Source organism: Panicum virgatum, chromosome 2N, assembly GCF_016808335.1.
Source record: "Panicum virgatum strain AP13 chromosome 2N, P.virgatum_v5, whole genome shotgun sequence".
NCBI lineage: Eukaryota > Viridiplantae > Streptophyta > Magnoliopsida > Poales > Poaceae > Panicum > Panicum virgatum.
This window is the reverse complement of record NC_053146.1, coordinates 42,982,677-43,040,261: the sequence shown is the minus strand read 5'-3', so window position 1 is coordinate 43,040,261 and position 57,585 is coordinate 42,982,677. Positions and strand designations below refer to the sequence as shown.

Sequence of the window (57,585 nt, the reverse complement as noted above, 5' to 3'; positions counted from 1 at the left end):
GCCTTCGCTCCGCTCGACTATGCACGCGATGCAAAACTCGTTTTGCCTCTCAAAATTGCAACCCTTGTTGGAGTTAGCACGCCAGATGTGATTAGGGATCAACGCAAAATAAGCCGGGGGCTCAGGGACCGAACCGCAAAACAACACAGCACTCCCATCCTCGCCGTCTGTCTCCTCGCACCGCACGCACCCTTCTCCGACTTTTTCCAACTTCACCGCATCCCCTCTCCGCCTCCGCCATGGCCCAGCCCGCCTTCCTCTCCTCCCTCCGCTCCCGCCTCCGCTCTGCGCCGCCGACGACGCAGCATCGCCTCCAGCCCAGCCGCGGTTACCACGTCGAGCTCGGCGCTCGCGAGAAGGCGGTGAGCACTTCTCCCCACTCTCTAGCAGCCTAGCCATCTCCTCCTCGATTCGGTACTTCGATCGCGGGACCGCGTGGTGGTATAGGGGATTCTTGTCATGATTCGTGTGGGTTTGGGAGGGTCTGATCTGCTCCCGCGGGGTCGAGACTCGAGAGCCGCATCGGTTCGATCTGGATGGAACGTGGCGCTGTAGGATCTGCGATTGGGAGCTCTCCTGCAAACGCGGGGTTGGTCGTTGGGGGGAACGGGAGTATCACGTAGTTGCCTCTGGTGCATGAAGGCTGACCTCGAGGTGCTTTTTGTTGCTTTGGTCATGGCTGCTAGGGTTGCCTCTTGGTCATGTTTTTCCGGTGTCAATTAGTCATTGTGCTTTGCGTTGTGCAAATGTGATCCCTACCATTGGTGTGTGAGAATCATCCAGATGTGGATTTGATCATAGATGCAGTAATTAATCTCTTGCATGGAGTTTCCAGTCACTGTAGGCTGTAGCTTAATAATTGCTGATTTTGTCTATTTCAGATACTGAGAACTCGCTATAATTAATTATTTATAGACTAAAACTGAATTGTCTACTTTTTTGTCTAAAAAACTGTATTGCCTGCTATTATATCAAAAAATACTTCTTTCTGAATACAATCAGACCGTCATGTAAAAGTGATTGGGGGTTTCAGTAACTATACCTTTTTTTTATGGAAATCATATTTGTATGTCACTTTTGATTGCTTTCTATACAATCATTAGATTCAAGAGTTCCAGATCAAAGTCGTCTAATGTTGTCGTTACTACTATTATTAGATATTTCATATTACATGATCTTGCAATTGGTGTTTAGTTTGTTAATACATTACTGTATTACACTAGTATTTCCTTGTGTTTCTGCCTTGAGTTTCTTTGTGATATAGTTTTCGTTACTCTTTCGAAGCATGCTATTTCCAGTTTTTAGTATTTTAACATTGCATCGCTGATTTTTTTCAGCTCTTGGAGGAGGATGTTGCTTTGAAGAGGTTCAAATCATACAAAAACAGTGTGAAACAGGTCTCGAAGATTGGGAATGTTCTCACTCTTGCTGTTGTACTTGGTACGTTTTTGTAGCAGATTTTACTTACCTTTTGTTTTCAGCTTGTTATTGACCTATGGGACTGTATTCTACTGTTTATTGCTGCACCTTGTGAATTTATGTTGGCTGCTTGACCTACTGGTGTATACCTACCATTTTGTTAGCTGTATTTTCTTACTATGATAATAATGATATAAGGATGTAGTTAAAGTTGCACCCAGTAAATTCTACCTTGAAGGAAAACAAATTTAGCTGGGAACTGATTGGTAGAAAATTATTGTGTTGTATGTTTCCTTCTTTCTTTATCGGTACACAACAAATTCCAGTCTCTTGATTAACTGAAGCTTCAGTCGTTGAACCATGTTAACGCTATATTGGTCGATAGCGCAAGAGATGTGTATGCTATCTTGTTTGAATTTACAAGCTGTAGGCTGTTTTGTTTGATCTTACAAGTGGTGTACTATACTGCACTTTTTAGCTCCTTCGGCATGATTATTTGTCACAACCCTCTCTGCCTCTGTTTTGCTCCTGGACTCTTATTCTGTATTGTGATATCTACTACCGAGAGTTTCTTTTTGCTAGCTTCTGATGTTTGGGATTTCAGTACCACCTGGTAGTGTAAGGAGTTATTTCCGGCCAGTGCTTATCGTCCAGTTGCATTTATAAGTTGAGATATGGTATATGTCTAATAATGCATATTTTTCCTTGAGTATCCGTGTTGCAATTAGTCACTTACCATAGTGAGTTTGTGTGGACATTGCATCAGGAGATGGTTGTGCATTTTAGCATTCTGCTTGACCCAGCAGGAGAATTTGCAATAATTTTTCTTTTACACTACTTGATGAGGTGTAAATACCTGCAGTAGGTTTAGACTGTAGGCAGTAGGTTTCAGCATTGTCCTTTATACTACCTGATTGAATGCACGCAATAATGCATCACCCCGAGCAGAAGGCTGGATGTTCCAAACAGATCTCATTCATTCTCTGTTTCTCACGCGATGCTTATCAGAACTTCTTTTCTGGAGTAGAGCAACTACTAATTGGCTACACCATTTCATCCATGCTGGATTTGTAATCCAAATTTTATAATCTCCTTGTGTTTCAGAGCTGTGCTGATTGCTGTTTGTTTTCGTTTCGTGCAGCTTGCAGTTATGAGATCGCTGTGTTGGCAACAAGCACAGAATGAGGAACAGCACAGTCGTTTGGCGGCAGATCTCTGAGAAAGTGTGATTCATCGCCATACTTCCTGTGTTTGAGGCTTTTTTGTTGGTCGTTGCTACCATGTAAAATAAAATAAACTAGGTTGGCATTTTTATGAATAGCAGTTTCATGGCCTAGCTTACTTGTAAACGAAGTGGGCACTGCATTGTTAATCGTGCTGAATGAGAATTGTCTGATTTAAATTCGCTATGATGGCATTCTGCTGCGCATGTGCTATTATTAGTGAACCAAATTTTTTTTTAAAAAAACAAAGGGTGCTCGATCTCAAAGCCTTGCACTCAGGAAGAGTTGTAAGGGCAGTGTCCGCTATTGTCGTTGCTGATTCTTCAGTTGCCTATGGCGGTTCGAGAACCTTGTGCGGCTGCAGGCCTGCAGGTTGCAGCAGTTGTATGCTGACGTTTCAGTATCTTCCAGGGGCGAGGACCTGCTTGATTCAAGTGTTCCATGCTCTAATCTCAGCCTTCCTTTTGGGATCGGACGGCTCACCCCAACCGATATCGCGGGCTCGCGGCACATGATTTACATGAAGGTCTCCGAGCAGATAAGGAGTCGGCGAGCAGATAAGGAGTCGGGGACTCCGGAGGGAGGCGACCGAACTAGCAAAGTGAAGGCAAAGCCCCAGTGCGGCGGCGATGGTGACGAGGGCGTGGGCAGCCGCGACCGCGGCCTTGAACCTTCCTCTCCTGACTCGCGGCTCCTGCTCGCGCACGCTGTCGGCCTCGCCCGCACGTCGCTCGGTGGCGGCGGGGCTCCGGCTGCACAGCCGCCGGCCGCGGCCGGCGAAGTTCGAGTGCCGCCGCGCCAAGAACGCGGGGTACGAGGACTACAAGTTCCCGGACCCCATTCCGGAGTTCGCCGAGCAGGTCAGCTTCTCACCCCCTTCCTCCTCTCGAGTTGGAACAAAGCCTCTGCTGCTAGCGGTATCCGACCAGCAGTACTGTTCTCTCGTTAAATATTCTCTCATACTAAATCAGTACCAGCCACTAGTTACCAGCCAGTCAGTAGTACTGTTTTCTCATAACAAATCAGCACCAGCCATCAATCACAGCCAAGCGAACACAGTGTGCCTAACACTTTCGTTTTGGAGGTGTGCTTTAGGAGACAAGCAAGTTCAGGGAGCACATGGCGTGGCGGCTGGCGCAGAAGAAGGACGACTACTTCGGGGAGCACGTCGAGGAGATCGTCGACATCTGCACCCAGGCATGTATTCGCTGCCTAGTCCATTTACTTTCTCGCACTTAATTGGTATGGATGGGTGAGTGCACTTGGATTGGATTGGATATCATTTGAATTGGCGGGGGCTGTGGTTGCATCCGAGCTGGCTAGGACGAATTAGCGTTTGAACGAACGAATGTGTTCGGGAATTAGTACGGTGTCTCCACGGAGATGTCCTGGATGAATTGCGGTGTTAGGACTGAAAAGTCAGTGACCCTTATATGAAGGATGCAAATATTCTCATGATGGTTCAGACGTCATACACATATGCTTATGGTCTGAAGATTTGTAGTTCGGTAGAATCGAAAAGGCCAATAATCTCTGCAGTTATGATACGTTTTACATAGGTTCGATCAAGCAGTCAGTGCAGACTACTGCAGAGCCAGAGCACTGTGCAAGTTGTGTGGAGTAGGAGTCTAGATCTGTACATAATTGTTAGTGTTAGCCATTATGATATTCCCGATAATAATCACGTGCTTCACCAGTTACACCTTTTCTTTAAGGAAAGGGTAGATAATTGGGTGTGTTGGCAAGGTTGTTCCAGCTATGAAATTGATTGACATAAAAAATTTAGTGCCTCACCTATGAAGGATGCTAATGATTTCCTGATGGTTCAGAATTCAGATGCATGCTTTTTTGTAGTTTCGGGTTTAGAGATCTGTATTTTGTTACAATCCATATAGGCTAAAATCTATTGATATTAATGAAACATCTTCGAATTTGAGTGGAAAGAATCTCTGCAAATTATAGAGACAGAACACTATGCAAGTGATACATAAGCGTTTCAATTTTAGGGATCAGCCCGCCATTATGATATTCCTGCTTGAATAATAATCAGTCTTTACATCCTACCTCCGTTTGAATTGTGTTGATTTGTGTTCACATGCAACAGACAAACATATAAGCATGATATCTGATGCAGTCAAGGCATGCACTGGCAGTATTTTCTTGGGATTATGTATGTGAACGACAATTTGATTTTGATTTTATATGAGATAACATTGCATATCTCTTTAACAAAAATTTCTACTAAGAGTTAAAGTCTGTCAAAGCACTAATATACGGCTCTCATTGGCAGATCTTAGGGTCTTTCTTGGAAAATGATTACTGCGGACCTGGGACGCTCCTAGTTCACCCATTCTTGGACATGAAGGGCGAGATCAAAGAGAGGGGGCTTCCCGGTGCACCTCAAGCTGCCCGTGCAGCGATCGCTTGGGCTGAAAAGAACATTGACAAGGATTGGAAGGCCTGGACTGGGGAATACTAGGGCTAGTTGACTCCCCTTCGGCTTCCTGTGTTTGTTGTACTACTACTAGCTGTTGTATCTGTAGTTTTGTCTTTCACTCTTTCAGTGTAGAATTGAAGCTAGAACTCTAGATTAGCCGTAACATCTTACGAGCTCTTGAAACACAAAGTTTTGATCCTCGCGAATGAAGTTGTGATAATTCTTTTTCTGAAATGTCATTAATGTATTGCTGCTGTTGTTCTCTGATGGCTGAAACTTTTTCAGCAACCACTTGACCACACGATTAGCGAATGTGGCAGGCAACCTTATCTGCCACTACCACTATAAAACCACTTGGTCGTTCTCCATCTCTCATGTTTTGGTTGCAGGTCAGAGTCCTGCAGATGGGGCACCCATAAACCCTGATCCATGCTGCTGCAACGTAAGCACCAGAAACCCCAGTGACATCCTCCACAGCGGCTTCACTAACTCTCACTCTGCCCTCTGCCCCTCGCAGGCAGGACGAACAGCCCGCTGACCAAGTCAACGCCGCCCGCGATGGCTGTCGAAACTGTAGAAGGGAGGTAGCTGTTCACAGTTCATTCAATGGAGATGGAGATTTTAAAACTACGGCATCCACTTCAATGTTCGTGCCACGCAGGACAGGGGAGGGGAGGGCCGCTGCTGGGTGGCCGGGTCCATGCCATTCAAAGGGCCTGGAGCCGGACGATGCGAGGTAGACGACGAAGCCGCAGCGGGGGGGGGGGGGGGGGGGGGCGTCTCTGAAGGACACGGCCGCCCCTTGCTCTTCTGCTTCTGACGGATCGGCCGTGCGCCGGCCGGAGGCCCGGAGCTTCGCGATCCATGGCGTTATGGTGCGCGGAGAGCGGCGGCGGCCGGCGGCTACCGTCTTCGTCAGCTCTGGAGCCGGCGCGGCCCGTGAGCTGCGGTAATGGCAGCAGCTCGGGCCCATGTACGTGGCGGTGCTGGTCGTCAGATACCAAGATGTGCGTGCAGGTACAGCGATGGCCATGGCACGGTACATGAAGTTAATTTGTACAGCCCCTATATACGTGGCTGGATCCGCTTACTGCATGGTCGTGATAAATTCGCGAGCATACCTGAATCTCGGCAGGTATCTCTGTCCGTCGATCTGATCTGGTGGTCACTTCACTCGTATTCCGTATGGCACTACGGAGTACAGACTACTACTACTACTGCAGTGTCCTAGTAGCAGTAAAAGTCAATCACCTGATGCACTTTTTGTTTCCATTTTCTCTCGAATATGCGAGCAGCATATTATTGTAATAAGACAAAGAAAATTGGTTCAGTGTTCAGTTACAACACAAATGGAACGCAAATGGAACGGACTCCAGATAAACACAAATCGGCAAGCCAGCTGAACACAACCCAAAAGATAAACTTTAATGTGACTTTTTGTTTCCATCAATTCTTTTGGGGTCCTGATAAACATCTGCAGATAGCCATCGAGGAATTAGTTTGCAGTCAATGCTAAAATCGATCGGTCAGCGTATCTGTAGCTCTGTACATGCAGACATACTGACATACAGATGCAGTCATTATACAATTCACAGTAACAGGACTAGCCATGTGAAAATCCGTGAGGGCCTGTGCGACGGCGGCAGAGGGGCCTTGGCTGCTGGCTCCCATGCACGCTGCTGGATTGCTGGCCGCCGTGTACACGGCTGACGAACCGGGCGCCACGGCCGGCGGCGAGCCGGCAGGGGCGTAACATCCCCCGGGTGTCTTATCCTCCTCCACTCTTCACCATGCTGCTTGTGACTTGTGAGCAGTAGAGGACGTATCGACAAGCCCAACAGGCGATGGATCAGATCGGATCTCCTCCCGCTTCCCCTGGCTCGAGTAGATCTTGACCATCCGTGCTCCAATCATGACCGACGACCCGAGTCACTTACGGGCTACGGCCCGGGCCCGCGGTAGCAGCGTGCTGCTCCGTGTATGTGTGGCTACTGTGTCGATCTATATATGTACAGGTCGCGAGAGCAGTCACTACGCTCGCACGCACCGTCCATTGCGCAAAATCTTATCCACCAGACCATGAAACGTTAACAGCGACAGGGGAGTTATACATAATTCGCCCATGGCTCCCTTGCTATTTCCTCTACCGAATTGCCATCGGTTCGGTCGCTGACATATGGGTCCTACTCACCTTTCATCTATTGTGTCGCCAACACGTGGTCCTCTACTATCCTCGATTAGGTCGCTGATACGTAGGTCCTTACTCCACTTTCATCGATTTGTATCGCTGACACGTGGACCCTTAATTGGCTTTCGTTGATCGTGTCGCTGACAGGGAGGGGCGGAGCCAGTAAGTTGATTTTTTCATTATTAGAGGGCCAACTATATAAATTTATATAAAAATTTAATTAAAATTTAAATTTCTAATGAAAATTTGGAGATCACGGGGACAGGCCCTTGTCTCCGCCCCTTGTCGCGGACATGTGGGTCTTCTGTCAGCCGGTTCTCGAGTACCTTGAGAGAGGATGGCAGGTGCGCATGCATGTGTAAAAAAGGGGATGAGACGGTTCCTTTTACCAATCATTCCCTACTTATCAGTCATGGAACTCATTCCCTTTTATACCAAACAACGACAGAGAGAGAACCTGTACACGAGTCCATCACGTACGTGTACAAATGCTCATGGTGAGCATTGAGCACTTGCACACACACCAATGTACAAAATAGCCCGCTATTAGCTTTTTAGGCGATCTACCACTACACTATACAATATTTGTCCGCTACGTCTGCTAAAGAGGGTTTTATATGATTTAGCGGTAATAAATATCTGTTATGTCCGCTAAAAATTTATTCAGAAGAAATAAAAAAATCAATATAACTAGGATAGACCATAGACAAAGCAGCAGAAGCATAGTTGGACAGTCAAAAGATGTGTTGAGTCTATTTTTAGAGTGTTTAGACCAATGATTCTTCTAAATTTGTATATAATTATTAATTATTTTATTATTCCGCTAAATGATTTAGCTTCCGCTATAGCTCTTTTAGTTTTTTAAAAAGGATTTCGCTAAATATCTTGACCCGCTATTTCTTACGTTGACACACGCACATGCTACACATACACTATCTAGCCAGGCTAGTATTATATATCCGCTAGTGCTCTGTGCTCTCACATCGATCGCTCGCACGCTGACGCTACCTTCACGTCCTCCACTACTACGACCACCTCGCGCCTGCCAGTTCCTGCGCCCCACAACCACGCCGCCCACTGCGCTCCCTCCCCCCCGGCGGGGCACCACGGCGATGCCCGCCGCCCAGTGAAGATACCGGCGGCATGCCGGACGACGCTGCCTACCTCCTCTGCGCCGAGGAAGCCGCCGCCGCCTTCTTCGGCGCCGCGGCCGCCGGCAGCAGCGCCTGCACCGGGGCAGGCGGCGAAGACGACGACGACGGGAGCTGCTGCTCCGCCGGCGAGGAGGTGGAGGAGTCGGCGGCCTCCATCGCCGAGCTCATCGGCGGCGAGGCCGACTACGCGCCGCGGCCGGACTACCCCGACCGGCTCCGGTCGCGGTCCATCGACCCGGCCGCCCGGGCCGAGTCGGTTGCATGGATTCTCAAGGTGACTTTTGTATGCTTATTGATGATATCGATCCTTTCGATAGATGCGCATCTCAGACTGTTCTTTGCTTGCTCTAAAAAATCTTATGAGCTTGTAAAAATCTTTTAGCTCTGCAACAAGTCTCATCTTACACATGTTGTTATTTCTCTCTTCGTCATCATCGTCATCACCATCAGGTGCAGGAGTACTATGGATTCCTTCCCTTGACAGCCTACCTCGCCGTCAACTACATGGACCGGTTCCTCTCCCTCCACCGTCTGCCGGTAAGCTCGCTGGCGCCGCCATCGCTGTTTCCCTACATGAACTACTTAATATTTGCATTCAAACATATCAGCAAAACATGAGCACCATGTGTGATGAATGGATTATAGTGCTAGTTTTTCCCCCTGCATATAATTCTTTCTTATAAGAGCATGGTGGTGGCCATAGAAGAAGTATATATGGTGTCATTACATACAGTGTGTGTGTGTGTGTGGTGGCTCAGTGGCTGTCAGTGGGGAAGTTCATTCTCAAAGTGCAGTAGTGCTGATGTTGGTGTGGAAAAAGAAAGGGTTTGGAAGAGCGTGTCCGCGTGGATTAATCAAATAATCAGCAGGGGCGATGGGGTTTGTTTATGCGCTCAAGACAGAGCTGTCTTTTTGCCTTTGCAGCCATGAGCCATGCTTTAGTGCTAGAGCAGCTGACGCTTTATCATGGTGTGTGGAACACACCTTATCATTGTGCCTCGCCATCACCTTGTTCTCCGTCCACATTTTTATTCCACGCCATGGCCGGGGCCTGTGAGCTAGACAGCTAGTGCTTGGACTGCAACTGCAAATGGTGACATCCCCTTGCAGTGACTGTGCATTGTGGGGTGTGGTGGTAGTTTTATCTGAATTCCGAACCAAAGGAAAAGAACACAAACTGCTGCAGGCTAGCTGTGTAAACACTGCAAAAGCGGTCTCTCACTCGCATCTCTCCCTGCAGTCACCAAGTCATATGCAGCACCTGCCTTGGGCTGTGTTTAGATCTGTAAAATGGTGGTAAAAAAAGTCACATCGGACACTGTAACACACTGTAGTATTTTTCGTTTGTTTGTAGTAATTGTTGTCCTACTATGATCTAACTAGGCTCAAAAGATTCATCTCGTCGTATACATCAAAACTATACAATTAGTTTTTTTATTTATCTACATTTAATGCTTCATGCATGAGGTAAAAGATTTGATGTGATAGGTAAATAGTGAAATTTGGAGAGAGAAATTTTAGAACTAAACACAGCCTTGGTTGAAACTGCTGCATTATTTTTCTGACTTTTGTTGCCTTGTGGTGCGGCTGTTTTCCTGAACACATGTTCTTGGATTTATATATGTTTAGATGAAACAATCAACCATAGAATATAGTAGGACTCCACTGTAAGAAGCAGGCATGGGCCCTGCCATGCTGAGGTCACCCTCTGAAACTTCAGGGTTTAACAACTACTAAGATAATAGGGTTATCCACACTATGCTTTGACTGAAACTGAAGACCTCACCAACCTTTGCTGCCTTGCTGGAAGTGATATATCTTTTTACAAGCCGTACATGTGTTTGTTCTCAACAGTAATATTGATTAGAGAGCTACGTAACAGTGTTTGTTGCCTAACTTGATCCTAGCTCCCCTATTGTCCTCTATCTCCTCATACAGCACAACTCTTTGAGGACCCCCTGAATATGTAGGTAACAATCAATGTAGCTCTTCAGAAATAAAATCACCACTTGTGTGGTTGCCATGTGAAGATCTCTAAACATGCTCATGGTCCTGCATGGCCTAGCTATTGGTCCTGGCTGCCATGTGAACAAACAAATGGGTTTCGGAATTCAAAGTTTGAGATTTATCATGTTTGCTACTTTGCTCGTAACAAAAGAACAAGAGGTGCAAGAACATAGTACATGATCTGTCCTTCGCTTTCGTGGATCCTTGCCCCCAGCATATTGATTGCAGTGTTTTTTGTGCGTTTCCCCCTGAATGCACGCAGCAGGAGGACGGGTGGGCGATGGAGCTACTGGCCGTGACCTGCCTCTCCCTGGCCGCCAAGATGGAGGAGATCCTCGTGCCCTCCCTCCTGGACCTACAGGCAATTACAACACCAAACCACAGCGGAAATCTTCAGAGAACGTTTGTGATCATCAGAGATAAGATCATGGATGAACGTTGTGCATTGACAGGTCGAGGGCATCAGCAGGTACGTGTTCGAGCCCGGGGCGGTCGGCCGGATGGAGCTGCTCGTCCTGACTGCGCTGAATTGGCGGCTCCGGTCCGTTACGCCCTTCACTTTCATCGACTTCTTCGCCTACAAGGTCGATCCGGGAGGGAGGCACACGAGGTGCCTCATTGCCCGGGCCACACAAGTCATCCTAGCTGCAATGCATGGTAATGTACAGCTACTTGGCTGGCGTGTGTTTGTCCGTGATGGAGCAACTGCAAATGTGACAGTGAACAATGTGAACTCTCTGCCACAGACATCGAGTTCTTGGACCACTGCCCATCGTCAATGGCCGCAGCGGCCGTGCTCTGCGCCACCGGCGAGACGCCGTCGCTGGAGTCCGTCAGCCCCGGGGCCGCCGTCCGCTGGTGCATTGGCCTTGCAGAGGTAACAGAAGAGCTATTACGTCGTGTCATTTTGTGTAACTTTACAATTTGGCAGTACGTAACATTTTGTTCTTGCCTGTAGGATGCGATCAGCAGCTGCTACAGACTGATGCAGCAGCTCGTGATCGGCAACGTTCGGACAAGAGCAGCCAGCACCACAGCGTCGGCAGCGAACCTGTGCTGCTCGGACGAGGTCCTGTCCTCGCACTCCTCGTCCTCCTCGTCGCCTCCCCCGGCTAAGAGGAGGAAGAGGTCGCCGCCGGGGATTTGAAATGGAAGAACGCAAGTAGATAGCATTATTTTCATGGGGCTTTTTTTTTGGCAGATTAACAGGGTTTGATCGATTTCCTTGCAGTTTGCTGTTGTGTTCCTGCGATTCTTTCTTTCTTTTTTCCCCCCCTTTTGTTCTCTTCTTTTGGGGTTGGATCGTTACACCTATGTGGGGGGCTCCGCCTGCTTGATCGGCCCAGCCATGATGGCGGCCTCTGGCCTCTGCACTGCCAGCCAGTCTGTGTATAGGTGTCGAGATGGAGGCATCTGGAGAGAGAAAGGCAGCAGCTGCAGCAGCAGACACATTTGTGTTTCTCTGTGCAACGCTCAGTGGGTCTTCTTCAACCCCCGACGCAGAGCTGCAGAGGAACCATTGATTGGTCAGCGAGCAAGCCATGGCGGCACGGCAGATGGAGAGGAGTAAAAAAAAGGAGGCAGTGAGATGCAGGGAGTGGATGGTAGGGTTAAATGGGGTGGTCAAAGAGCGGTCAGTGCTCCTGCCAAGATGCAGCCGGGGGTCCTGCCCCTGCAAAGTTGCTGTTCATATTCATGAGGGCAAAAATTGTTTGTTTCCGAGTGGTTTGTTGGTATTTTGTTGATGCTACTGAAGTGAGCGTCAGAGGGAGGGGGGCATGCTTTGCTGTGATGGGAGGCACATGCAAACGTGCCCTGGTGTGTGGTGGTGCTCCGGAGGGAAATATTTGTCCATCTCCGGGGCTAACAGTGTCCAAGCATGAGGCTTTTGGGGGCCCCTTGCTATTTGTTCCCATTTGTATCTCTTTTTTGAGCATCAATAAGGATCTTGCCATTTGAATTGGCTTGAGAAGAGAGAGATAACTTGTGTGTTTTACTTGCTGCTGGAATGTGTATAAGGTTTAACACTGTGTTCCTGCTGTAGTGCTGTGTTGTTAACAGTTAGTTCAGGGACTGTAAGTGGCCAGGCTGACATATTATTTTTTGTTATGTAAGCTGTATATATATATATGGTCACTTGCACAGTAACTCTGTATCAGGAAGTGTCACGGACAGAAAGGAATTAAATAGTCTGACACTATGAAAATTCGCTAGCTAATGAACCCACAATGTCAAACAAATAGCTGTACCTCATCACATGATTGTTGAAAGCATGTAGCTGAGTAGGTTAGGTGATTGCTACAAGGATAAAGCGCTGTAGGAAGTAGACATGCACTGCATGGATGGCTCAACTTTGCATTACTCCCCCCCCCCCCCCTGCTAACAGCTAAAACAAGTAATTTACACAAATAGCGTTCATATTGCTTTCACTTAAAGATGAATGAATTATTAGCAATTTGAACTGATGTGTGTAGAATACAATATCCACAATCTGATAATATACAAGCAGGGCACCACTCTATGCAAAGTTGCAAACTCCCTGTCCCCTAGGAGTAACAACACATCAATATATGTACACACTAACCCCCCATCATAGCTGTTCAACAGCATTTGCAATAGTGGTCAACAGTAGTGGCTGTGGGGAATCATTAATTGGAGGTGCCCATTAACAGGGGCAGTTTGTCATATCTTTTGATCTTTCTTTTCGTTTAGATCCGTAAAATATTGGTAAAAAGAGTCGCATCGACACTGTAGTACATTGTAGCATTTTTCGTTTGTTTGTGGTAATTGTTGTCCTATTATGACCTAACTATGCTCAAAAGATTCGTCTCGTCGTGTACATCAAAACTATGCAATTATTTTTTTATTTATTTACATTTAATGCTCCATGCATGAAACAAAAAATTTAATGTGATAGGTAAATAGTGAAGTTTGGAGAGAATTTTGGAACTAAACACAGCCTCAGTTGTTTCTGGAAGGGAGTTACCCACCCAGAACAGGTAGCAACCATGTATCTGCAAGCTGGGTGAAATGACATGACCACCACACACAGGGCAGAGTCATACGGCCGTGGCATGGGGTGCAACATGCCACCAATCTTTGATGATCTGTGGCAGGCATGCTTTGCCCTAATGTACAAATGAGGCCATGACCGTGGAGCCCCACTACAGATCTCCAATGTGAATGCGATGCGCTCACTCAGCATCTCTATGTCCTCTGTTTTGCAAAAAAAAAAAAATTATTTTGTGTTTCGTGAATGAATGGCCCGAATGGATGGAGAAAAGTCTTGTACCAGACAAGCAATGCAATTGAGTGGTACATACTACTACAGATACTGGAGATGCTGCAGTTTTTGCAACAGCTTTTTTATGTCAGGGGTGGATCTTGAGGAGTCCTTCACTTTCTAGGAGGGGTGAAAACCCCTCAATCTTTTCTCAAAAGAGGGAGGAAAAAAGCAACTTTGAGGCCTTGGAAATAAGTTTCACCAACTTTGGTAGGAGCAAAAAAAAAACTCGTCCAGAGTATTTTATTTTGTGTCAAAATTCCCCTTGCACCACATGGATAGAAAACCAGACGGTCAAGATGCACGAATGGGGCTCATCGAACGGCTGCAGAGACGGCATCGGGTGCTGAATCCAATGCTGCAAGCTGCAAGGAGGCCCGGCTTTCGGAATACAGCTTTACCGATTCAACATTGCGCTTTGCCACACAAGCAAAGGCCATGCCGCCATGGTCAGGCAGCTTTGGAATCCCATGACCGGAAAGACCAACGATGAAAGCCTAGATGTCTCGGACCGCAGATACACCATGCACGCATGCATATGCATGCGATCCGTAGATGTTAGCAACTGCAATATCTCTTTATTTCTTTCCCACAGCACCACTGCACCAGGGAGTCCAGGACAGTGAAACGGATGCTGATCGACTGAACGATCGAGGACCTGCCGTTTCGCACATTCTTCAGGCATTTCAGAGGACAGTTCAGAGGTTCGCAGCACGCAATAGTTCAGACTGTTGCCAACGATATCTGCAGAGAGCAGAAGCAGAGGGGGGGGGGGGGATTAGAGACTGCCAGTGTTCGAGCAGCAGTACGCTCGTATCTGCAGCTTTGCTTTCAGGAAATCAGGATTCAGAGGTCGCCACTGCATCTGGGTCTCTGCTGGCAAAGGCCGCGGATCAAATCAAAAGAAGCGCTGGCTGGCTGCTCTCCTTTTGGTCCCGCTCCCTCGCATACGTGCGCTCGTGCCGCCTTTCCGCCTCGCGCCCGGCTGCTGCTCACGAGCGGGTGGTGCCGGCTGCCGACGCCGAGGCGAGCGAGCTCTCGTCCGGTCGCAGCGATCGCACGCACGAGCCGCTGGTGATCGGGGAGTGGTGGTGGCTTGCAAGCGCGAGGTGCCGGTGCCCTGGGCTCCTGGGTGCTTGAACGGTCAAAAGGCCGCATGATATGGGGGGAATATTTGGAGCGGGGCGGTGGCTTCCTTTGCGCGGCTTGGGGAGGCAACTGCCCCCCATCCGGCTGCACACCGTGCGGCAGCAGCGGCGTTTATGTGACATCTTAAAAAAATTCGTCCAAATAAATTACTCGCTAGAAATGAATTTCAAAATCATTTCAAAATTTATTTCGTCACTGAGCTCAAATCGTTTCGAATTCTTTCTGCTCGAACTACAACCTTTCCCGGTGATCCGCCGTCCCGACACAGTATCAATCACCATCCCGTCTCCCTGTTTTTCCTCGTTCCGCGCAACGCGCTGCGTGCCGCCCGACCGGCGCGCTTGCTCATCCGGCCCCGCGGTCGCCGCCGCGAATTTCGCCGGCTCTCTCTCTTTTTCTTTTTTCTTTTCCCTTTTTCCCTCCTTCTCCTTTCTTCCTCCCTCTCCTCTGCCGCGCCCTCCCGCACGAGCAGAGCACCACGCCGGCCTCCCCTCCCCAGCACCCCTGCTCGCCTGTCCCGTTCCAGCTGCGTGCGCCGTGCCCCTTGCCGCCTCAACGCACGCACACGCCCGAACAGCTGTAGCAGAGCTCGCACGGCCGCCGCACGTCACCCCGCCTTTGCCGCCGGCCGCTCCTGTGCTCGCACGCGCCGCACTGCACCCACGCGCTCCACGCGTCTGCAGTGCTCGGCGCGCTGCTCGCCGCTGCCCGAGCCGTCTTGTCGTACTGTGCCGGCCTCGCCGTCCGCGATGCCGAGCGCCATTAATGGCCGCCAGAGATGATCGCCGGCCTCCACCGCACGCTGACCTCTCCACCGCCTTTCCTCGCCTATAAAGAAGCCTGTCGCCGCACCCTCGAGCTCCACAACCCGCCTGCCACCTCCAGCCCTTCCCTCCAGCTCCCCAGCACCGCCGCCACCACCATTGCCGCCCGCCTCCGCCGGCCACCGCGGAGCCACCTCCTCGCGCCCTCTCCACCCAAGGTAAAGGGCGCAATAGGATCTCCACCACCACCACAACCTCCACCGCCGCCCCTTGCTCCCTCCTCAGCCTTGCAGCACTGCCGCCGCGAGCATCTCCAGCGCCGCCCGCCGGCCTCCGTGGGCAGCCCTCCACAGGCCCCCTCCACCCGAGCAAAGGTGGGGGATGGGATCCCTCACTCCCCTCTCCCTTTTCCCCTACCCCCGAACGCCCCCCCCCTCCTCTGTTCTCTGTGTCGAGAGGAGGAAGAAAGGCAATTTTGCCTTTAGGCCCCTGCCCTTCTTTTTTTTCTTTTAAGAACCCTCTCCCTCTAGCCCTTTGTGCAAAAGAAACCCTCTCCTTTATTATATTCCAAAACAAACCCTTCCACCATGTAACCTATTTATAAATAGACCCTTACCTATTTCCTATGGCCTCCCTGACCTTTCCAAACATTATAAGCAAGTCCTTTCGCTCTAAAAAATAATTACAAATAGGCCCCTGATCCTGGTTTAGCCCATAAACCTCTCTGTAATCTATCATTTCATGCGCCAAATATTCTCCGATTGACCTGAAACTTTACCATGCCATTCCCAACATAATTTCGGCCGTACCATTAGAAAACCGCCTAAAACTATCACTCCTATCTTCATATCTTAATTGTTTCCGATTCGAGCTCAATGATAAAATCTGTATTTCTTTTTCTTTATTGTGTGCTTGTTTGTGTGCGTCGTAGATCACGGTGTGAACGAGGGAGAACCCGTCGACGAGCAGTACTGCGAGCAAGTGAACGAGGACCAGTACCTCGATCAGGACTTCCCGGAAGGCTTTGAGAATGGCAAGTTCAATCCCATCCTTTGATGCATATTTTGTCCCAGTTTTATAAACACAACTTATTGGCCTATTTTACAAAACTGCATATGTTTTGACTGCTGAAACCATGGTTGGATAGCCACCCCTTGATTTGTTATAACCATTCCTTGGCCACCTAGATTAATGTCTGAATATGATTTATTATGTTTGGATGTTAATCGCTGCTAGAATGCTTAGGACCTCGAACATGGTACAACTTATTTTATAAAAAGAAAATATGTGAGTGTGTGGGAAGGGAAAATATGAAATTTTCGAAAGATGAGTTCGATGGGATGGATGGCACTTCTGTGTGAAATGCCGAATGGTGTGCTCATACCTGTGTGGTTGAGCAAGGAAGGGAGATATCCATCTTGTCACAATTAAGGACCGAGTTGATGTGTCATCTTGCCTAGCTCCACTATCGTGCAAACCACTCGACCGTTGTATGCGGCAACGGCTTAGCTTAAATCCCACTAGTTAGTCTGATAGCCATCAGGAGAGCTGAGAGCAACGGGTGATCAAGGAGAAGGGATAAGCTCTGTGTGACTTATGCCCCGGTTAAAACCTCTGTGATAGGTCAATGGCCCCTTGGTGGATCCCGTGTTGGCTAGTCAGATCTAGCTAAGGTGGGTAATGGCTATGTTGGGATCTGCACCGACACTAAGGTGATCGTGCTGTGGTACCTCGCTTGTGGGTAAAGTTGCACACCTCTGCAGAGTTACAATCTATTCGAATAGCCGTGCCCACGGTACTGGGGGAGTTACAGTTTGGTCACACAACTAGTCTTTCTTCTGGGAATGGATGGGTTGGCGTGAGTTGTTTTGAAAAAGTGTCCGACAGTTGTGCCGTGTGCTACGGCGGATGAGGAGTCCGGTAGCAAATTTAAAACTTGAATCCTGTGTGGATCAACCCTACGTGTTACTCGGTGCGAGAAAGTTGCTTTGAAAATCCTTTTCTTTTAAATGAACCCCTGCATAAAAATTAGCTTTCTGCAAATTAAATCTTAGCCTTATCCTTGATTTACCCTGTGTATTATATTCTGTTTATACTCCCTCCGTGGGTGTGGTTGTACTTGCTGAGTACGTTTGTACTCACCTCTTTCCTAATTTTTACAGAGGAAGATCCAGACTTCGTTCCCGAAGACGTTGAGTAGGGGTTCCGTCCTGCACCCAACTCTGCCTGTGGTGTTGGCCCTGTTCAGGATGCTTTCGCTGGCGCGATACTCTGAGCCCGAGCTGGATCCCATGTGAGTCGTGCTCTGGTGTATCACCGTAGCCTTCTTACTTCTTGTTATTGTCTGTTTCGAGTGTCCACCTCCTCAGAGGATTGTACGGTGATGTACCATCTGATGTAATAAATGTGTATCAGCCTTCTGGGACTGATATTTGTATCACATTTAAGTCTTCTTTTATGAGGGGACGTTTATGGGCTTTGCAGCCTGCCTTTGCGCTTTTTTTGTTTTGTTTTTTTTCCCTTCCTTTAGGGAGATCGAGATCCTAATGCAAAGTGGCGTATAGGGGGGTAAGCCTTGTGGCGTAATGTGTTGTGGATAAAGAATGTAAAGAGCTACCGGTATGGTGTCTCCCAGCTGACGGCACACTGCTGGTTGAGAGAGCTTAGGGTTTAGGGTTAGCTAGCGGAACTTAGATTAACCATGATCGATGAAGGATAGTTGTTGCAGCACACTGATGACAAATGTGGGAATAGTTGTTGCTGCTTGCAGGTTTCAAGTGGTGCTAAGATATATTCTCAGGTGCGAGGTGGTTTTAGCCTTTGCTATTTTTTCAAAGTTCTTCCGAATTCCCAAGCTTTATTAATCATGCAATTTTTCACCCATTCTATATAACTATCATATCAACGATGCTCCCGCACCGGCTAATTAAAATTAATATAAAATAAGACTTATAGCTAATAATTATAATTATCTATCTCACGGATTTTTCATCTATTAAATATTCTAACACATACTCTAAAATATATATTTATCATTATCTAGTTGCAATATATTTTATTTTGCATCACATCTCCATGTGTATTTGATATATTTAATCGAACCATTTGTTTGTGAATTGGTATTCTTATTTCATCCATCATATATGATTACATGGTGACACATATCATGGGAAATATTTACTATAAACAATAATATAAATAATATATTAATAATGATAGAAATAATAATTTAGAATTTTATATTGGTGCACTTTAATATTTTGTTACAATTATATAATTTAGATTCAAATTTAGGTGTTACTTTAACTTTTAACAATGACATAATTGAATAATTAATTTGCAAATTTAGTAGGTTATTTGTATTACTTTTATAATGGTATAGATGGGTAATTTACATAAAGATAGGGGCTACTTTAGAATTTTTTTCAATAACGATAGAGGTGGATAATTTAGATACATATTAGGAAGTCACTTTAGTCTATTTTCATAGTGGTACAGATGGGTAATTTATTAGAAAGATAACTGATCCAATGACGACTATTATGATTAGAGTTGTCAGATTGATGACCGGATGTTTCTGACTTTTGTAAGAATTTTTCTATTTTTTATTAGAATGTCCACCTAGGATTCTAGGTGACTTGACATGGAGGCTTAAAAAAACCCTCCAATAGTCCAATTAGTAATAGTGAATTGCTATCACCCCTCTTTGCCACTTGTCCTCATTGCCATCCATCTATTATCTTATTATTTGGCCAACAAATGGAGCCTCCACGTTCGCTCTCAAGGTCTAGAAATTCTCACATTAATTGAAGAAAAAAGAAAAAAAATAAAATCACCCACCACTGCCATTACAAACAAATTAGCCTAAAATACCCGTATACATGTTTATAAATTACCCATCAGTTTCATTAAATTATATTTCTATTTATAAATATAAATCTACACATCATTTTGCATATCAAGCTACATATCGTGCATACCTATACGATATTAGCTACACAAACAATTAAAATATTTTACCAAATATATATCTTATTATATTACCAAAATCCCAAATGCACCTCATGATTATATTATTATTAGTCAAAATAAACAAGATGATTTTAGGCTTTGCACTATATTAGACTATCACCTGGCCTGCACCATCACTGTCATTACAAAAAAGTTAGCCTAAAACACCCATATACATGTTTATAAATTACCCACCAGTGCCATTAAAATATATTTCTATTTATAAATATAAATCTATCCATTATTTTGCATATCAAGCTACATATCGTGCATACATATACGATACTAGCTACACAAACAATTAACATATTTTACCACATGTATATCTTATTATGTTACCAAAATCCCAAATGCACCTCACGATTATATTATTATTAGTCAAAATAAACAAGATAATTTTAGACTTTGCACTATATTAGACTATCACCTGGCCTGCAGTGATCAACATGAGAGGGTAGCCAAAGTTGGGCTAGCGATGAGGATCACAAAGTTGGAGGCTAAGAGCAAGGGCAAGCGCCGCGCCGCAAACTTCTTCATCCTCCGTGGAGTCTAGAGACTGTCCATCACCTACTGCCTACTGGTGATGTCCGAACGTACATGTCCGCATACCCAGTGCAAGCACAAGGCCACTGCACGTCCAACCTAACCCTTTTTCGCAATCCTCCTGCATCCCTGTCCTTGTCGAGGGAGGGTCCTTGACATTACTCCAAATGTTTGTTGCCGACATTGCTAACGACACTACCGCACCTCACAATTAACACCACAAGCAGATCAGAAACCAGGAAAATATTGATCAGACCATGATTGGTATACTAAGGTCTTGTTTGTTTCCCCTATTCTATTCCATTCTACAAAAGAATCTCGTATGCATGGTGTACTTAATGAAGTCTATTTGTAATACCTTTTCAGGGATGGGTGTAACTTTTCACGACGAATCTAATGACAGTAATTAATCGATGATTTGCTACAGCGATGCTACAGTAACCATCCTCTAATCATGCGGCCAAAAGCCTCATTAGATTCTTCAGGGTCACTAGTGCGGGAGTTCTAAAGTTGGTTTTGTAAATTGGCTTTGTTTGACACCGTAATTAGCGGTCAAAATGTCACTATTCACTAGCACAACACAAACCAAACGGGCCTAAGCTCATTAGATTTGAACATGAACATATGTTGTTGAAATTCTGAACAGAATCTTATGCTCTGCACTATGGAGATTTGTTGGCTTCCAAAAAGTAAAAAACTTGGATCAATTGTTCCCCAACAGAAACTAGGCCATGGAAATATGGTGCCATGCAACAGACGATAAAATTAAATATAGTAGCAACAGATGACCAAGAGAACCATAAAGTAGGAAAGCTAGCAAAAGAACAAAGGAGTCAGTTGAACTGAGCAGCGGGCAGCATTACTGCAAGGGCTGCCAGATAAGAAACAAGTTACCACTACTACTAGCGAATGGTAGTTGCTAAGATCGAGGATATAGGCAGTCGTGACAGGATTACAGCTGTGTGCTTGACATACGGCCACATCACTGACAAAGAAAGATGCATGCAAAAGGAGGCACCACTGCACTAGCAGCAGAGAAGCACTCTTGATTACTGAAGCAATTGCAAGTAGTATGTGATGAGAAAGATTTAATTTTATAAATAATAATTAGATAAAAATGCAAAATATATTTAAAATATTAATACTAGCCGCACAAATGCGCGGGTCACATCACTAGTTTTGTATAGCACCCCAACAACTACAAAAATACCCCCTTGTATCACAACGACATCACCATCGTAAAATATCGTTACAAATAGCCCTAACCTCGTCCATATATAGCCCGTTGAACGGTACGGTCGAAGAAGAAAAAAACGCAGTAGATGTTGAACAAAAATAAATACAGTTGTCAGGCGAACTCGAATAATAATAGAAAATATGCTCGCGATATGGTGCTTTTTTAACGTATCCATACACGACAGGATATTAGATTCAGGTACTAGCAATACTCGCATCCCGTAGCCCACACCGCGAGTGGGGGTATATGTTGAAAAGCAGACGCCTCTGATCTGATCTCTCCAGCGACATGCAGATCGATCATGATAGTGTGCGGCCGGCAATGCAAGCAGCTACGTGCCACCGATGAAAACGACACCGAACGATGCACGGGATGGGCCGCCCAAGATATACATACGCATACGTATACGTATGGCATGCGCGCGCATGCTTGAGGTCGCCGTCTCAATCACCGAGGCATCATCGCACTCGCAGATGCATGCTGCATGGCCACGAGCTGATGATCGAGCTCCCTGCTGCTTTCATTCCGCCACCAGCTTTAATTTGGCTGCCACGATGGAGAGGTTGAAGAATGAAAGCGGGAGGCTTTTGACGATTTGATGCGCGGCCGTGGGGCCTGCTTGCTGGGGCTCGGCAAGAGGATTCGTCGGCCCACGCATGATGATGAATCGAATCAATCGATGATGACGACGCAGATGGATCGTAATGCACGCTAACCGGGTGGCTAATCGAACCGCCAAGCAAGTACTGTAAAGGATAGTCTTTATGTGTGCATGCGTTAGCACTGTGACTGAGACACGCACTGCTACTTAACGTCTACCACATGTACACGTGGTGCCGATCGATCATTGCAAAATGGATGCAAAACGGAACCGTGGTATGCTGATTAGGCTGTCTCCAACAGAGCAGCCAAAGCAAGACCCAAACCCATTTTAGATTGTGCACCGTGCTTTTCCCTACCCAAAACACTCTCCAACAGACAACGCAAACCAAGTACCCATTTTGCGCCGCGGGCGAGAAGAGATGCAATTATGCGTCTCTCTCTCCTCGACCCAAACTGAAGCCGCGCGGGAGGCGTGCCCACGGCGGGGCTCGGCCGACGACGGCAAGGCGGGGAGCCGCCGGCGCATCGGGGAGGGGCCGCGGCGGGGCGGGGCAGACCTACAAGCGGCGCGGCGGAGAGAAGGGAGGAAGAGATAGCGAGCAGCGGAGCTCGAGGCGCTGCCGAGCTCGAGGTGCCGGAGCCGAGCCAACAGGCCGCGAGGGAGGAGGGACGAGGGGAGCCGCGCCGCAGGCGGCTGTGCGCCGGAGCCGAGGGAGAGAGGAGGCCAGCCGGAGATCCCGCCGCCGGGGCCTCTGCGCGCGCCGCCGGAGAGGAGGGAGGGCGGCGGCTGTGAGCTCGGCTGCGGGCGGAGGTGGAGATGGCCGCCGCCGCCGTGCCTGGCCCCCGCGAGCTCCTCCTCCCCTCTATCCGCCACGCCGCTGCTCGGGAGCGGGTCGGCGGGGCGCGGCGGGGCAGGCGCGGCCGGGAACAGCTGCAGCGAGGGCGGCGACGCGGACGAGGCGAGCAACGGGAGGATGGGTCCTCTGTTGGAGAAGAAAATATTTGGGTGACTGCCTTCTTCACTGTGCGTGACCCAAATCTTGAAATGGGTAGTTGGTTTGGGTCTCAGTTGTTGGAGACATAACAAGGATTGAGATCGACCGCTCTGTATTGAATCCAAGCCTTACTGCTCCTCCAAAAGATGGCGGCAGACAGCGCCTAGCCTGTCCCGGCGTGCAGCTAGCTCTAGAATCTGGACACAGGCCATGACCGATAAATTAAATCCTCAGCAGAATGATATTGATCTGGACACGGCCCCGTCCGGTCGTCAATTCAGTCAGGCATTTTCAGATGCAATGCGATGGTGAGTAGGACGACACACTACCGGTGGTGGCGTGCGAGCGCGCGACGCGTGCAGGCTGCATGCGGCCGCCGGCCGTGGATGCGTGCGGCAGGCATTGCCGGCGGGCAGCTAGCTGCAGCCCAGGCCCGGCCGCCAGGCAGCATACGAGTTGCTGCAGGAAAGCGAGCCGGTGTCATCAGGTGGACGGGACGAGTGACGGCCCACTACCGGAAACTGTCCGTTTGCCGTGCATGACTCTACCGTGACCAATATCTCAAGTACACGGCAAGTATTTGCAATTAAACACACGGTAAACATTTAGCATATGGTAAAGACGATATTTGTCATGTGCCACAAAAAAAAACACACGACAAACACACATACATGGCAAAAGCATAATGTTTGTCGTGTGCGGCAACAAAAAATACACGGGCTGTGTTTAGTTCCAAAATTTTTCTCTCCAAACTTCACTATTCATCTATCACATCAAATCTTTTGCCTCATGCATGGAGCATTAAATATAGATAAATAAAAAACTAATTGCATAGTTTTGATGTACACGACGAGACGAATCTTTTGAGTCTAGTTAGGTCATGGTAGGACAACAATTATCACAAACAAACGAAAAGTGCTACAGTGTGCTACAGTATCCGCCGTGACTCTTTTTACCACCTTTTTACGAATCTAAACACTGCCAAAGGAGAAGAAGCCGCTGGGCGCTGGATGAGGACGGCAGGACGGTAGAAGATAATAATGATGCCATTGTGGGACCCACGCACTTGAATCAAGCGATCGAATTGACCATGAGGTTCCGAACGCCTGGTCACCCGTAGAATCAGGATTGTGATATATCAGGTGCAAATCAACCTCTTCGTGTAACCATGCAAGCTTATAATCTTTTTTTAGTATAGTACAACGCAGATGCTCACAACACGCACGCACACTCATCTCAATGAACACACGTACGCAAACCCTACCCCTATGAGCACCTCCGAAGGACTGGACCGGCAGACCTGGAGATTTCCGAAGTCACCATTGGCGTCTCGTTGTCGACGGGAACATCGCTTACCACTTAACGCATAACGCCGGAAAATTCTAGAATAAAACCAGAAAAGTGCGAGCACCTGTGCCAAGTCGAGGACTTGAACCCGGGTGGGTAGTTTCCACCACAAGGGACCTAACCAACTGATCTACGATCAGTTCGCATGCAAGCTTATAATCTGGACCGCAGGATCAATATCCAAGAGGATGTGCAGGAGGTGTAGGAGGGAGAAGGGGGGATTTGTAAAAATGTGATTAGAGGTGGGTGCTTATTTAAGGTCCCAAAACGTACCAAAAAAAGTCAAAAGAGGTTAATCCCCGTTAGTGTAACTGAGAGCGTACAGTCACCCTATTGACTAGCAAACTACATTGATACAAGGTGATATATAGACAAATTTATTATTAGTATTTTTCACTAAAATTCTAATTATTCTTTTGATAATAAAAATTCTTAGGACAAATATGGAGTCCACTACCAATGGTATTATTTACGAGATATATAAGGAGGCGAGACATGCATACATCATCAACCTGGGCATGGGCTGCCCGACCCGACGGACCCGACCCACCCGCCCGAAAATAGCCCGACCCGACCCGACCGAAGAGTTGAGGGCGGCTCGGGTCAAAAATTTTGACCCGTATGTGACGCGAGCTAAAACAAAAGAGAGAGACCGGGCGGTTTCAGGTCTGCGGGCTCAAATGTGCTAGGGGCTTCGCCGCCGAGAAGGGATACACTTTATTAGGAGGTAATATGAGCGTCATATTTTTACTACCTTGTCGATCCGGTGCTCCTAGCTTACCCTTAGGCTGCCCGCACTGGCTACGGTACCTGAACCTCTATCGCATACTGCAGTATAGGTTTAGCATAAAATCGTCGCACCGGGTATGGTAAAGAGGAACGCTATGTATCACTGTATCACCAGAGATAGGCCTAAGATGTGACGACGATGTTAAAAAAAAGGAGAGAGATGGGGTTCAGTTCTAGGGTTCAGGATTTTGCTAATGTGATTTAGGGATCTCGCCGCGAGAAGGAAACACTTTGATTGGAGGTAATATGAGCGTCATATTTTTACTACCTTGTCGATCCGGTGCTCCTAGCTTACCCTTAGGCTGCCCGCACTGGCTACGGTACCTGAACCTCTATCGCATACTGCAGTATAGGTTTAGCATAAAATCGTCCGCACCGGGTATGGTAAAGAGGAACGCTATGGTCCTATATCGGCCTCCACACGCCAAATCCAGCGCTCTACGAGAGCTCCGGTATCGGCTGATGTGATGTGGGGCCCGCGCGCCCACCGTTCGTCCACACCGTGAGCATGAAGGGGGACAGAGAGAGGGGTGGCCGCGGCGGAGAAGATGAGGTAGGCGGCGGGCAGCAACGTGGACGGTGGTGAGGCTGCGACCGCACAAAGGAAGACACGCTTGAGGAAGCCCGCCAGTGGCGGAGCCAGAAATTTGCGGCTGGGTATGCCAAACATAAAAAAAATTCGAAGCTAATATACAGTATAGTTGACGATAAGTTGCATAACAAATTCATAATCGCATCGTTCGGCTACTGCTGCAGCTGCCACTGCCATTTTGCGCTGCCGCAACACACGGTAGCTGCAGCCGAGCGTGCAACAATAGTGCAGTTGAACGGTGTGAATAACAACCGGTGGCGGCCTCCTTCGCACTGATGCTGGGGCGCTGGCACTGGGATGGCGAGGGGCTTGCGGCCTACCCCTGCCGGAGTTGTCGTTGCCGAGTTGGGGAGGTGATCAGGATGAGAGAGCCGAACGCCGGTCGCCGAAGTGCCGCCAGACGCCGATCCAGGGGACAAGCGAAGGGCCGCGGGCCGAAGGCGGAGGGCTCAGAGCCGAGGGCCGGAGGTGCACTGGGGCGAACACGGAGCCAGGGGGGCTCAGGGCGAGCCGCGAGCAGAGACGGAGAGAATGATTCTTTTGCATTTGGGGCTTCCTTGCTAGGCTTTGTTGAATTGGGTCCATAAGTTGTATGTGATACTCCCTCCGTTCCAAAAATAAGTATAGTTTTTGGCATTCAAATTTTGTCCCACAAAGAATGCAGTTTTAGCTTGTAATGAAATCCATCTAATTAAAGCAATATCAAGTATACCAAGAAAGCATTGCATAAAAGAACGTATAGAGCGAATCAAATATTCAGTAGATATTATTTTTTTAGTTTCAATGTATGCATTCATTAAGGATCCAGAAACCCAAATAAATAATACAGTTTTCAATCACAATTGGTAGAAATAATTATGGGTAACAAAGTCATTTTTTTGAATGAGTAATGTGTTTGAATTTTCTAAAACTACACTCTTTGTGCAATGAAGAGAGTATATATATCTATGAATACATGTTGACATTTTCCTCTAAATCTTGGGTATGCCTAGGCATACAGGGGCATACCCCTGGCGCCGCCCCTGAAGCCCGCCCGTGCCAGTCCGGTGCGAGAGCTTGCCCGCCTGCGGCAGCCCGGAGTTCACCCTCCCACGGCGGCATTGCTTGCCCGCCCGGTGCGCCACGGGGATCTAGGGAGGGAGGGCGCCATGGAGGGAGCGCGCAGAATAGGGAGGCCACTGCGGAGGGAGCGCGCCGGGAGGGAGAGAGCCGCAAAGGGAGGGCGCCGCGATGGGAGGCCGCCGGGGAGGGAGGAGCGTCGGGGAGGCGCGCCATCGGAGATGGTCGGGCGATGGGGCGGGAGAGCGAGAAGGAGAGGGAGAGGGAGGAAAAATAGGGTTGTCGCTCCCGCCGCCGTGCACAAGGGAGATGGGAGAGAGCAAGGGAGGGGCGCGCGTGGGTGGGAGATAGGGGAGAGATAGAGGAGAGAGGGAAGGAGGGAGGGAAACAAAGTATGATGTGTGAACTTCCAAGCTGGTAGTTGGTATAGAGGATGTGATATAGAGTATGACGGGTGAAAAAAAAATAGTATAGAGGAGAGAAGCTCGATGTTCAGGATATAATATTTTTTTAGAAGATAGATTTAGAGTATGACGCATGCGAATAGCCTTAAATCCTTTCATTTCTTTATCAGCATGCCACGTTTGCCGAATACACATCGTAGGTACATGTGGGACCGTATACACATGTCGAACCTATTTACTGTAGCAACATATTAGTTAGGTTTAATAAATTCGTCTAGTAAATAGCCTCTATCTATATAATTAGTTTTGTAATTAGTCTATGATTAATACTCCAAATTAATAAGCAAATATTTGACGTGACAGTGACTACAATTTAATCCATGGAACCAAACACCTGGTGCATGGTGGGAGCAGCGTTAGCAACTTGGTGGACAAAAGTGAGATAATGATACAATTTCATGTATCGTCGGTGTAGCTTACTCTTGTTCTTTTTGCCTATATACATTTTGTTGAGATGAACAGATATATGTTTTTCAGTTCAGTAACGTCTATGTTGGCCTCCACACTACCAGCAGTTCTTATGACAAGACACATGCTCAATTATACTTTTACTATAGAGTAAAATCTACTGGCGGCACATAAACTTGTAAAATATTACTTAGGTTCACTAACTCTAAAAGTGTATTTCTGAATCCATAATCTTAATTGCAAAGTTGTGTTGCGTAGGTCCTTCAACTCCGAAAGTGCATCTTTAAGTCCATAGACTTTTCTAAATTGTTCACCACAGGTTCAAATGTATCTACGTGTGCATGTAATACAGACATTTCTAGATTATGGAAAAAAAAAATTCCGGCTTGATCATTCACATGTGAATGACTACAACCAAAAGAGTTACAAGAAATCTTAGACTCTAGGTCTCAAATAAATATTTCACAAATACAAGAAAAAATATAAAACAAAGAAAGAAAACTATAAGACTAAACTTCAAACTTTTTCTTCGTTCTGCTTCAATCTTGCAATGTATTCATAGGTACCAAAGCATCACATCACTCGCCTGCTTAGAAACTTGATATCCGAATGATTTGTTGCTTGCCCTTTTCAAATAAACCTCTGTTTGGCGCAAGGGTAGGAGGATATAGCAGCATCGCCTCCACCGAGGGAATGGCACCAAACGATGTCATCAATGCTACGCTATACCAGACAAGAATTTCCTCAAACGGTTTCTGTGTCACCCGACACTCACGAACCTGCAAATAGGATATCACATCGACAAAGCCTCCAACGAGGAAATCACTGTATCAAGCAGCACCATTGCCGGCCAGCATGACGACGGCTGAGATTTCTTCCTGTGCACACCAAGCCAAGTCCGCCCGGCAGCACAAGAAGGTCTGCCACTGATGAATCCGTCGCCCTGCATGCCGCCGGCCACACCCACGAGCAGCTGCCCACCGCGCACCTACCATCGGCACCGCCGCAACTCGGCCGAGCCGCAACACGAACACGCCCCCTGGAGCAGGCCGCCGCCGCTAAGGTCAGCTCCTGCAGACTGCGTGCGGCCGTGAGCACCGCCTGCGCCTCCACCACGGGCACCCGCCCGTGCGCCGCGATGGACGACGCACACCAACACAAGACCACCCAGCAGCACCGGCTGGAAGTCGTGCCGGTTGGCCGCCCCCGCCGCCACGAACCCCGCCTCCGTCATCTCCTTGGACTGGTGCACCTGCTCCACGAACCTGCGTATGCCGGCGACCGTGGGGGAAGCCACTGCCACAACACCGAACAGATCCGGGTCCGGTGGCACCGGATCCGGCCACCACAGTCGCTATCGCATGGGGTGGGGAGCCGCCGCCGCCGCATTACGTAGATCCAGCCCCGTGGCCGCCGAATCCGGCCCCGAGCCGCCAGATCTGCTTCGCCATGTTGTCGCCGCCGCCATGCCCGGCGCTGGCCTGACATGGTCCGCGGACAAGAGAAGCCCCCCCTCCTGCCACCTTCCCAGCAGGCACACGGGCTTCCAGTGCCCAGCACCAGCGGCGGCGAGGTCGAGAGGATGGCGGGAGGGGGGTTGTTGTTGCAGTGGCAGGAGGCGCTGCCCGAATCGCCTTCGAGAGAGACAACGCGGGGGCCTCCGAGAGAGACGATACATTCCACATAATACGGATATAACACCCTGACTGTACATCTTCCATTTCATTTATCTCCCACTTCTCAATGTCTCCAATCCAATTAGATTCTCCATTTTCCCCTTGCTACAGTCGAGAGGGGCGAAAACCGTGCGATCCGCTTTCTCTCGGCGGCGATTCGTCGATCCCCTCGTCTCCGACGGTCCGGCGGCGGCCGGGGCCGGAGATGAGGGGATCCGACCCTCGCCGTGCGAGCTTGTATAGGGTAGCTATGTTTCTAGTCTCGCCTAGGGTTTGCTCGCCGTCGACCGCAGCAGCGGAGCTTGTTTTCTCAGTGAAGGCGGCAATGTTGCTGCGCCAACTCGCAATAATCCTCAAGCTCTTCTTCGAGGATGGCAACGTCTATGGCGGCGTGCTCGGCGAAGGGCTTTGGAGGTCTGGTTCCTTCTCTTCTCTTGCAAAGTGGAGGAGGATTTTGTCCCTGTTGTTGGGGTTTGCTTCCGGCTCGTTGGCTCCCTTGCCGGCGAGGGTGGATCAAGCTTTGTGCTGGGTTGCGTGCTTCACCACATGGAGTTGGCAACCGCGGCTCTATTTCTTCTCCGGCACCGGCGGGAGTCGGCCGATGGGCTTGGCGCATCCTGACGGTTCGGGGGGAGGATTTGCTTCGGGCGGCGACGGCGTTCATCGGCGGCGGCGGCCGGAGCGGAATTTTGTTTCTCCAAGTTGGTTCGGGGGACTCGTTCATCTCCCACCACCTTGTGAGATCTGTTTGCTCCTTTGCGAAAGGGGGGGAGAAAGGTTGTCCCTGCGGAGGGATTTGCTTCCGGGCTGTCGGCATGGTCGGCAACTGCGGATCTCTCTTCCGGGTCGTTGATGTCCTCGTCGACGGCCGCGGATTGCATCTCTGGACGGCAGCTTGTTGCTGGTCACTGCCGGAGAGTCTTGCCGGTCTTCACTGATTGCGGGGATGGCCGATGTGCTTGGGAGGCCATTTACTCGGCTTCGTCGCCTAGCAGTAAGTCCTCCTATGCAGTCTCCACCTTGTGGACTTCGTCGTTGGTGCAGATGGCGGCTATTGCCTTGGCTCCGGCAGACTGTTGCGTCCGGAATCGAGGAAGAAGACGTGAGGACCCTAGAACCTGGTGTGGCGGTTGTAATTTTTAGTTTCTTATGGGTCTTTTCTGTAGAAGGGCAGGGGTTGTACTGTTCTCCAACGGTTTAATACAACACTCGCTCCTTTCGGAAAAAAAAAAATCTCCAATCCAATCCGGCACGGGTTGTTGTCCCATACGTTTGCTCTCTAACTCACCCACCACGTCCACCGGTGCATCCACCAGATGATCAGACATGGCGCACTAACACCATCGTAGACGTGGCCCCAGCTACCACAGCCGGAGGCACCCAGAGGAGTGCCCTTTGGCGGCCCTAGCAAGTGGCGGGATCCACAAAGCAATCCGAGCCAAGAGGAAGAGGAGCGAGCGGGCATGGTGGAGAAAAAAAATAGAGGCAACGGTCAATTCTCATCAATCACTATAATCCACGTTGGCAGTCTTGGGAAGGTATAGTCACTATGCCATATTAGCGTTGCATGCATATATATGTGAATATATACGACTCTGCAGGGAATAATTTAAAATGTTTGTGGATCTAGAAATGCATTTGTGAAGTTGACGGATCTAAATGATATCCTCTTACAAGTTTGTGATCTAGAAATATATTTTTAAAGTTGATGGACCATACCGATATAAGTTTAGAGATCATCATTGCATTTTACTCTTTATTACTATACAACTACAAGACGTTTATCGCAGTCTCATGCTGCTCAGCTTCCGTTACCACTCAAAATTCCTTGACCGATACAATAAAAAGAAAAAAAATGGAAGGAGAGAGAAGCGCTCGTGGTAACAAACGGGCCCAGCAAATTAAGCCCAGAAATACTTTGGGCCCGGATCATGCAGACCTGAAGCCATTCAGAGACTGAACACATAATAATTAATAATAAGATGCCTCAGAGCCATTATTGGATTTGGCGGCACGGCGGCAGGGAGCGCGAGACGAAAGCGGCGGGAAAGGAAAGCTTTTCCCCTCTTTTCCCTCCAATTGCCGAAATTGCCGACTCGTTTCTCCTTCCGCCGCCGCGGCAGATATGCCACGTTTCCTTCTCCGTCTCACCTGATTCCGAGCCGCCGCCGCACGGAATCCTCCTCTACTCGCCCGTCATTCAATCGCTCCATCCCTCTCGTGTCATGGAGGGTGGAGCTGTAGAAATCGGTATGCACTTTCTCCTGTTCTTGGTGTTCTTTTTGGCATATAATACACGAGTGCTTGTTTTTCTCACAGATTTTGATTTCGGTTAGTTCGTTTGGTCGTCTCTTTCGGAAGGGACCGTGTAGATGGAGGTGGATGATTTAGTTCTTTTTTTGGTGTATGTGTGTGTAGGTATGGATCGACAGTGCGATAGTCCCAACCACAACGGCCGCAGAGAAGAAGACGAGGAAATGGTGAATGGTATGACTCCTTTATCTATCTCGGTCTCGCTATGCTAGTACTGTGTTCTCGGTCTTCTTGTCCTACTCAAGATACATGCCCTTTTCCATGGATTAAATGGAGATAACTTGGTCAGCAGCAACATCCAGGAAAGGGGGAAATGCGTAAAGGAATATACATTTAGCATTTCTGAGTTTTTTTACTTCAAGTTTAATCCCCTCGAACGGTATTAATCTGGTTTGCTTGTCGGAATGTTGGTTGCTTGTTATTGTTTTATAAACACAACACTGATGAAATGTTAAATCCAAATTTGGTGTTCTATTCAACTACTGTGCTCACTTATTCCGATATCAATAGGGTGTTCAGTTAAACTCCGAAAACAGAAGTTTTCTCAGTTGCATTAGGACAGTGTCAGATAGCGACATAACCTTGCTCAAGTTGCTCAACATCTAACTACTATGTGTCTATGCCTTTTCAGTTGACCAGTTGACTGGAAATCTATTTAGTTAACCTCTTGTGTTGTATATGAGAATGGGAACTGCTAGTTGCATAATGTCGCAAGAAATAGAAAGTAATGTAGAGTAATCAATTTGTCCAATCAAGTTCTGCAGCCTTCCCATCTAAAAAAAATTCAAGTTCTGAATGCTTCTAGAAAAAAGGAATATCCGCATGCCGTGCTCTTTTAATGCGAACTAATATTTGTAAAATAGAAATGGCTCTGCATAAAAAGGTATCATTTCACTTCTTTTGTACATGAGTAGTTCAACTATAGTAACCAATTTAATACGTTTACACAATATTTGACATTTTATTTTTATGTTTAATTTTGTTTCATTTTTTATGATACTATTCGATATCATTGATAATTTGATACATGGCCCATTGCTGATTACTAACTCTATCACATGTAGAGTGTCATGCATTGTCCAATGTCAAGTTCATAGTGATCAGGCCACATTTTTGAAGCCGTATGTCATCGTACCCCCTTTTCTTAGAGTTCAACATAGCATCCAGTAACTTAAAATGGGAGGCTTCTATGTAAATAATGAGTGTATTAAAATATATTGTTTCCTTTATGCTAAACTTCCAAAAAGAGGACATATGGTGACCTATTTATAATCTGGATCACCATGACTTTTAGATCAATGGTGCAAAACACTTCGGGAGCACTGTAATAAAATGATGTGTTCAGTTAATTTCTCCCCTGCAATTTTGTTCAATTGTATTAGGACAATGTTCAATGGCAAACCATCGTCAACTTGTTCATACTAAAATGACGTGCCTTTTGATGCCAAGGAATGGAAGATGCATTTGGCCATGCCAACAATGATGTAGTTGAACAAGAGGAGAGCACTGACAGCATTCCTAGCCCACTGTTCTTGGGCCCAAAGCCAAAGAAAAGGCTCACTTCCAAGGTGTGGGATGACTTCATACCCTCCTTTGTTAACGGGAAGCTTGTGCATGCTGAATGCATGCACTGCCACAGGGTCTTCAACTGTGGTGGCACCTCCAGCCTTTGGAATCACCAGGCCAGGTGCAGTCCTAGCATTCAGGCTCAGAAGAGGCCAAAGCTTCACGGGCATGCTCCCTGCCATCAACGCAGAAGAACACTACAGCAGCCGTTTCTGATCCAAAACAGAAAAGGCTCCCATTCTTGCTATCTGGCCACAAGAAAGTCTTAGGCACAGCAGGTGCAGTGCCTGAGCTGGAGCTTGCCTCGCTTGACACTCCTGCAAACACGAATAAGAGGAATCAGGAGGTTGATCAGAGTGGGTCTCATGAGAAATTTGCAGCACCCAAGCAGAAGAATTTAGCACTGCCAGTTGTTTCCACTGATAAGGATAAGAAAAATCAAGGAATTGACAAGGACATTTCTCATGAAGATCTCGTCAGGATATTAGCCATGCACGGACATGCAACAAGGATGGTGGAACAGGACAACTTTGGGTTACTTGTTGCTCACTTGAATCCTGCGGTCAAGATTCCATCCCACATCGACCTGATGAGGAAGACTTTTGACTTGTTTCGGCAAGAAAAGTCCAAGCTGAAGGAGAAGTTAACAGCTTTGTCATGTCGTGTTTGCCTGAGTGCACACATATGGCACTACGATCCACTGTTGGTATTCTTGTGCTTGACTGTTCACTACATTGATGATGAATGGGAGAAGCAGAACAGGATCGTCACATTTTGTCGAGTGGATCCCTCTTGCAGCACAGAAGAATTGAGCTATACCATATTCCTAGCTATTAAAGAATGGGGTCTTGATGACAAGATTTTCAGCATTATACTTGATGATGCATTTGTTGATGATTCCGTGGCTTCAAATGTCAAAGCCAATCTTCAGAAAATGAACAAAGTTGCTGCAAATCAGAGCTTGCTTGTGGCACGTTATGCAACTTATTTAATTGATGAGGTTATTCAGGTGGGACTGGATGAACTTGACAGAGTCATGGAGATGTTCACAAAGTATTCCAGGTCTCAAATGGATTACATGCCTTCTCTTGTATATTATCCCAACTGCAGATATGCACAATCAATGGAAGCTTGGACAAAAGCACAGAAAATTTGTGATATCTTGGAATATTTTCATAAATGCAAGGACTTCGTGCACAAGTTTCCTAGTCCAGCTGCTTTGTTTGATAAGTTGTGGAATGTGAAGGAAAAGGTGGATCGTAATACTGAAACTGATAGGTTTAAGCCAGTCTGGAAAGTCCTTCAGCGTGAAAAGGAGGAAGGAATTTCCATTATGTTGTGTAAGATGGAAAGGAAGTTCAAGGAATGCTGGAAAGCCTGTTTCTTGCATTTTTGTATGCCCATGGTGATGGATCCTAGATACCATCTGGAACGCATCAAGTCACGTATACAACCTTTTACTGTGGAGAGTTCTTATACTGTGGATAGTGACATAGATGATTATATATGCGAAGTGCATGATGCATTGCTTAACCTCTACTTTGAATATTCGAGTCAGGTGCAAGAACCTAATTGTACTTCCTGGTCAGAAATTAGCATGGGAAGAAAGTTCATAGGTAGAGATATTCTGCATGAGTTGTATCTATACTCTGAATGTCCATATGGTAAGCGACCACTGACTGAACTTGATCAGTACTTGCAAGAGGCATGTCCGGCAACAGGTGAATCCAGCGTTCTAAGATGGTGGAAGGAACATTGCCAGACCTATCCAACCATTGGTCGGATGGCACGCGATATATTAGCACAACCTTGCAGTAACAACTACAATGCAGCAACAAAAACTGCGAGATTCGTGATATCTGAGTCAGGTAGAAACCGGGTTGAGGAACTTGTCTGTATTCAGGATTGGCTCACACCAGCTGGTATGACCTGTGGCCCTGCATCTCTTGTTTTTTGATCCGACCATGATCTGTATTAATCGAACTTCTTGTTTATGTATAGGTACTGCAAAGGTGGAGTCAGCCAAATAATCTTCAAAATTGGATACTTGACCATTCCTGAATCTACTATTACATGTAAGTTGCTTTCCTAATTTGTTTCTAGAACCCGTTTGAAGCGATTAGCAATGGCTCATTCAGATTCACTTACCTGTGCAGGACTCAATGATGAAAAAAAAACTCAGCAGGTCGCTTTAGGTGGAGTTGTAGCCAATCTTTTGGATGCTTGATTGAGCTCTGCTTGATTTGTAATGAGGCTTTTGCGTGTGTGAACTATGAGGTGCTTGCCCATGCCATTGTACCTCCTGATCCTTGATGATAATATTCAGATATTCCCTTACTACTATGTGTTCTCTTTGGATCTTGGATTTTCTTCTCTCCATAATTATTAGAGCATTATTCAATAATTCTTGCTACATTAGGTTCATATGTTTGTAGAAAAGGGTGATGATATGCATCAGTAGTCGGAATTATGGTTGGTTCGGGTGCTTTCTTCCGTTCATTCCTCTTCAGCGCTACTGTTTCCCCACTTGTTTGCATCCAATGATCTCTGATTATTGTCCGCCTCCCTGATTCGACCAACGGCAATTTGCATTTTATGAACATGTATTTTAAGAATTTGTCGTGGCTATTTGCATTTTATGAACATGTCATGGCTGGCTACTTGTAGGTATGACGTGGGCAGCGCAAGGCCCTTAGATTAGCCGCCAGACATGAGACACATCGCCACCATGAAATTATTTTAACTAAAGATCATATACCATGGCATATTCAAAATATTAAAATAGTCAACACTATAAATTACAAGAGTCAATGTTTATGAAAACTTAGTTCAACAATTCCAATACACTAGATCAACATTTTATTGGAAAATGTTGAAGCAATATACCTAAGTTGTTGAATATATATGTATTCAAAATGTTGAAATTGTACATTCCAAATGTTACTTTCTAAAACTATTTAGAAAATTAAAATATATTTATATGGACTCTGATTTTGTTGTATAAATCCTAAATAACATCATGGTTTAAACAGAATCTGAAACACATTTACAATCTCGAAGAAAATTGGAATCAAAGCTTTAAAATCTAAAAGGAAATCCATCCGATTCACCCATGCACCGTGAGCCGGCCAGGCTTAGACACCTGTCTGTCCACCTCTCCATCCCTCATCAAGCCGTGGGCGGAAAATCAACCTTTTCACCAGATTTCATCGCCCCCCTTATTAACTGGTGCCTCCTGGTGCACCACCGCCTGTGCAGAGGGTTTCAGTTCTGTCGTCGTCGCGTGCGTGCCATCGATGGTTGGTGAGACAGGGAAGATTACAAAAGATAAACGGCGTTCTCCATCACCATCCAATCAGCCATCGTTGATTACCTCTGATGTCGATCTGCTGCGATACCCTGTTTAGCAAGATCGAGATGCATCAAGATGCAAATTAAACGGCCGGAAATGCGTCAGAAATGCGATTTCTCGCATTTTCTGACCTGTGATAGGGAAACACACGTGAAGTGTGTTGAACCGGGCTTAAAAGCGTCCTCAGACGCCATACAATCGGTTTTTAAATGGCATGTCAGAATCTTTGGCGTAGTAATTACCCTTCTCAATTGTGTCAGGCATTCTGTAACACCCAGATTTTAAATTTGTTTGAATTCAAAAAAAATTATTCAAATGATGTTTGTGTTAAAAAAAGAGAAAACTCTCTTATTCCTCTCTTTTGTTTTTCTCCCAACCGGCCCAGCTCATCATTTTTTTCCCTTTTTCCTCTCCCCTCTCTTCTTTCTTTCCTGTTTGGCCCATTCTCATGCTCGGCCCATCGGCCAGCTCCAGCCCAACTCACCTCCTCTCCCCCCCCTCTCTCTCTCTCTCTGACGGACGGGCCTCACCCGTCAGGCCCGTCGCCCACCTCCCGCCGCCTTGCCTCCTTCCCCTGTGCCCGAGCGCCGCTCGTCTTCCTCCCCCACCTCGACTTGCCTTGAATGCTGACATCACCCCTCTTGTCTTCCCCTTCTGATTCTCCTTCCTCGGTCAAAGATGGCCGCACGTCAAGGCCATTAATGGCCGGCCACCGAGCTCCTCCGCCTCCCACTGCGGCCGCTCCATCTCCCCCCTCCCTCGGCCTATAAAAGGTGCGCCCGAGCTCCCTCCTCCCCTTTCTGAGCTTCGCACCCCTTTGCCCTCGCTCCCGTGCCTCACAGCACCGCCATCGATCTGCCGCCTCGCTGCCTTTCCGTCGCCTTCAACCGCCTTCAAAGCTCTGCGTCGTCGTAAGGATCATCACCGACCTTTTCCCCCCTTCTATCTCACTCTCTCTTGCCAGGGATTGCTCGCCGGAGTTAGGGAGCCGCATCTCGCCGGCATGAAGCTCCTCCGCCGCACCAACCCGCCACCCTGAGGCCCTCACCGAGCTCGCCAACGCCTCCTCTACCTTCTCGGCCTTTCTGCGCCACGAACCAAGCCCCGGAGCGCCGACTTCAGCTTCCACCAGCGAACTGCCGCCCCGCGCCGCCGTCCACGGCGTCCAGAACCGTTTGCGCCGCCGGCCAGAGCCGCCAGCCTGCCCGAGCCGCTGCTCCGCAAGCCAAGCCACCGAGCCGAGCCGCCTGCCGAGCCAAGCCATCTTCTCAGCCGTTCGATCGCCGATCAATGGCCCAGATCCGCCCTAGACCTAAGTCAATTCCCTCAACATACCGGTCAACTATGGCCATTTTTCACAAGAGCCCCCTGGGTTTTCTGTTAATCAACCCGCGCTCCACCATAGTTCAAAAGTAATTGCATAAAAGTCCTTTATCTTTTGTTTTAACCCCTGAGCTTCTTTAAAATGGAACCCGCCATCCTTTAAGCCTCTGTTTCTAATATAAACCTTATATTTAAGGTTTATTTGCATTCCAGCCCCTGGTTTCTTTGAATCTAGCCCCTGGCAGTTCAGTTTCTTCACAAATAAGCCTCTGCAACCTTGTTTTGGCCATATCTTCCTCGTTTCAACTCCGATTTCAGCGATTCTTGCGCTCACGCGATCCTTGCAACACGTACAACATCTTTATCAGCATATATTTCTCTATTTTTACTGTTTTATTTGTTGTTCCTTATTTTGTGTATGTTTTGCTTGTGTGATCGTGTAGATAACACATTTTTCGAGGGAAATCAAGAACAGGTATACGAGGAAGAGAATCAGTAATTTGGCAAAGAAGGCAAGTGGACTTCTCCCTATGCATATTCCGCTTTGTCCCAATAATAGCATGATAATTCATTTTACTTTATTGTTGAATTGCATAAATTTGATGGGACACCTATTAAGGATTTACCTAGTCTTTTACCCCAAAACCTTGAACACTGGGTTTAATTTATTTGTTGGGTAGAAATGCTTAGTTGCTTAACTTTGGGAATGGTGATATCATAATCTTTTAAGAAATGTTAATTATGCTTTATACATGTTGTTATGTTGTGGTTAATACAAGATCATATGATTTTAATTGGAACATGGAGAACCATCCAGTAAAATAGTACAACCACAAGGACCACATGGCTCTGGTCTTGGCTGATTAATTAGAAACTCTAGCTTGTGACAATCTTACCGAAAGGGCAAGAGGGGAATCATCGATGTGGTATAGCCCGGTCCTCTTGGGGTAGCAGCCTTTGCTAAGGTGCTGACCATTAGGGAGGTTTATACTCTGCTTTGACTTGAAACCTTAGCGGATTGTCACTTGTTAGGGAATCTTTGTAAAGGCCTCGTAGCGTCCCTATGCAACCACACCTCGGAAGTGTGGTATTGTGTCTAATCAGCATAGCGTGGTTGGGTCCAAAGTTCTTTTGAACTTTTACGCGACTTGTGGGTAAAGTGTACAACCTCTGCAGAGTGTTTAAAACTGATATATCAGTCGTGCTCATGGTCAAGAGAGGTCTGGACTCTCACATGATAATTGAACTTGAAGAATGATTTAATCTGTGGTGCTTTGGCTTTATAATGTTGGATCCTTTATGATCTTATGCTTAAGTGGGTTGGTATAAAATTATATCTAGTAATTAGGTGCTCGCTAATAAAATTTGACCAACTAAAATGCTACCTGCTATAAACCTCAGCCTTTCCTTGATAGCTTTGCATTTTCCCCCACTTGCTGAGTACCAATCATAAGTGTACTCACCCTTGTCTAATTGCTGCTTAGAGAGAACATTGAAATGGAGAACTACAACAGCTTCAAGGAGTTCTAGTCGTGCGTTCACCAGTCAATTGCCTGTGGGATTGGATGAAGCTTTATTGAAGATCTCGTATAGGATATCGATGGAATGTCTAAAGACCTTCGTGTTTATTTATCGGAGTGTAATAATGTTATGTACTCTCTCTTGCTTACGCTTTGAACATTGTCTTTGATATATTTCACTTATGACGTCTATCATATGTATGTAAACTTGATCCTGACGCACATATGAGATGCATCTGGTTTCTTTCTGAAATTGGGTGTGAGACATTCAAGAACTGGCGTCCAAATTTTAGGTTTGCAAATAAACAAATCATCCATGTCGAATACAATGAAACCCTCACATTGTGATGCAACGAGGACAGCAGAGTGTATTTAGTCAAACATTTGAACAAACTTGTCAATAGCAACAGTCACATAAACAATCCCTTTATATGGTCAACAATAGAACTTCAGTAGATACTCCTAGATAAACGGGCAGAAGGTTTTGTTAATACTTCCTAGTCCCAACCTGCAGCTGTCTTCCCACATGTGCCGGTATATCATACACATCCACATCAAGTTCACCATGATACCAATATGGCGGGGGCACAGACCACCTGTCATTCAATATATTTTTTTCCAATGTAAGTTGGTCATGTAATATAATTGTTGAATATTAGTCAAAGTGACTATAAAAAAGCATCAGTACCTGTTTTTCTTTGTCGGCCAACCATCATCAAGAATAATGTGGAGAAGCCAGTTATATTCTCTGTCTCTGTCATCAAAATATTTTTCAAATGTAAGTTCATGGAACTATTAATGCCTACCCAAGTTAGCATTGACACAACCAAAAAAGTAATACCATGTGCAAAATGTCCCCACCTCTAAAGGGAGCCATCGGATGAGGATTCTGTGATTTTGATTGGAGTTTCCAAAATTTGCACAAGAGAATTGATTTCCATAGGATACAATGCCTTGAAGTAATAGGTACAACAAGAAACTCATGTGCATACAACAAGATACTAGGGTTTATTCCGGACCACAAACTAATTGCAACGTAATAGACTTATAATAGGTATAATTTGATTCCACACCCCTCGACTCACAGGTTGATTCGTAGATGTCAATCAAAAGAATAAGACGTTACACAATACTGCAGCTGTTACACCTAGCATAGCAAAGTTTCAGCTGCACAATACTGTCAGTCAAAAGAATAAGGTAGCCCCATAAGTTATACAAATTTTTGAACATTACTCTCTCTTTTTTCTGAATGGAAGGTAGATGCACGTGGGTAGCATATCTATGCTGAACTGCTGACATTTGCAGTTCCTTTTTTTTCCAGGCCAAGGGTGCTCGCGAACCTTTTGTTGCAAGAGGAAACTGTGACGACAAAAGAATATTCAAACTTATTAAGCAAATCCCCATTCACTGGTTAAAGAAACAAGCTCAGAAGTTAGCTCTATAAAGAACAACATCATGGCCTGTTTGTTTTGGTAGGAAACTAAAAATGATAAGTCTGCTGGCTCGTGCATTGGCTTTGGATTAATGCCATCGTAACTTCGGAGCTTTGCTGGCTCGTGCGGAGCTCGTAACTCGGGCCGCCGCTCGCCCCTGTGCTGCGCTCGCGTCCCCGCTGCCGAGCGAGGCCCCGCGCGGAACTCGAGCCGCCGCTCCGCCCGCTTGCTCGCGCGACGCGCGCTGCAGCCCTCCCCTGTACGGAGTTCGCGCCGCCGCCCCAAGCCTCGCCGACTTGTGCCGCTGCACCCCGTCCACCGCGCGCTATCGTCGATGCCCCCACCGGAGCTCGTGCCGGAGCCGAGCGCGCGCTATCCATTGTACCCCTCTTTAATCATAGCAACTAAGTTACTTAACCCGTTTTGGATGTGGCTCTATTTCAATCTGTAAACAACTCCTTATGCAACATCTGTAGACAAATCAGGGCCTTTTTGTGTCTTTCATTCCGACTTCTCTTCTCTCTGACCATGTATGTGTGTGGCAGTTTCTTACCATCATCAGTGTGTTGTTTAGGAATTCTTTATCGACCGTTGTCATTACCCTTTTGTTTATATAAAAACAAATGTATGGTAGACAAGACAACAGTGTCGTGAAAGGTTAGTCCGTTAGGTTGGTAGTTCTGTTTGGGCTTGCTCATGTATCTTCATTTATCCATCTTTTTACCGCAAATATTTGGTTTAATTGGATTCTTGCTGTTTTCCTACCTTTTATGTTGTGCGCTCTGTGCTGATTCTAACCAGCTGCTTGGAAGTAAGAACTGCCAGCTGATATTTCGCCACTTTCTGATTTGCTATACGACACTTGTTAAATCCGAGCCTTTTACATTTATATGCACAGAGTCAGGTCAATTTTATGCTGATTCCCCATCAAAATGTATACTGTTAGTTAATATTTATTGTTGGTGTATTGTTACTTATCCTGAGAAAATAGAAGTTCACAAGGTACTTTCCGCTTCTGTTTTCTTATTCATGCTGGGGATATCAAACCTTTCAACATTGAGCTGCTCTACTTACATTTGCATTTACTTTCTGCTTCAGGACTGCAAAAACCCTAAAAAAGAGAGGGTGATCGATTGCACTAGAGGCTTGAGTAGGGAGCAGAGAGCTATTAACAGAAGGATCAAAAAGCTTGATTCGCCGCCGACTTCAAGTTGTAGAGGTGGCCCAAAAAGCTCGAGCCATGACCCGAAAGGCTCTGGGAGATCGATAAAACCAAAACCCTTGAGTCGGCATGATAAATGCACTATTAGACTGGCAAAAAAAATGCTAAAACGTGAGTTACAGATTTTGAACTTGTTGGTTCTTCCTTTCCTTGCACATATTGCTTATTAGAACACTGATTGTGGTGGATCATGTTCATTGCTTAGATATTAAGACTCAAAAACGGTGGGCTGATGCTGAGGATAAACGATGCGCTGCTTATGCGGCACAGTTTGGCATGCTTCCTGAACGAGTTGTTTCAAAAACTCCTTTTGAAGAGAAACCATTTGGCCATCTAGTCCAACCTGGGATGAAATTTTATGATGCCAGTGCAAATCATATGCAAGATGTGTCCTCCACTGTTGTCTCGCTTGCTTTGTTTGATGTTGATTTTGCTGTTATATCCTTATGAATTTTCCTAATTTATATTTTATTAAGTTCACTTTATGAATGATTATTAAAATCATGATCTTGTGCAGGAGATGAGATGTTATTTGCATGCTCAGGCATACCTCTACCATATGATGGAGCTAGCAAACTCAATTTAACAAGAATTGTGACTTCAGCATGTTTGGTTAGAGAATTTAATCTCAAGAGAAATAGAGATGATAACTTGAGGGTTTGTGCTGCTAATAATTGTGCCCTCTATTTTGCTTTGTTTACTCAAGCTAATTGTGGCCATTCTGTGCTGAATTGCTGATGTACTGCTTTTATCACTCTAGGTTGAAGTGTGCCTTCCTAATGGTAATAGCACCCTTGGGTTCTTGGGACTATATGATGATGATATTGCTATAGTCACATCATTGGGCTTCCTAAGAGTGGATCCTCTAGATCTGGATTATGAATCAGCACCTGTCTCTTCTGATGATCATGTAATAGCTGCTGGACGTGCATTCAGTTCGTACGGATTGAGGGCCTTGGATGGGTTTCCATGTACAGAATGCAGGAACACGTGGGTTTCTACTTCAGACACAACAAAGGTATATGCTGTGCATTTGTTCGTTTTTTCGCATGATGGAAAACTTGATACCAATAATTGTGTTATGATGTTGGTGGTAAGGTATCACTATAGTATGCTGTATGCACCGAGGTATAGTGCAAATTTCTGCTATAAACCCTAGCACTTTTCTTTTGTTCTAGGCTGTACTTGGAGGGCCACTTATAGAAAATAGAGTAGATAGTAAGGGAAGACTTCTTGGGATAAACCTTGATCTTAATCATGATGACAAGAGATACACCTTCCTACCACTGGGATCACTTAAAGAACGCTTGGAGCATTTTCAGATATTCAAGTATGTCTTCTGCACTTTCAGTATTTATGTTAGGTATTTTACATTTGTTTCGATACCCCTTGTTAGAGGAAGAAGGGACGGTTGCTGGTGTGCTACAGTACCCGAGGTGCTACAGTACCGCGGGGGTACTGTTCACGAGATGGCGGCTGCGAGGGCAGGAGAGCGGCGGCTAGGGTTAGGGGCGCTGGGAACGCCGGCCGGGCCGGCAAGAGGGAAGGGAGTTCTTCTGATCTCTTGCTTGATTAGATTGATACATCTCCTCTCCTTATTTAGAGAGGTTTAACTTTGCCCCTAAGCAAGCACCTAATTAATCCTAATGGGCTAAGGTCCAATAGACCCTTGACTCCTCTAACACTACTCCCCACCTGGACATGCCGCTCGTCCTCGAGCTGCAACCTAACGTTGACTCCATTAGCTGCAACTTAGTAATCTGTGGATTAAAAGTGATTTGTTTCTTGCTACCTCTGCCTGTGGATTCTTTGTGCCAGTGTCACATTTCCTGTTGCTAAATAGCTTGTGCTTGATTAAACCTATATTTTGTTCAGACTATATGGACAGTGCAACTTATATTTGTGACATCTAATTGCTCAATCGACACATTTTTTGTTGAATTTTTATAAGCCTGATGATTTCAAAGTCTTCTTTCCATACCTTATCCTTTTGGTAACAATTCAGTTGTTTTTTTGGTATGACCATTTGGTTGTTTGGCTTGTTCCTCTTGTTATTTATCATAAAAACTCTACTGTGTTATTGCAGTCCTGAAGTAATCAGCTTCCAAAATTATTCCTTGCCTAAAGGTGTATCAAGAATAATGCCTTCAGGTATTCAATAATGCTAGTCATCATTACAACCTAGTGATCATTATGCACAGAATATTATGTGAATGCTGCATCTGAGTATTTGTCACCTTCAGGATTTATGAGAGTGATTAACCAGCTAAAAGCCCTTGGCTATCCCTTGCCACCTCCACTTGTGCTCGAATGTAAGTCATTTGCTTTTGATATTTCTGATCTTTGTGTTGTTCTTTACAGAGCTAACTTCTGAGCTTGTTTCTTTAACCAGTGAATGGAAAGTTGCTTAATGAGTTTGAAGATTCTTTTGGTGAATTATGTGCTTGGAAAGGGTATATTGGTCGTATACGCAGCGTCTCTACTGGGGTTGTCTGGTCGCGACTTAGTAGAAATGTTTTGCACAAAATATCCCGTCGTGTTGTCTCGCTTGCTTCATTCAATGGTGATTTTTATAGTTATTATGATCATTACTTTGCTGTGCTAGTATTAGGTCTTAGCTAATGATTGAAGTTATGATGTGCAGAAGGTATTAGGTTTTTTGCATGCACAGGCTTTCTTATAAAGTTGTTGCGTGGCACTGTCATCCTGACTTCCGCTAGCTTGGTTAGAAATGATGATGAAGGTGACATTGATAAAAACTTGAAGGTTCATACTGCTAAGCATTTCTTTTGGTCTTTTAAGTTATTTATTATAATTTACAATATAAATATACATTTATATATAATATATTTATATAATATGATGGTTAGCTGAGCTCACTTTATCTTTGCAGATTGAGGTGTTTCTGCCACCAAATCAGCGTCGTAGTGGGACAGTGGAAATGTATAATTTAAACTATAATATTGCTATTATCAGTGTGGAGAAGAGATTCTCTCGCACATTTCCAGAAGACATTTTCGAAACAAATCAGTCATCTGAGAAGGCTTATCAAGGACAATTAATTTCCAATGAAAATCTGAAATCATCTCAAAAAGTAATAGCTGTAGGACGTGATGCTTGTCAAGGACTATTAATGGGCACAATTGGTGAAGTGCAGCCTGTAAACAAGGACATCAAACTTAATTGTGAAGAACTTAGGTTGTCCACTTGTGAAATCAGAAAGGTACTGTGGTGAACTTCTCTTGCTGTTTTTGTACATGGTAGCTATAGTTGCATCAGAATCTGAGTTATCCTCTTTAATCATACATTTTCTCTCTAGTAAACTTTGGGCTTCTGTTTACTTTTATGCTAGGCTGGGGTTGGAGGCCCTCTTATTGATCTTGGTGGGAGGTTTATTGGCATGAACTTCTATGATGGAAGAAGGGTAACTCCTTTCCTGCCAAAGAGCAAGATTGTTGAATTTCTTAATTGAGCTTACCTTCCTCAACCAGGGTATTACTTTTTTGGTTGTGTCAATGCTAACTTGGGCAGGCATTAATAGTTCCATGAACTTACATTTGAAAAATATTTTGATGACAGAGACAGTAAATATAACTGGCCTCTCCACATTATTCTTGATGATGGTTGGCCGACAAAGAAAAACAGGTACTGATGCTTTTTTATAGTCACTTTGACTAATAGTCAACAATTATATTACATGACCAACTTACATTGGAAAAAAATATATATTGAATGACAGGTGGTCCGTGCCCCAGCCATATTGGTATCATGGTGAACTTGATGTGGATGCGTATGATATACCGGCGCATGTGGGAAGACAGCTGCAGGTTGGGACTAGGATGTATTAACAAAACCTTCTGCCCGTTTATCTAGTAGTATCTACTGAAGTTCTATTGTTGACCATATAAATAATGTAAGTTTGACTGTTGAGTTAGGGATTGTTTATGTGACTATTGCTCAAATGCTTGACTAAATACGCTCTGCTCTGTCCACGTTGCATCACAATGTGAGGGGTTCATTGTATTCGACATGGATGATTTGTTTATTTTCAAACCTAAAAATTTGGGAGCCAGTTCTTGAATGTCTAACACAATTGAGAAGGGTAATTACTGCACCAAAGATTCTGGAGAATGAATTTGCAGCTTGATGCATCTCGACCTTACTAAACAGGGCATCACAGTAGATCGACATCAGAGGTAGTCAAGCGATGGCTGATTTGATGGTGATGGAGAACGCTATTTATCTTTTGTATAATTTTCCGGTCTCACTCTCACCAACCATCGATGGCACGCACCAGACGACGACAGAACTGGAGCCCTCTGCACAGGCGGTGGAGCACTCTTCAGGAACATAAGCACTTAATTCTTTCTACTATTTAAGATTCGTGCGGACCACAATAAACTAGCAGGATAAAATCGAGTTTTGCTAGGTATCTGTCGTCAGGTTTTTTAGAAAAAATTGTCACATTTTTGTCCACCGGCGCTGCTAAAATCATACGTCCCGTTCGGCTGGTTGGGAAAGAAGCCCAGCCGCGCTGGTTCTTGCATGTTCTGGCTTGGCTGGTTTGGTGGATAAGCAGGTTCGGTGGATCAGCCCAGCCAGCTAAACGGGGCCGAGAAATCTCCAGTACCTCCAGTTCTCACTCCCGTCTCCCTCCTCTCCCCAATCTCCTTTGTTCATTCAGGTTGAAATATGTGCTCTTTCGCGTCTGACTCTGTCAAACTACCCCGTAGGTCTGAACCCCTTTCCCTTCCCTCCCCTTCTCTCGATCTGGTAATCTGGTTCCTTTTTTTCTGTTGGCGATTTCGAGGTGCTGTAGATCGATCATGGGATGCATTTGTTTCTGATATGCATGTACAGATCGTGTGCTCGTGTGACATGTCTTTGTTGTTTTCCGTATGCAATTAGTTGCTGTTCTGATAGTTGTTTCGTGTCCCTAGCTTATTTATCAATTGCTATTTTCTTTGTCCATTCGTGTCAGGCAAATCTTTGTAACATATGTGTTTTCTTTTGGCCCTGTAGACTTAGCAAAACTGTGGTAGCTAGTAGCTTGTTGTGCATTGCAGGTGCTGAATTATGAATGTGAATTCTGCTTGGTCAAATTTCTACATTTGTGTATTTGTTGTTTTATATTCAAGCCTCTGAGCTGATCAGGGACATGAAGAAAGTTATATCATATTTATGATCAGATTGCTAGGATATTTGTTTAACTTATAATTCATTTGTTTTTTAGTTATATCATATTTTATTTTTAAGAATAGTTAAACATAAGTGTAAGCCACTTTTATTTGAGTTTATCAGATATTTGCTGGCACCTTCTACGTATTCATGTTTTTATTTTGTTGTTAATTCCACAATTTTTTTATGCAGTGTGGACTTGTAGGGATGCTAGGTGAAGTGGGAGAAGCGGAGCAAGAAGCAGTTCTGATCAAGACATAACTCTCGATCAATATTCTTAGTAATATTACTCATAAGTAGGCATAATAGCGATTATTACATTTAGATTTGTATATGCATTCTTATCTTGCGATATTTTTTTTAAAAAATATATATTTAGATGGTCAAAGTACTGCTGTTTTCTTATCGAGATTCCCAAGCAACAATTTTGCCTCTCCCATCAATAGGTTTAGCTAGAGCATTTATAACACGGCCCAAGTAAAGCCTCGCTCACGAGTATCTGAGCAATTCTTTGCTTTTACAAAACTTTCAAATTGTATCATCAACCCATCGCCCTTTAATACAATTCCAACATTTTTTATTCCAAATTCAGAGCAATGCGGCTCGTCCCTTTGACCTTATGCAAATTCAGCTAATTCACCTAATATTATTTCATCATCGAGACCTATAATACAAGCAATTCCATCCCTCACTTGAACTACGCGACCGATATTCTCAATCCCTACTTTCCTATTATATTGTTCAATACGTTCGCAGAGAATTTTATTAATTACGTCAACTCGAAGGGTTGCCATTGGTGTTTCTTGAATCTTTTTTTTTCTGGAAGCAAGGGAAAAAATAATCACTATATTCTAAACAAAAGTAGAAATTCAAAATCGAATAAATTTCATTATCTCTTCCATTCTATAGCTCCGAGAATGCCAATATTAGCACAAATTGTACAGAAATATAACTCGGTATTCAAACACCTAGAGCTCCTTCTATGGCTTGTTGGAAAACCCCGTTGTCGAATCTGATTCATAGCCCTTTGTTTTTCAAAATAAAGGGTTTCATTTTTAGACTTTTCTAATTGTTCCAAACTAATAGAAGTAGCATTAATCAAATTTGCTTTCTCTCGTTCAATTTAGAGTATCCATTCATTCGATACTCACCTTCTTCTAGTTTGACTTTCTGTAATCGAATCTGAGCTTTTTCGAGTTGTTCAAGGGTCCCTCTACGCAATTCTTCCGAATTTTTGAATAGCACTTAAGATCCTCTATTTTTTATTATCTCATAAATCTTTCAGTTGGAGTACCACGACCACGTGACTGTGAGTTTTGAAAGAATGTTTTGTTCCTGTTGTTTCTCTTGGATTCCTCTCGAAAAAGAATAATGGGCAGCTCTCACTACAGATGTCCTTTTTTAAAAAAAAATTATGAGAACCAATCCTACTACTTCACGTGTCGGGATTTCCACAATTGAAGAAAAAAGCATAAGGCCTATTGATCAAATTATTGGACCCGTGCTGGATATCACTTTTTTCCCAAGCAAGTTGCCTTATATTTATAAGGCTTTGATAGTCAAGAGTCGAGACACTGCCGATAAGCAAATTAATGTGACTTTAGAGGTACAACAATTATTAGGAAATAATCGAGTTAGAGCTGTAGCTATGAGTGCTACAGACGGTTTGATGAGAGGAATGAAAGTGATTGACACGGGAGCCCCTCTTAGTGTTCAAGTCGGTGGAACTTCTCTCAGACGAATTTTTAACGTTCACTTTGTTTTGGTTGAAGATCGCGGAGCCTACTTCATTCCATCAGATGCTTTTTTACAACAATTTTGAAAAAGGTTCAGATTCTTGGTTGTTTTCAAGGTCTACCTCCATTCGTGTTTTGACTTTGCTTGTCAACAAAGAGAATCCAATACCATACCTAGCAATAAGAATAAGACAGTCACTAGCGGCCTGGTCCATATTCTAAAATTAAGAAGTTCTTGGACTTCCTCTTTTGTACATGCCAAAGCGTCGGCAACAAGCCAATTATTTTTTTGAGGCCCTTATCCTCATTTACCTTATCAACTAGCAAATCAATAGGAGTTCCATTTGATTAAGCACCTGAATCGGACTGAACCGACTGTTTGTCATGCTATTGTTCTCCTATTCTTTCGAATCCATGAAATAAGACATTGACTTTGCAATAAGTTCAATTATATTCATTGCATAATAAGTTCCCTTGAAAAGCATTGGCACACGTGTAAGTGAGTTGCTCTATCGAACTGAGCTATAGCACTTGCCAGAGATATCTTAACAAATAAATAATTTCTTGTCAAGATGAATATTCGCTAATGCCAGAGGATATTTCTTTGATTGGCGCAACTTTAGTGTTTCTAACCCCTCACTAACTTTTGAGGGATTGCCTTGTGGTTATAAGTTATAGTAATAACTCAAAATATTCTAGTAATAGAAATACATAGCGCAAATCCTTTATTCTTGTCTGTTTCAAGATATGATGACTAATCAAACAATCTCAACCTTGGGGTAAAGAGTTTACACTGTTTATATTTACTTGAATTTTTTTCTTATACGTAGGAAATTATATTTTATATTTTTATTACAAATTAATAAGCTTTTTTTGTTTCACTCATATAGCTATTGAGAGTGCATCTAGGCCCCTAGTGGGTTTTGGTGAATTGATCGACACCACGATTAAAGAATTAATAATCTTGTTGAGTATATAAGCAGGAATTTGGGCAGAGCCTTGTGTTTATCATAACATTAGAAAATATGAAGTTACATTACTAATTATTATGCAAAAACATATTTTTCGTTTGTCTAGTTGGATGGAAGAAAACAAGTCATATGTACAAGTTCCAAGAAATAGAAATTAACAAACAAACAAATAGCACTAGATGAAAGATCATGATTTTAGAAGAAAACAGAAAAAAATCATCAAATTTGAAGTTCATACGAGGGAGTAATGCTAGTTACAATTCCGGATTAAAAAGAGAAAGATCAACCATACACCTGGGCTTTGCTGTTGGGCCATATTACAAAGATAAAGAATAATTATTATCCATTCGCATAGCAAGCCAGCGTCTATTGCAGTGGTAAGCCGTGTCCATCTATAGCATGAAGTTCTTGGTTCGATCCCCCGTGCCATTAGTTTTGCTGAAAAAAATGTAATTTATATAGGACAAAAAATGTAAAATATCATAACTTCCACATGAATGCATGTAGCGTAGTGGTAAGTGACTTGGACACTAGTACCGTGGTCATGGGTTCGACTCCCGGCTTCTCACTTTTTTAGCTTGGATTTTTGCTGAATTTTCTTAGCTGTTGTCTGCTGACAAATGGGCCTTTGATCCTTGCTTAGCTGTAATCTACTATGGGGTCTGAAGGTCGAATTCTGGGCGCGCAGAATTTTTTTTTGTCTTCACCATTTCAGTGTTCAGGCTGTTGCAAGTTTTAGATATGTATTATGCAACAAGATGTTAAAAACAAAACTTCTCAAGTATATTCTCAAACCAGCGAGTAGTGCAGTTGTGGGGAAATATCATTCCGAGTGCAGATCGTGGGTTCGATCCCACGTGCTGCATCGAAACTTCTGGTTTTCTTTTTTTTAGCTGGGCTCGGTTGGTACTATGGGTGAGTTGCTGACTCGGCTGGTGATCTGGCCTTGCATCGAATCAAGAGAAAGCTTGTATAGTAATAGACATTTGTAAAATGATAAGTATCTCAATGGTAATTGCACAATCTTCTTGTCTTGCTGATTGCAAGTTCGATTCTTGCCATCATCCTATTTTTTTATTTTTACTAGTATATAAAAATTTTCTTCCATAGTTTATACATATATGTCAAAAGGGACTATGACAATTTCTGTGACAAATGTTGAAATGTCATTGTTGTATGGGCCGGATTGTGACGAAATCAATAAAACGTCACTAAGTTTTGGGCCTCGGATCCATTCCTTCAAATCCATGACAAAAACTAGACAATCATCATGTATTGTATGCGATTGTGACATTTTTTAAAAAAAATATCATGAAAAATTCATCATGGATCACCACATTTCTTGTAGTGTTTGTAATTTATGTGATGAAATGAATCAATGTTAAGACAAATGCTCATATGACAAGATAAATACCACGATATGATCTAGTATGAAAATAATAACAAGCAACAGTTATCATGAGAATTGGGATATGCGTCAATAATGAAGAATTTATTCTTATATCCAAATGAAGCTTGTTGATGTGTCGGCTCGAAATATGGCCGATGAACAAACTACTCGATTGCTTATGTCTCATGCGTTGGATCGGAATGGTCTAGCACACAATGACTCGAGGATTTAGACTGGTTCGGACCGGAAAATGCCCTACGTCCATTATTGGGGTGGTTCTCTTGCTCTATTGCTCGAGCCCAGGTGCTCACAGTTGGAGGGGAGCTTACAAGCTTTCCAGCAGTGGATTGTTCTCTCGAACTCCAACCCCTCTCCTACGTGAGGGGCTTTCCCTTTTATGCTTCAAGGTGGGGCCCCTAATTTACATATTTCTATCGTGATATCTTGGTCCGCAGGGGGGGTCCGTCGTCTTCGTCAATCGGCGGGTCCCACTCGGTCGGTCGGGAGTGGAGAGGCTATGTCTAGTCGGTTTTTTTGGGCGACGGGTTGTCAAGCTGTTGTCCCATCTTGGTCAGTCGGAGTGGCTTTGGTACTTAGTCGGGGCTCGGCGGTCGTCTTCTCTCCTGTTCGTCCGTATCGGTGCCACACGTCCTTCCCTTCGTGGCCTCTGACCCGAGGACGGCACGCCCGTTAGGGGTGTCCTGACACGGCCAGGCGGCCTTGCCCTGTCACAGTCCCAGGCGTAATGGTGTGGTGTCAGGGGGAGCCATCATCACGGCGTGCGGACAATGCGCTCTCCAAAAATTAGGGCCCTTCAAAAATCGCTAAGGGATTTGTTAAGTTACATGTAACACTTGTGCTCAGAAGCTAGTTTATTTAGGTGTTGAAAGGAATCTGGATCATTCAAGTATTTGATATGATCCTCTTCCATACTTTGTAACCCGTATTATTGGACATGACATCTGTGCCAAGCTGAATGAATAAAGTAACGAGCTGCTTTGGGATCAAAAAAGTCGCAAGTGCCGACAAAGCCAATGCAGGTTTATATAGAGTAGGCCTAATAGAGAGGAATCAATTGCAGGCCCCGGTCCTGAGATTTCAGTGGCCCAGGGCGAAACTCCAGTTGAGGCCCCTTAATATAAATATTTATGTTAAACACATTTTAATATTATTATTACTATTGGATGCATATTTTCTAGACAACATAATTGTGCTAAAATTGTAAAAAAATAGTAATCACAAACTAGCACAAAATCGAAGAGTAAGATAAACTCAAGGAGGAAATTTTACTGAAAGTCACCGAAAACTCGGAGTTCAATGTGTAGATTCCATTCCTGACCAATGTGTAATGATTGATGATATCAGTGGATAGCTGCAACAAACATGTAATATATTGATCTATATATGATCATCATTCATATCATAGATCGTAATTTTTACAACATCTGCGCTGAGCTAGGCAGCCGGGCTAATTAGTGATACGTGCAAACGTGGCCGTGCATTGCTCGTGATGTATACTATACCTAGAATATGTATACTTAGGAAGGGGCCCTTTGGATTCTTAGGGCCCAGGGCGGCTGCACGGCTCGACCCCCTCAGGGCCGGGCCTGATCAATTGATAGCTCTTTCACCATCTGCTCAGCTGCACGGCTTAGTGCCTCCTTAACATCCTCGCGAAACGCCACTGCAGTCTTGCAAATCACCAATCCGCCGCCTACTTATCATACCTGATTATTAATTTAACTTCTTTTATTTTATGTAAAAGTAGGCCTCCATTTCTTGTTATGCACTGGGCCACAAAAAAAAGTCAGGGCCGGCCCCTAGGATCTGAGAATTTGATTAGCCGCCACACATCACCACCATTGGTGTGAGTAGGAGGCAAGAGCAGACACCATTGGTGTGAGGGAAAAAAATACCATTCCCGTTCAGAAAATAGGGAAGAGGAGCGCGCAGCACAATGGGCTCGGCCCACTAGGATAATTGGGCTCGGGCTCTACAACCTTGCATGCATGGGCTGCCCGCTGCCGTGGGGTCCGCCGCGGCGTCGTCGCGGCGTTTTTTTTTATATTTTTGGAAAACATTTTTTACAGAAATATATTTTCAATATCACAATTTACAGTTTTGTACCCCTACCGCCCGGCAGGGGGGCGGCCGCCCGGCAGGGGGCGGTAGGGACTTATATATAAATTAAAAAAAAATTATTTGCGCGGAAGCCCTTGGCGGGAGCCTGCCGCCCCCCGGGGGACAGGCCCCTTGCCGCCACTCCACTGGGCGGCAGGGGCCTGCCGCCCGGCAGGGTGGCGGCAGGCTCCCACATACTGTATAAAAGGTTTCTCTCCCCCCTCCCCCTTCATTTGCTTCCCACGACATCCATAGAGCGGGAGGGAGAGAGGAGGGGTGAGGGAGGGAGTTGTAACGGCGAAGCCCTGCCGGATTTTGGATCCTAACCGCAGGTAATAAATATTTCTCAATTTTCTCGATCTAAATTTTTTGTATGTTTAATTCTATAATTAGTGTATGCAGCAGTAATGATATTTTAGCGATTTAGGTAATGTTTTTAATATAATTTAGGTAGAATTAAGATTAGTTTTTAGAAAAACCAATTAGGTTTACCAACAAATTTTGTGGTATTGATTAGTTGTTTAATACGAGAAAAAATTTCGAGAAATAGTCAAAAATTGTAGAAAATGTTAGAAAAGTATATGAAACATTCAGATAAATGGTAGAAAATGCAGAAAATGTTAGAAAATGTTAGAAAGATATATTGTAAAAAATTGTAGGAAATGCACGAAAATGTTAGAAAAGTTTATGAAAATTTAAGATAAATTGTAGAAAAATGCAGAAAAATTGTAGAAAATGCAAGAAAAATATATTTATAAAAATATATTGTACAAAAATTGTAGGAAATGCAAGAAAATGTTAGAAAAGTTTATGAAAATTTAAGATAAATTGTAGAAAAATGCAGAAAAATTATAGAAAATGCAGAAAACTTATATTTTTTTGTGTTAGGTATGGCCGAAGATACGCCAGCTCTACTTGACGGAGTCATAGACTCGTCGCACCGGTCCTTCCTTGCAGTGGTTCAGCGCGTGAAACTTAACGTGCTGCGTCCACGTCCACCAGCGGAGTTTATTCCTGTTGACCCACGATGGGTGCCCAGGTGATATGTCGTCGGATTATGTTTTTAAGAATACGTTTGTTTCGTATACGTTTCGTACATAATGTACTTACCTTTGATCGTTCTATTTTTCAGGTTGAGTGAGGCTGGTCTTCTTACTATAGGTCGTCTTGCTGAGAGTGGTTCAGTACAGCTGGACAGGTCCCTACTGACGGCTCTGGTTGATAGATGGAGGCCTGAGACAAACACCTTCCACCTCCCTTGTGGGGAGATGACACCGACCCTACAGGACGTTGCGATGCTGCTGGGTCTTCCTATCAGTGGGGATGCCGTAGGGCCTCGTGTCGTCCCGCCTACGTGGTTGGACGATCTAGAAGAGCGTTTTGCAAATATTGACATCGCGATTGATGTAGAAGAGCACCCAAAAGCAACAGGCCCTGCCAAGGCATGGATCCTCCAGTTCCAGGTACATACCTTATTTTGTTACGATTAATGTTAGAGTTATGCTTTTGACAAGTGCAGTTATGGTTTTATTTTATAATTGATCTCGTACTCATAAATGTTCATCTTTTCTATGTAGCCCGACAATTTGGCACATGATGCTGATGATGATAGCGTCACTCGATCCCTTGAGGCATACCTGTTGTGGTTGTTTGGATACATAATGTTTAACAACTCACACGGGGCCTATGTGGATAGGGTGCTTGTGCCTTACGCACTGGAGATCGCAGAGGCAGCTGTGGAGGAAATGCCTCAATACAGTTGGGGTGCAGCGGTACTTGCAGCCACGTACCGTGGCCTCTGCAAGGTATCGGTGCAAAATAAGCACAATGCAATTCTTACAGGATGTCCAATTCTGCTACAGCTTTGGTCGTACGAGAGGATAGCAATTGGTCGCCCGCTTGTCGACCACTCACCGTATGAGCTGGATATGTACGGTGACACCGAGGACGATAGGCCCACCATGGGGACTCTCTGGTACGCTCGTCAGGTACGGAAATGACTGCTACTCGTACTATTCTGTTGGCAATTCTGTTGCTTTGTTTTACCCTCTTTGTATTTCTTATTTGTACATATTATTATTAATTTTGTGCAGAAGAGGTGGGCCCACGTATTGTCTCGTCGGGCCTATCCTGAATTTGTGGCTGAGTTTGATCGGTTGACACCTGAAGACGTCGTGTGGGAGCCCTACTCCGAGTTGGCTATAAACACTCGTGCACCAATCGGGATATCTTCGGTTTGCTTTCAGGACCAGGCCTTTTGGATGACAACTACAACGTTGGTGTACGACGTTTACATTGAGGCTCACTGCCCGGACAGAGTCAGGAGACAGTTCGGTCAAAGGCAGTTGTATCCTGTGCCGTCAGCATTGGATCGGGTCGAACGCCATGACCACATGTAACAATTCATATACTATTTCAGTGACTATGCATTGTATAGTTAACTAATCATATTTGACTAAATTGTTTTCAATATTTAGTTTATCGAGGACTGGGCAACCCTTCTCCAACATGTGGGTGACAAGGGTGCAGCCTTGGGTCGATGGCTGGGACCAGGCAGAGGAGAACGTGGCGCTTGCGACCCCTGCACACACGGAGGCTTCGTACAGGGCGTACCTGAGCTGGTACCAGCCTCAGACTCGTTGCCGCTTGATATATGCTGACATGCAACCACAGCCGCATGTTGCGACAGCACAAGATGGGTATGCACGACATAGGAATGAGGCATTATCTGGGGCGGTGAGTCAAAGTTATCATCGCTTTTCAAATACTTTGGATTACAGTGTTAATGCCTTTCTTTTTCTTACTTGCAGTTTGAAATGTGCAGGTTGATGGACTTAGATGTCTGGGCGAATTTGATGAGGATTCGAGGGGGATCTATGATGGATAGAAATGAGCAAGAGTCGGCCTGGACCCGAGTTTCACAAAGAGCCCATTCCATGCTTGAAGCCTTTGGTAGCCGGACATCGTACGATGACTCGTACGGTTCGTCTCAAGCCTCGACCTCGTTTCCTTGTGGTCCCACATAGCAGCAGTCTTCCCATGCACCTTATTGGTCTCAGCAGCATTATCCAGGTACGTGAGGATACTTACTAACTTCCTACTTTGAAGCCAACAATTAATTCTCAGTCCATACAGGTGATGCACACCCACCTTACCAACCTCACGGAGGGACTCAGTTTAGTACCATGGCACCAGCTGCAGGGATGTCATTTCAACCAACACAGGCACCACCACGACCTTTCGGTAGACATATAGTCAATATCTTAATTTCAATTAATTGTGGTATGAAGTCTAATTCCTTTTGTATTTACATATAGGATCACAACAGCTATATGATGCTGGACCTTCTTCGTATTACCCTACGGCGACAGCAGAAGGAACGCAAGGTAAATACCTAATATGTAGCCAGAATTTATCATGTGCTTCTTATTTCTATGAATATTTTAAATAATTTGAACGGTTTACAGGATCGCACCACCAGCTTCCTGATATGGGTCATTCATCGTATCCACCACCACCAGGTACGTATGATGAATATGTACCCAAATATATGATTTATAAGACTATGATTAAGATATCTTAATTGCTACTGTATAGGGCCCACACAGGATACCTTTGAGGCGAACTTCGAAGATTGGAGTCGGTTATTTTCTACACCTAACCAGCAGGCCGATCATACCTTCCAGACACCTATGGCCACCGGACGTCCAGGTAGAGACGTAGGGCCTCCAGAGCGGCACACCTACTCTACAGACCACGTCCACGCTCAGCGTAAAAGAGGTCGACATGGCGGGGGGTGGCCGGGGTGGTTAGGAGGTGGTTCTAGCTGTTTCCGTATTTTTGTTATGGACATGTCGTCATGTTATACTTATTTCGTTCTCAGGCATCACCTATTTCGTTCTCATTTGCATATGTGTATTAATTGCTAACTTATACTTTTCATATTCATATACTTTACTAATGCTTTTTATTTCTATCCAAAATATCTAAAACCGGCCCATTTTGCGGGGAGGGGGAGCCTGCCGCCCCCCTGCCGGGCGGCAGGCCCCCTGCCGCCCAGTGGAGTGGTGGCAGGGGGCCTGCTGCCCGGCAGGAGGGCGGCAGGCTCCCGC

At 45.3% G+C, this 57,585-nt stretch overlaps 4 protein-coding genes and 1 long non-coding RNA gene across 6 annotated transcripts; all 5 read left to right on the top strand.

Moving 5' to 3' along the window:
* Positions 1 to 83: 83 nt before the first annotated feature.
* On the top strand, positions 84 to 2,848 carry LOC120660577 (succinate dehydrogenase subunit 7, mitochondrial-like). Its single transcript, XM_039939151.1, has 3 exons — positions 84 to 362; positions 1,338 to 1,440; positions 2,561 to 2,848. Exons 1-3 carry the CDS (start codon positions 240 to 242, stop codon positions 2,602 to 2,604), a joined length of 270 nt encoding a protein of 89 aa, XP_039795085.1. The 5' UTR covers positions 84 to 239; the 3' UTR covers positions 2,605 to 2,848.
* A 325-nt stretch (positions 2,849 to 3,173) lies between these two features.
* On the top strand, positions 3,174 to 5,331 carry LOC120660576 (protein PLASTID REDOX INSENSITIVE 2, chloroplastic-like). Its single transcript, XM_039939150.1, has 3 exons — positions 3,174 to 3,502; positions 3,738 to 3,839; positions 4,933 to 5,331. Exons 1-3 carry the CDS (start codon positions 3,272 to 3,274, stop codon positions 5,119 to 5,121), a joined length of 522 nt encoding a protein of 173 aa, XP_039795084.1. The 5' UTR covers positions 3,174 to 3,271; the 3' UTR covers positions 5,122 to 5,331.
* Positions 5,332 to 8,249: 2,918 nt separating this feature from the next.
* LOC120660575 (cyclin-D2-1-like) lies at positions 8,250 to 12,411 on the top strand. Of its 2 annotated transcripts, none has more exons than XM_039939148.1 (6): positions 8,250 to 8,695; positions 8,872 to 8,958; positions 10,691 to 10,789; positions 10,881 to 11,085; positions 11,175 to 11,305; positions 11,387 to 12,411. In XM_039939148.1, exons 1-6 carry the CDS (start codon positions 8,411 to 8,413, stop codon positions 11,573 to 11,575), a joined length of 996 nt encoding a protein of 331 aa, XP_039795082.1. In that variant the 5' UTR covers positions 8,250 to 8,410; the 3' UTR covers positions 11,576 to 12,411. The 2 variants fall into 2 exon arrangements, with proteins under 2 accessions (XP_039795082.1, XP_039795083.1); XM_039939149.1 differs by having other exon boundaries at positions 8,270 to 8,695; positions 10,694 to 10,789.
* Positions 12,412 to 40,995: 28,584 nt separating this feature from the next.
* On the top strand, positions 40,996 to 46,122 carry LOC120660574. Its single transcript, XM_039939146.1, has 13 exons — positions 40,996 to 41,236; positions 41,954 to 42,188; positions 42,595 to 42,734; positions 42,838 to 43,095; positions 43,256 to 43,407; positions 44,164 to 44,228; positions 44,321 to 44,389; positions 44,470 to 44,640; positions 44,722 to 44,843; positions 44,971 to 45,300; positions 45,430 to 45,569; positions 45,657 to 45,722; positions 45,817 to 46,122. The coding sequence occupies exons 2-11, from the start codon at positions 42,179 to 42,181 to the stop codon at positions 45,547 to 45,549; spliced, it is 1,437 nt and encodes a 478-aa protein (XP_039795080.1). The 5' UTR covers positions 40,996 to 41,236; positions 41,954 to 42,178; the 3' UTR covers positions 45,550 to 45,569; positions 45,657 to 45,722; positions 45,817 to 46,122.
* Positions 46,123 to 46,495: 373 nt separating this feature from the next.
* Positions 46,496 to 47,724, top strand: LOC120658845. Its single transcript, XR_005668865.1, has 2 exons — positions 46,496 to 46,810; positions 47,448 to 47,724. It is a non-coding gene; the product is annotated as an uncharacterized LOC120658845 (long non-coding RNA).
* The last annotated feature ends 9,861 nt before the right edge of the window (positions 47,725 to 57,585 follow it).

Coding starts and splice junctions, on each gene's coding strand:
- LOC120660577 (XM_039939151.1), top strand. CDS start 240: ATGGCCCAGCCCGCCTTCCTCTCCTCCCTCCGCTCCCGCCTCCGCTCT. Junction 363..1,337: donor TCGGCGCTCGCGAGAAGGCG/GTGAGCACTTCT, acceptor GATTTTTTTCAG/CTCTTGGAGGAGGATGTTGC. Junction 1,441..2,560: donor CACTCTTGCTGTTGTACTTG/GTACGTTTTTGT, acceptor CGTTTCGTGCAG/CTTGCAGTTATGAGATCGCT.
- LOC120660576 (XM_039939150.1), top strand. CDS start 3,272: ATGGTGACGAGGGCGTGGGCAGCCGCGACCGCGGCCTTGAACCTTCCT. Junction 3,503..3,737: donor TTCCGGAGTTCGCCGAGCAG/GTCAGCTTCTCA, acceptor GGTGTGCTTTAG/GAGACAAGCAAGTTCAGGGA. Junction 3,840..4,932: donor TCGTCGACATCTGCACCCAG/GCATGTATTCGC, acceptor TCTCATTGGCAG/ATCTTAGGGTCTTTCTTGGA.
- LOC120660575 (XM_039939148.1), top strand. CDS start 8,411: ATGCCGGACGACGCTGCCTACCTCCTCTGCGCCGAGGAAGCCGCCGCC. Junction 8,696..8,871: donor CGGTTGCATGGATTCTCAAG/GTGACTTTTGTA, acceptor CATCACCATCAG/GTGCAGGAGTACTATGGATT. Junction 8,959..10,690: donor TCTCCCTCCACCGTCTGCCG/GTAAGCTCGCTG, acceptor GAATGCACGCAG/CAGGAGGACGGGTGGGCGAT.
- LOC120660574 (XM_039939146.1), top strand. Junction 43,408..44,163: donor GAGCATTTTCAGATATTCAA/GTATGTCTTCTG, acceptor GTGTTATTGCAG/TCCTGAAGTAATCAGCTTCC. Junction 44,229..44,320: donor ATCAAGAATAATGCCTTCAG/GTATTCAATAAT, acceptor TGTCACCTTCAG/GATTTATGAGAGTGATTAAC.